The sequence below is a fragment of the Primulina huaijiensis genome, chromosome 16 (genome assembly GCF_012295235.1).
Source record: "Primulina huaijiensis isolate GDHJ02 chromosome 16, ASM1229523v2, whole genome shotgun sequence".
NCBI classification, from domain to species: domain Eukaryota; kingdom Viridiplantae; phylum Streptophyta; class Magnoliopsida; order Lamiales; family Gesneriaceae; genus Primulina; species Primulina huaijiensis.
In genome coordinates, this window is record NC_133321.1 from 13,499,996 (window position 1) to 13,572,084 (window position 72,089).

At 33.1% G+C, this 72,089-nt stretch overlaps 6 protein-coding genes and 1 pseudogene across 8 annotated transcripts in view; all 7 read right to left on the bottom strand.

The window, feature by feature from the left end:
- The window catches only part of LOC140960673 (SWI/SNF complex subunit SWI3B), a 4,211-nt gene extending 1,669 nt beyond the window's left edge, over positions 1 to 2,542 (bottom strand). The window contains exons 1-4 of the mRNA XM_073418912.1: positions 2,269 to 2,542; positions 1,738 to 2,171; positions 1,096 to 1,467; positions 9 to 147 (exon numbers count right to left, since the gene is read on the bottom strand). Of these exons, the coding sequence (XP_073275013.1) occupies positions 9 to 147; positions 1,096 to 1,467; positions 1,738 to 2,171; positions 2,269 to 2,494 (1,171 nt within the window). The 5' untranslated portion in view covers positions 2,495 to 2,542. The remainder of the gene's footprint in view (positions 1 to 8; positions 148 to 1,095; positions 1,468 to 1,737; positions 2,172 to 2,268) is intronic.
- Positions 2,543 to 3,169: 627 nt separating this feature from the next.
- On the bottom strand, positions 3,170 to 7,890 carry LOC140961373 (uncharacterized). 3 transcript variants are annotated; one of them, XM_073419861.1, is made up of 8 exons: positions 7,565 to 7,890; positions 7,133 to 7,256; positions 6,191 to 6,320; positions 5,029 to 5,068; positions 4,703 to 4,940; positions 4,350 to 4,484; positions 4,178 to 4,252; positions 3,170 to 3,732 (listed from the first exon to the last, which is right to left on the bottom strand). In XM_073419861.1, the coding sequence occupies exons 1-6, from the start codon at positions 7,781 to 7,783 to the stop codon at positions 4,360 to 4,362; spliced, it is 876 nt and encodes a 291-aa protein (XP_073275962.1). In that variant the 5' UTR covers positions 7,784 to 7,890; the 3' UTR covers positions 3,170 to 3,732; positions 4,178 to 4,252; positions 4,350 to 4,359. The 3 variants fall into 3 exon arrangements, with proteins under 3 accessions (XP_073275962.1, XP_073275963.1, XP_073275964.1); XM_073419862.1 differs by having other exon boundaries at positions 4,350 to 4,494; XM_073419863.1 differs by having other exon boundaries at positions 3,171 to 3,732; positions 4,350 to 4,451.
- Positions 7,891 to 10,391: 2,501 nt separating this feature from the next.
- Positions 10,392 to 14,080, bottom strand: LOC140961523 (probable serine/threonine-protein kinase PBL21). The gene is made up of 5 exons (XM_073420100.1): positions 13,370 to 14,080; positions 12,943 to 13,127; positions 12,590 to 12,779; positions 11,361 to 11,752; positions 10,392 to 10,881 (listed from the first exon to the last, which is right to left on the bottom strand). The coding sequence occupies exons 1-5, from the start codon at positions 13,464 to 13,466 to the stop codon at positions 10,594 to 10,596; spliced, it is 1,152 nt and encodes a 383-aa protein (XP_073276201.1). The 5' UTR covers positions 13,467 to 14,080; the 3' UTR covers positions 10,392 to 10,593.
- A 15,842-nt stretch (positions 14,081 to 29,922) lies between these two features.
- LOC140961901 (uncharacterized) lies at positions 29,923 to 34,601 on the bottom strand (annotated as a pseudogene).
- Positions 34,602 to 36,513: 1,912 nt separating this feature from the next.
- LOC140961612 (HMG1/2-like protein) lies at positions 36,514 to 38,404 on the bottom strand. Its single transcript, XM_073420256.1, has 8 exons — positions 38,233 to 38,404; positions 38,099 to 38,154; positions 37,498 to 37,590; positions 37,312 to 37,369; positions 37,180 to 37,224; positions 37,014 to 37,094; positions 36,858 to 36,935; positions 36,514 to 36,775 (listed from the first exon to the last, which is right to left on the bottom strand). Exons 2-8 carry the CDS (start codon positions 38,143 to 38,145, stop codon positions 36,755 to 36,757), a joined length of 423 nt encoding a protein of 140 aa, XP_073276357.1. The 5' UTR covers positions 38,146 to 38,154; positions 38,233 to 38,404; the 3' UTR covers positions 36,514 to 36,754.
- A 612-nt stretch (positions 38,405 to 39,016) lies between these two features.
- On the bottom strand, positions 39,017 to 53,041 carry LOC140961653 (uncharacterized). The gene is made up of 30 exons (XM_073420308.1): positions 52,562 to 53,041; positions 52,210 to 52,294; positions 51,905 to 51,980; positions 50,595 to 50,659; positions 50,477 to 50,521; positions 50,296 to 50,396; positions 50,074 to 50,215; positions 49,992 to 50,002; positions 49,700 to 49,744; positions 49,555 to 49,628; positions 49,403 to 49,473; positions 48,919 to 49,006; positions 48,729 to 48,801; positions 48,555 to 48,644; positions 47,992 to 48,088; positions 47,582 to 47,675; positions 47,408 to 47,491; positions 47,167 to 47,323; positions 46,835 to 47,025; positions 46,317 to 46,361; positions 46,085 to 46,113; positions 45,884 to 46,005; positions 42,713 to 42,760; positions 42,050 to 42,174; positions 41,846 to 41,954; positions 41,625 to 41,742; positions 40,403 to 41,312; positions 40,245 to 40,301; positions 39,578 to 39,697; positions 39,017 to 39,502 (listed from the first exon to the last, which is right to left on the bottom strand). The coding sequence occupies exons 1-30, from the start codon at positions 52,956 to 52,958 to the stop codon at positions 39,479 to 39,481; spliced, it is 3,693 nt and encodes a 1,230-aa protein (XP_073276409.1). The 5' UTR covers positions 52,959 to 53,041; the 3' UTR covers positions 39,017 to 39,478.
- An 8,755-nt stretch (positions 53,042 to 61,796) lies between these two features.
- LOC140962173 (uncharacterized) lies at positions 61,797 to 65,598 on the bottom strand. The gene is made up of 6 exons (XM_073421060.1): positions 65,355 to 65,598; positions 64,859 to 64,976; positions 64,274 to 64,435; positions 62,787 to 62,842; positions 62,249 to 62,336; positions 61,797 to 62,159 (listed from the first exon to the last, which is right to left on the bottom strand). The coding sequence occupies exons 1-6, from the start codon at positions 65,487 to 65,489 to the stop codon at positions 62,068 to 62,070; spliced, it is 651 nt and encodes a 216-aa protein (XP_073277161.1). The 5' UTR covers positions 65,490 to 65,598; the 3' UTR covers positions 61,797 to 62,067.
- Between the last annotated feature and the right edge of the window lie 6,491 nt (positions 65,599 to 72,089).

Consider the following 72,089-nt stretch of genomic DNA (forward strand, 5'->3'; position numbering starts at 1 on the left):
GTTCATACCTTGCTGGTTTGCTATGTTGGACGGAGCTTTTAAATGATCCTCATTTTTTCCATCTATGAGATCAGACAAAGCTGTTACTGCTGCATGTGCTGCTACTTCTGCAACATCGACCCCAACCAATGTGGAGAGGAAAGCAGCCTAAAGATACATTAGTAACAAACAATCATGAATTATATACCTATAATGGCATAAAGGATCGATATAAAATTTTCAAGATTGAGAGCTCGATTTAGACCATTTCTCTAAGCTTGTTCAACAGGTTCCAAACTAACGTTCTAAAACATCATAGCACAATTTAACTATGAAGGATCGAAATTTACATGATGAAGACACAATGCACAATGATAAATTTGAGCTTGAATGCCAGCTCGTGAGCTTTCAAACGATTATATACAAGCTCGAGGTCATCAAAATTTGAGCTCACAAGCACGCTAAGCTCATGTTACATCCTAAAAAGTGAATGACTGGTTAATATCAACTAGCAAGTTAACTATCGTCTATTAATTCCCATACAGCAATGAACAGTTTAGACAACCTTGAAATTAGGTACTTAAAGTATAAAACTTCATTATGCCCCCTCAAACCGTCGTTCGTGTAAGACTAATTCCTACATCTTTCAATTGGATATCTTCGCCCCTTCATTTAACGTATTTCAGTTGCTAGTATTTTGTTGAGAGTAACAAGTGAGTTGCCGCCAATTATCCCTAATCCAAGAGCAAAGACAAACCAAAAACAGGAAGAAATTATGCTCAGATCATAGACTAGCAACACATCATCTGCATCTTTGCTCACATAGATCGAGGATTAGTTCAACTCCTTTAAAGGGAGAGGGAATACAATTAGTGAGAAACACCATCATGGAACTACAAGGAAATAGCAAACCTCCTTGCTTTAGTCTAATAAATCCACCAGTGTGCCTATTACCATAGGGCAATGAGAATGAAAAACATTTTGATCCCCAGGAAAAAAGATTATACATCAAAGGCATCCTTCACTTACCTATGCATAAAATGCAAAATATATAATAAAGAGATAAGACAACATCCAAGAACTAAGTTCTACCACAGTATAAGATAAAATAGTTACCTGTGCCATTATTGGGTTACTTGCATCAGCAAGTGGTGAAAGACTCATTCTTTTTGCCGGCGTTGCCCCATTCTGTAAACCTAACTCTGCATCCAGCTCAGCAGATTCTGGAGGACCATCAAACTGTTCACCAAAAGGAAGCTTTATAAAGCGAGCTACACAGTCCTTCACATTTTTTCCTCCGACGTGCTCTGAAACTTTCTTCCAGTCATCACCATAATGCATAACTGCTTCCAGAAGCTGCAAAGTCTCTTTATCGGACCAATCGGTCTTTGCCTCTTCACTGATCTCAACTCGCTTAAAATCTGATTGATTCATACCTACCAGATAATTTCCACGCACATAGCACCTTGCACAAAGTATCATATCATGCTGCACAATAAATTAAAATTATCAGCAATTAACCACATTGGGTTCTAATCTACCAGGACTAATATTTTAACACACAAAACTAAGAACAAACCATATGCAATGTAAGGGTGAGGCACAAGAGAAAACAAAGACATGTACGTGCAACAGTAGCTCAAGCACACCATTTATTCAATACAGACATAGAGCTCAAACAGCATTGAAGTAATAGAAGCTAAAGTGAACTCGATCAGCAAAATTATTTAAATGAGAAAAAACAAACGATAAAAAAACCTTATCAGAGGCAAAGCAAGAAATGGTGCAAGGTGTCTTGCAGCCACTGCAGAGCCTGTTTTTCGGTAGAGCAACATCAGCGTTGACGCTGCCACCAACAGGCACTTCGCCACCCTGCGGGTTGGCAGTAGTTGATTTGTTCTCTTTATCCTCCCACTTCAGCTGCGGCTGCTTCAAATTAGAACCTGTAAAGTTGATCAAACCCCAAGACTCCAAGAAATCAAATACTCTTCGAATAGACCCCACATCGCCGACTATGGTCTTCCTCACCTCCGTGAACGTTATTTTCCGGGTAGGATTATCTCGGAATCTCCTGATGATGGTATTCCTGTAAAATTTATAAAACTTGGGGTTCTTTGATGGCGACCTTCCATCAAAGAACTCCGGCACGAAACGAACCTCGCATTCGTGAATAGCATTCCACGAAAACCACCCTAATGAAAGCAAAAGCAGCAAATCAACATATAAAGAACATTTTTTTATCAGAATTAAACACCACAATTAAGAAAATTTGATAGTTAATGGTCGTACGGGAATAGCTGGGGATGTGAATGACCTCGGCGTCGGGTTCAGGCGGGCGGGGAGTGATGGAAGCAGGCGGGCTAGCGGAGCTGTTTGTGGCAGTAGTGGGGGCGGCGATTGTGGCTGCCGGGGAATCAGTGGTTGACGGCGTAGGGTCCGCCTCGGCGGTGGCGGTGGCGGTGGCGGTGGCGGGCTGAGGGGAGGGTTTGGGAGGTGGGGTGATATCAGTAGCCATAATAATAAACCCTTGATCTGCAAGTTTGTATACTGGTACTACTCGTACAGCACGGAGTATAAATGGATAAAATAATAATAATAAATACATAAATAACACAAAAAATGTCATTTGATCTCGCACCAAATATATTTATTAGTGCACCTATGTACGCATTACATGCTTTTATAATATTTTTTATAATTCATTTGATTTATATTTAAATGACTATCAAAATATAATTATAAGAAATAATGATAGACTACACTGTAAGTTTGATATATAAATAAAAAAAATAAAAAAATGATCTCAGTAAAAATTGAATCTATAACCTAAATCCAAAAAAACAATTACTCTATCCGCTANGAATTTATTATTTTTTATATTAAAATTATTATTTTTATTCGTTTTGGAAAAACATTGTTTTAAATCAGTGCCAAATATCCAGTGACGTGAACACACATATTAAATTTTAATATAAATTATATTTTTAAGTATATTAATTTTTATATATAGTGTAATTATATAGATATAATTTCCTTAAACATTCTTTTTTTTATTTTATGGTATTTAATTTTTAAGTGAATAAAACAATCAAAACCCTCTGGGTAGGTTCTAAAATAAATCATATCTGCTACGACACCGAGTAGGTTCAAATTCACGATATTCTTGCTATCTTTCGTGGCACTGCGCCATGACCAAGAAATGCCGAAATCTCAGAGATCATAATATTTCACAAAGAATTGTCTCAGATGAGAGAAAGATATATGGTTACAACAGTCGAAAGCTGTGTCTGTTGTTACATAAGACCTGGAGCTTCTTCTCATACCTTGAATTGAAGCTCCAAATTATGAATCCAGATTTAAAGCAATGGCGAAAAAAAATAAGAACTGTTATGTACAGAATGATGACAGAACTTTCAAATACAATGCAGGATGCAACACGAAGACCCCAGAGATTATCCACAAAATGAAGGGTACTCCGGATAACAAAAAAGAATCATATGTTGATTATAGGATGACTTCTAATGTATACCATTTAATTACTATATAGATGGATGCCAGAATCCGATTCCGGCGGCCACCATAAGTTGACAATGACCCTCTGCCAGCTAATCCAGATGGCCGGTAGAGTACAACAGTTTAGATGATGTTACACGGGAATTGGATGAAGTGCGGCCTGCAAGTCCCAATTTCCTCCCTCCACCATCAGGAGCTACTCGGGCATTGAGTCTTCGGTGAAAATGACAATATAAAGACCTACACGTATTGAACAAATCATGATGATACCATTTGGTGACTCCTGATGAGGTGTAAATAAGATACAAACATACCCAAATTACTAGTTTATGTTCATTTTCCCTAAGCCATCAACCGTATTTCCATTTAGATTAAATGGGATAACAAGATCATTGAGAAGTTATATTAATAATACCAAGAAGATTCGAATATGGCAGATATTTATGACAATTTCCAGGAACGGAAAGCATTTGATTGGACCGTTTCGGAGTCTCTCTCTTGGACTACAACACATTCACTCGTTCAGAACATTTGGAGAAAGAGCTTCTCAAGCAGATGAAAATTTTTACATTATTACCGAATAGTCCCTATCCCAACTTTGAGGCAGACAGAAAACATGAAATGCTAAATAGATACGATTGAAAACCATTACAAGTAGAAAGACATTTCAAAACTAGTTAGATACCTCTAGAATGCAAAAGAGATGATTTCCGAGGCTAGACTGGAAGCCTTGCCACTCAAGTAACAGTTCTGCTGCAATCTAAGGGTAGATGAAAAGGTGGCATAACTAAGTAATAAGATTATCAAGGAAATAATGGCAAATGAAAAACATATATCCAAAGGTGGACGGGACTTGCCTAGAACTCTTCACCCAGCTTTTGGGTCAGAGCCGCTACCCTCTACAAACTGAGGAGAATGTGCAGGTAGTATGAACTGTGGCTGCTGTGGAAAAGGTGCACCTGATACAACCAACATATTTACCGCAGGGATTCCTGTTCAAAGCTAAATTTATAACACAATGTTCCATAAAAAAACCGATTAACATATGCCATGGATGACATACAGAGATGTCACGAGCATAAAATCCTGGTAGAGAACAAAATACTTGAGGACTACAAATCATTAGGAATGGTGGCCAACGATATGCTTTCAAAGAAATGAGAGATGGTGGAGTCCTGTCATTGCCATCAGGGGAACCAAATATACATACCTGTAGGATACGGCACTGGAATAGCTGGAACAGGATTAGTTGTCATTGAATTGACGCTAGGCCCGGCAAACTGCAATATCTGATGACTAGGCATTGCATATCCTGGTAATGCTGTATAACTATGACTTCCAAGAATCGCCTGACTCATCTGGCTGTAAGGAAACATGGTTGTGTTAACTGCTCCAGGTACACCGTATACTTGAAGGTTTTGCTGACTTCCGTAGGGATTGTAAACTCCCTATAAGACAACATAAGAATGACTTAAAGAATATTAGAATAATGATATTATGAAAAACCTTTGGGATCGATTTCTCAATGCTACAGACCTGAGAATAAGTATATTCTGGGCTATAAGCAGCAGCATACCTGTATCAATTCAAGGGTTTAAATGATCAATTGTGAAATAATATTGAACTATAGAATGTACTCAATTTAAGCACTCAGATTCTGATTTTGGCCATGAAACTTTCCAGATAATATGCACTATGTGATTTAACACTTATTTCTTGCGTACCAACAAAAATGAAGAATTTCCGTCATATATAAAATGTGATGTTCTAAAACCAAACCATATTTCTTCAAAAAAATAATAAAAAAACCAAACCATATACAAAATCCTGAAGAATAACAACTTTACAATCAATCGAGGCAGAACAGAATTTGATTCTAGAATGCTTAAATTCAGGCAGAATAACTGTTTCTGTCATTTAAAACAGTTCTGTCTATACCAAGTATGAAATATAAGGATGTTGATCAAGCCATGGCAAATATGGATGCTTGAACGCATAATAACTTGATATGCCAAAATTATACAATCCTAAATCACCACATCGTATATATGGATAGGGCCATATTTCTCCATGCATAAACTTAATCATTCGCTCTCTTCTTATCCAAGAACCATAACATTAGTTGCAAGAACTTATTGAGAAAATTATTGTTGCTGGACAATCCTTCTACAAGGAAATACCAAGTTACTTTCATTAAAGCAGATTTGTATCAACATGGATGCATAGCAGCTTATGCCGTGATAACACGATATAATGTAACAGCTGGAATCTTGTAATTATCACAAACACAAAAAAAGAAGAAAGCAGAGAACAAGAAAATAGACTTTTTTGTACCAGGCCACAAGGAAGACGTCAACAAAACAAATAGCTGAAACTCCAAATATAACTCTTCTAAGGTATTGGTTATTATATTTTTTTCACATAAAGATAATATATAGAATTCGACAAGATTTGTCAAATGTGAAGTAAAATCAAGACTAATGATCATGTACACCCAAATTTTTGCTATATTTCTGCATTGTTTATAATTGTTCCTGGCAGCTTTTAAACTAGTGAGACACAATGAACCATAAAATAATAATTATGCAATTTTGAAAATAATACCAGGAGTTTGGATGTGGAAAGTAAAATCTAGTTACAAAATCTACAAAATTCAAAATACCATGCCAATAAATTCATTTTATGAAAAGTCTCTCACCCGTATGGAGAATACACCAAGCCTTGTTGAGCATTGTGAGGGACAGGTTGCTGGTAGCCAAAATTTCCCATGTAATGGCCCCTAGCAGCTGGCAGGCCTCCAGGATAAGGTGATGGAGATCTAAAACGTCCTATGAGCAACAAATGCAGAAAAAATTAAATTATGCTGTACATTGAGATTACATAGAAAACACTACATTTAAGGTTACAGTCGAGGTTTACTTGTTTTGAAGCAAGGACTGATTCAGAAAAAAATTTCCTTACCTTCGCAATTTACACAATCTGGATTGACAGAGTTGGTCATCCTCAAATTAGGTTCATTCCACATGCATGCTCAAAGAATCGAATTAAAAACTCATGTACGATGTACGGAATTTTGTGTGCAAACCCAGATTTTCAGAGGATGTCCAGTCATTAATTTAAATAATGTTTAAGAGCAAGAATTAGATTTGTGGATAAGAACATACTTAATAATAAAAACATAACTTTCAAAATAACAAGCGGAACTCATAACAACAAAGGTAATCGGACTATAAAGAGATTGGCTCATTTAAGCATAGAAGGCAGCTGATTAAAGTTTTTTCACAGCAGTGATGATCATTAAACCAGTGCTATCTTGTCCCAGTCATGCTCTAAAACATTTGGACCAAGTCCTCAAGTAGTAGCAGTACAAGACTGAAAACTTCCGCATGAGTTCGAAGATAGCGAATTTGTAAGAGTACATTATATTTTAAATTGGAAAATGGGGACATGTAGTCCACCAGCAACATTTTCGAGTCAAACTACTCAAGAAGTACCAGAAACACCATTGATGTTAGGCCAGAAAGTGACGTTTAATATCTTTCACAATCAGTTGAACACTCTGTCAAATAAGAGCCAAAACTGGAAACTCAAGGACGCTCCCATATCAAACATGATGGGCACAATAATTGAGGTACAGTACCAAAAGGAAATGCTGCCCTATGTCTCCCAAGTGATGCTAAATTACAATTTGCTCGCCTGCCATCAATAATTGGAGTAGGATCAGCACATGCTCTTCTAGCTGACTCAGGTTCCCGGAAAGTCACCTAACCTCCGTACAAACACCATTTTAAAATATAGTCACTAGATCATCCAAATTTCCATTTTCGGCAAAAGAAATTACTGATAACAATCTCACGAGATGATCAAAGTTAATAAAACAATAAATGGTCAGTCAAACGGCAAGAATTTGAACAGCAGCAAAATGTACAAGAAACTTAATTATGTTGCATCTTCTAACTTTTATAAACCGAACAGCACGGTAACCAAAATCCAGACTTTACACAACTGCAGTACAAACAAAACAAAACCAACAAACAGTCATCGTATTTCTGAATCGGGACCAAGAACTCACAAAACCGTAGCCTTTTGATCGACCGTTGTTGTTATCTTTGATGACAACAGCCTCAAGAATCTCCCCAAATTGTTCGAAATATCGTCCCATGGTCTCACTCTGAGTCTCCCAAGCAAGCCCCCCAACAAAGACCTTAGTAAAAGTGGTGTCACCAAACAGAGAATTCATGTGCTGAAATCCACCAGGGCCCGTTTTAGCTGGTTGCTGCTGATATTCCATACTCACTAAAATAAACCAATACACTCAAAATTGGCCCTTTTCCCCGTTCGTAAGTAACAGAAAGCGGGAAGGAGGAAAATACAAGAGGTTCTATTANAAAAAAAAAAAAAAAAAAAAAACAAAGGGGAAAACATAACCCTAAAACTGAGGCTGGAATGGATGGAAACAGCAGGTCGAAACCCAAACAAAAGTGGGTTATGATACGCTGTCGGAAGATTTAGATGACTGGATGTTGACCAGTGCCAACCTTTATTATTTATACTGACCGTAGCATAATTATATAATAAATATTGTCTATTTTGTTGTGAAAAAATAAAAATTTACGGTAAAAACNAAATTTAAAAAAATAAGTCTCTTGTGAGACGGTTTCACGAAATTTTATCTGTGAGACAGGTTAACCTTACCGATATTCACAATAAAAAATAATGCTCTTAGCACAAAAAGTAATAATTTTTCATGGATGACCCAAATAAGATATTCATCTCACAAAATACGACCCGTGAGACCGTCTCACACAAGTTTTTGTCATTAAAAAAATATATATTAAAAGAAATAGAAATTATACAAAATTAAAGTCGAGGAATGTCGATGATAGTGAGAAGTTACAATCACGAGTAAAATTTGAAAGAAAATATGTTTTTGATATTTTTGTTCATAAATTATAAGTTAGTAATAACTATTTTCAGAGTTACATGTATAATTCAACATTAATGTAACTAAGTCGAATCAACGTATTAAAGTTTTATAATATGGCAAAGAAGTAAAAGACATATTATTTTTTAATTATTATTATTTTTAAATATGTATATACAAAAATTATTATAATGTTTATACAGTTGATTTTTATAAACAATTATTTTTTTAGTTAAATTAATTTTAAACTACAAATAATTATATTGTAATATTTATAATTTATTAAGTAATTTGTGAATTTGTGTATAAATATAATCAAAAAAGTATGCATTAGTTTTGGGCCACTTTGAGATTAATTGGGGCCCCAAACTAATTTAAAAAGTCCACATTGTTTATGAATGATATACAATTCGGGACGCCCGAAAATAAATGAATTTTTATATATATCCGATGCACAGTTTGAATTGATTGATATTTACTAATGGGCAAAAATTTATGTGAGACGGTCTCACATGTTGTATTTTGTGAGACAGATCTCTTATTTGGGTCATCCATGAAAAAATATTATTTTTTATGCTAAGAGTATTACTTTTTATTGTGAATATCGGTAGGGTTGATCAGCCTCACAGATAAAGATTCGTGAGACCGTATCAGAAAAGACCTACTGTTATTAAATAATCATTTCCGGAGCGAGTTATATTTTTGTTCATAATATTTAGAATTAAAATAATTTAATTTTATAATAATATGTTTAATATAAAAATTATATTTATAATATTATTAATTAAATATAAATCGATAGATTTTAACTTATAATAAAATTGTAAAATAATTTTAATTTAAATTGTATAAAATCTAAAATTTATTTCATTTTGTTGGATCCAACCATGGATTGAAACTCACCTAGTTCACAAGACGGATATCAGGTTTTGCCAAATCCACCCGATTGACATCACTATGTATGAGGAGACTTTTTTATTTAAATAATAAATTAACTCATTATTCATCTTCTATTTCTTTTTTAAAAAAAAACAATTGTTTTTTCTCCATTCATGAAGAAAATTGCTCCGCACAAATGTATTAAAATTTTTGTATCTAAATTTCGAGATAAAAATTCTATCTCGAGTTCGAGTTAGTTTGTTTCCTAATTTAGGCCGACGGGATTCGACTTAAGTCTATATCATGACTCATTAACAATATTGCCATCGACACGACTAGACCACCCACCGTCTAGACGGAGGCCTAAACATTTTTTTAAATCTAATTATTCTTGTTTATCTCTATATTTTTCAAATAATAACTTATCGGAGAAACAAGAGTAGAAAGCAAACCATATTATAGACTATAATTTATGACAAAAAATTGTGTGAGACAATCTCACGAGTTATATTTTGTGAAACAGATCTTTTATTTGAGTCATCCATGAAAAAATATTACTTTTTATGCTAAGAGTATTACTTTTTATCGTGAATATCGGTAAGATTGACTCGTCTCACAGATAAAGATTCGTGAAACCGTCTCACAAAAGACCTACTCTTAATTTATAAAAGAAAAATAAGCCAAATCCATTTAAAATATTTGAATCACATTAGTGCCCAGAGGCACGAAACTAAAAACATCCAAAAAAAAATTTACAGGGATCAAATTTAAATTTTAGCCTATATTTCAAATGGAAATATACACTCGATTACAGGAAAATTTATCAAGAGCGCGCAACTCACCGTACAGCCCTGCTAGGCAATGGCCAACCCCAGGCTCTACCGGTGCACGACGCTACTCGACACGATTCATACATGGAGATAAGTTCATGACACTACTCAACACGATTCATACATGGATATCTCGAGCACTAAAACTCGAAAAACAGGTAAACTGATACACATAGGGCTCGAATACGAGTTTCTGCTTCTCAAGGTGTATAAAACCGTATGAATATTGGACTTTCTTGCCACTTATAAAACAAAAAAGAAAAAGAAAAAGAAAAAGAAAAAGAAAAAGATGTCAGCCACAAGTACAAGTATTTACAGTATATAGCTACAAAAGACAGGATCCGGTGTAAATTTTTGGCCAACAAAATATAAAGCCTATGTTAGATCAGCTCAAACAAATCGTGAATCGCTGCTTACCAAATGAATCAAGACAGATAACTCTTGATCCGGAGCCTTCGAGAATATGCATTAGTTCTCGAGATCTTTTCTTCTTGGGTCAACTTTAACATCCATCTGAGATGGTGATGATGATGTCCTACTGTGAGATCTGCTTCTACAAGAATCCTCAGCTCGAGAAGCCAAGTATTCCAGTGCCATAACAATATCACTTATCAGGGGGCGGAAACTAGCTTGTTCTTGAAGACACATGGACGTGATTGCAATAGCATGTTGCAGGCTTCGGGTCGAGAAACGCCCTTCAAGTAGAGGGTCCACCATCTGGGAAAATTTCGTCCGATCCTTCAAAAAAGGATGAGACTGCAAGGGAAAAAAGGATCACTATCGTTGAGAGGCAATGTTTTTATTTATTCTAGCTTAGATAGCAACTATCATCTCTTTATAGTGGTAAAAAATATTGTGACAAATATGGTCCGAAATTTCTTCATAAAAATGAAATCAAATCAAATTTATATCATAATTACAATAATGTCAAATCTGATTCCAGAAATATTATTTGATTTCTAATAATTCTAATGCAGTACGACCATCACACACTGATTTTTAGGATCATATCTAAGGTCTGGAAACATCATAGAGATTTTATATAACTAAATAAACAAACAGTTTTTACAAAAGAAAATATATAAATATAATGCTTCTATTTCTAGATTATGTTCACATGAAACATGGAAAAAAAATTCTTCCAGAATTTTCAATGCAGATTCATTTTTGAAAAAGATATATTGATACTTGATAGGCTACAGTAAACTACTAGAAGTTGAAGAGTAGAAACTCACCCATACAACCAAATTCTGTTCTCCAGGCTTTCTAGAGCTGTCAATAGCCTTGCGTCCGGTAATCAGCTCCAACAGAACCACGCCAAAGCTATAGATGTCTGATTTTAGAGTTAGTTTGCCGCTCATGGCGTATTCCGGGGCACAGTATCCATAAGTACCCATGACTCGTGTTGAGACGTGAGTGTTGTCACCAACAGGTCCTAGTTTGGCGAGTCCAAAATCCGAAAGCTTCACGTTGAAGTCATTGTCCAACAATATGTTCGAAGATTTCAAATCGCGATAGATGACCGGTGGATTTGCTTTGCAGTGAAGATATTCGAGGCCTCGAGCTGCACCAACAGCAATTTTCAGCCTTATGCTCCAACTAAGTGGCTTCTGACCAGGCGCTATATCTAAACAAAAATAATTTTGATAAGAAACTCATTCGTTCATATTCATTAATAAATATTAATATACTGTTAAACGATAATACATTCTCATGGCTAATATGTGAATGACTAAGCCAGGTGTTTGAGACCCAACTCGGTAATTGAAAGATAGGTTGTTTCCTTTTTCACTATCACACTATGATTCTATGAGAAAGGCCTCATCCAGAACGCTGAATAGATTTAAACAAAGCACCTAAGAACGAAACAAACACGGCCATTAAAATGGTTTTCTCCATTTCAAGTGTCCCTATCTTTTTACTTTATATATATATATATTCACACACTAGTGTGCTGGGGCACTTCATGGGTGTCATATTAAATTTTTTTGTATTTGATAATTTTTGTATACAAAAATATATATTATTTTATTATTAGAATATGATACTTGTAGTTCGAACTTTTAGATAAATTAGAGAAAAAGAAAAATCGGAAAAAGACATAGAAATGTACAAAAATTACTAATAAAATCACAATACCAAAGTTAGCTAACAAATATTACGAAGAGTAAAACTATAAAAAAAACTATGTACCAAAGTGAGACGTGCTCAAGTTTAATAATATAGTGTGTGTGTGTGTGTGTGTGTGTGTGTGTGTGTGCGGGGTTGGCAAGCTAGTTTCAGCAAGCCAGTGACAAAAATGCCTACTGATACTATGACTCAGTGCCATGTTAAGCACCGATATAGACAAGTCTAAGCTTAAAACATCAAACGAGAGTGAAGAAGACATTCAAAAAAAGAAAGTGAAGAACGAAAACGCAGACTGATGTACATTGTTTCAACTAAATATTATATCATAAATTACCGAATAGATGATTTTCCAGGCTACCCATTGGCATGAACTCGTAAACTAGGAGCCTCTGATCACCATCAGTACAATACCCGATCAAGTTCACGAGGTTTGGATGGTGCAGCAAACTCAACATAAGAACCTCCACTATGAATTCTTGATTCCCTTGAAGGCCTTCAAGATTAAGTTGCTTCACTGCCACAATCTAATCATTAGAGTCTAAGATTAGCACCACTCGAGGAACAAATTGCATCAACGAAAATTCCACAACCAATTTAACAGATTCATGGAGCCTATGTATATTATCTGTTGTTTCGAATCCACAAACTACAATCCAGATTCAAAAATTAGATAAACAAAAAGCTTACCAGGCCAGATTCTAACCGGCCTTTATAAACGCTTCCAAAACCACCTTCACCGATCAAATTAGCCCCCCGAAAATTCTGTGTCGCTGTCGCAAGCTCCTTGAATGAGAAGCCGCGTGCCACATTGCCCTTTTGGCCGTTGCTTTCATTGGTTTTTACCCTCACAGAGTTTCCCTTTTTCCCACACTCTACATAAAAAAAACGAGCATAACTATTAAGAGATCAATGTTCAGCACCGCAAATCCTCAATAAATCAATCCGCTAATTAGAATTAGTCTTTCCCTTCTACAAACTACATATTAAACTATAGTTTGAAGCAAAAGAAGCGCATGAAAATGCATTCAAAAAAGAAAGATACATCACAAAGCGTAATAAAATTACATACAAATTTGAAAACAAGGACTAAAGAAACAACAAAACAAAAACGAACCTGAACCATCCACTGATCTTAGAGCCATATCTTTATCGTAATCCCTCACATCCTTCCGCCGGAAGTTCATGCAAGAAAAGCAACTCATCCCTTTCATCCACTCACCCTCTCTTTCTCCTCACAGGCACAGTAATCCTTAAAATAAAACCAGAACCCAGAGCCCAGTAAAATCTACGTCACAGAACCCCGAATCAAACTACAGAATCACATGTACAGCATTCCATGGAAAAGATATAGAAAAAATATATTATACAAACAAGAATAGAGGAGAGAGAACACTTTCAAGTTCCCTCCCCTTCAAACCCAAATCCCAGATGAAAAAAGAACACCTCCCCCACTAAAAGCTAACACGGATCTAAAGACAGCCAAAGAATTTATCTTCTAGAGCAATAATTACAACTTCAAAAAAAAAGAAAAATATGGCCCTTTTTTATATACTTATGCAGGGATTAATAAATAAACAAAGATTAAGCGCATTGAAATGAACAAACAAACAACATTAGAAAAAACCCCACAAGGCCAGATTTTCAGGGAGGTATTTTGTTATGACCAAATGACTATAATTTTATAGCCAAAGATCTCTTCTTTTTGATATATCTAGCTCAGATTCCTTCTTCTCTTACAGCCACCCTCTTTTACCGCCACCCTTGACCCCAATGCTTTCTCATTTTCCCCATTTCTCCCAAAAAAAAATAATTTCTTGAAGAATTTTTTTAGTGTGTGGGCCTTTTGGGGGTATTGAGAGCAATAAAAGCAGAGTCTGATACTGTTGCGTGTCACTGTCATTCACAGCTTGCATTTAAACGTTGGGGGAGGCAGGACAGTGAAATTACTCTTTCACCCTCCGTACACTACTGGGATTTGCTAATTTACGCTCCCATTGATTATCCCGTGTCTTGTAATAAACTGCTTGGACATGGTGATTATGTTGTACAATCTTTATTGATCATTTTATGTTAACTTGGTCCCATTAAATCTTTTTAATAAATTTAGACTCGATCTCATGAGATCATCTCATGGATTTTAATTTATGAGACGGGTCAATCTTATCGATATTCACAATAAAAAATAATATTCTTAGCATAAAAAGTAATATTTTTTCATGGATGACCCAAATTAAAGAACCGTCTCACAAATAAGATCCGTGAGACCGTCTCACACAAATTTTTGTCATAAATTTATTAGTCAATTCATACTAAGATTTTAAATTTAAAACGAGATCGAGATCCAAAATTGGATATCTAATTATAATACATTTTATTTTAGTTAATTTTTTAAAAATAATATAATTTTATCTTAAAATCATATTTCTTAAAATAAAATTATATTTTTTCAGTCAAAAAAATTATGTTTTAGAAATACTAGTTAAATTTTATCGACTTATTGTCACTGTCATATTTTATAAGATACGATAATTAAATATTAATATACACATATATTGTCGGGAGCTACATGTTGCGTATGTAATATAATACATAAATATTATTTGTTGTTTATATGTAACATATTTTTATTTTTCAAATAACTAGCTTGATTATGCCTTTTTATTATAAAATGGATATTTTTCAAATTATTTATTTTAGTTATCATGATTTTATACATTTAAAATAATGGACATATAAAGTAAACAATGATTTATACAATGTGTAGGATTTAGTTGAGAAAAAAGTTGGAAAATTTTAGTGAATAATATTAAAATAGTGATTTTATATGTATAATTATTTTTACATCACAAAAAATTCAATTCATCAAAATCTCGTGATAAATCAAATACAAATCTCATGATATAATAACAAAATTTCAAAATGTAATTGATTTAAATATCGTTGTATGATATATTGGTTGTACATTTAACATTATCCATATTAAAATTACCAATAAATCTACGGAATGAAATTCTCATATCAAATATGATGTTGCTGCTGAAAATTTTTAGGTAGTATTTGCAAATAATTTTAAAAAATGATTATGTATATTTCCTTCAGAAATTTGTGAAATTTTCTAAATTTTAACAAATACTCTACGACGACGATAATAATAATAATAATAATAATAATAATAATAATAATAATGTAAAAGAAAAGCATAAAGTTGGATTGACAAAAAATTCAAAGTTTGGGTTGACAAAAAAAATCGGTGCTTCCTAAAGTAGTGCAAGAAATATTATTACATTCTTAAAAGTGTCCCTCTCGAATCCCATAATTAACTAATCAACATACGACTTATCATACTTCTTCACGAAAATACCCTTACTTTCAACTCATTTCCCAAGATGACTGCAAAATTTTAATTTGATATCCTAAGCTATTTTTATACCTAAAAATCAACATTGAAAAAAACAAAGCAAAAATTTGTGTGAGACGGTATCACGGATCATATTTCTCTTATTTAGGTCATTTATGAAAAAGTATTACTTTTTATTGTACATATCGGTAGGGTTGACTTGTCTCACAGATAAATATATTCGTGAGATTGTCTCACTAGAGACCTACTCAAAAAACAATGGGTATAACGAAATTAGCAACGGTTTTTGTTTTCCGTGAAAATAACTCAAGTTGCTGCAATTATTTTGCAGACGGGTTTGTTACAAAAATTCCGCTGTTAATTTAGCGACGGACTTCTTTGCATCTCTTTCCCGAAACAACCACAAAATTATAGTTTGAAAATTCTTGAATTACTTTTATGACTAAAATACCTCGACAAAAGTTTAGAAGTTTTATATAATATTTGTTTTTTTTTAACACGCATATTGTGGAGCCCTGTGTTTGATTTAATTATTTTTTTAGAACATTATTTTCCTATAATATGAGTAGCTCTTACCTGATAAAAATGCAAAGAATAATTTTTTTAAAAAATAAATTGTTCCTGTTTTCTATTTCTACACACACACACATAATTCATGCACGATAATCGAATTTAGACAATGTTCACGTAAAACATATACGTATTACACCAAATACATTTACCATATTACATCAAATGCGTACGTATTTGTAGAATACCTTACAAGTTAACTGCGGATGACACGAGCTAACAAGGATCGACGTATGTGTTGTATTTAAGTACAGATGAGATTCAACATCTCAATATCATCTTGTGTTAGATTCAGGTTTTATGATAATCAGAGTTGAAAAATTAATCATATTTGAAGAGACATATAATTTTCGTATTAAATTTATTTTCCAAGATTATTTTTTCTTTGTTGATATGGTTTTGAATATTTAATTATGGTTTTGTCTTTCTAGATAATGTGATAATTATGCTAAGATTTGTGTGATATAGTATCTTTGTTTAAAAAGAGTTTGTTTATAATAAAATTCTTACTTTCTATATTGTGTAGGTTTCCTTGTTGATAAACCCTATGGCTATAAATGAGAGGAGTCATCTCATGCAAAAATACGGTGATTTACGCAAAAGCACATATAGACTCTTGCACATTTGCACGCCATAAGCTTTAGAGAAAACAATCTACAAGGTTGTTACTGTTTTGAAGAGTGCTGAATCCACGTGTTGCCATGATTGTTGGAGACATCTGCAGACAACAACTGTGAAGGAGTTGGCTGAAGATTTTTTTTTTTTGCTCCAGTTTTGGCATTGTGTTTTGCTTCCTTATATACTGTTTTAATGTGGTTTTTTGTTTTAAGAAGCATTTGATTTTTTCAATGTGTTGAGAAAATTGGTTTTTTATTAAAATCACTAGTGATAGTTTTGTGTAAACTCATTGGTTTTCTACTGATTATTTTTTCCCTGAGGCACCGTACTTGTGCAAAATTTATTTTGTTCCATCGTATTTACTTAAAGTTAATTTGTGTTACAACGTTATATATTCCGCTGCATGTTATCTGACATATTATAACATTTCACACAATACTTAATTCTGATAAAACACGAATTTACGGTAACATACGATCTACTTGTTTTGCTATTAAACAAAATATATTCCATGCCTTACAATGTTATAATTATCTTCCAGTTTATTACAACATATCATAGATTAAACGATGTGTTAGGATTGGGTCAAAGTTAAGAGGGGTTGAATAAACTCTTTAAAAAAAATCTCTAAATCACTAAATTTAATGCGACCATTCTTGATAGTGTCAGCTATGCAAGACCTGTTTCTCTCAACTCTAAAAAACAGTCGGACCACGAATAATTCGGAAAACTGTCTGATGGTTCTTTGTGTTGTTATATACTCAAATATATAAAGTCGACGAGATAAATAAATAAAGTAGAGTAAATGATAAGGGATATATGAAAGTTCGACGCTAGAGTCCTTCTACGTCTCTCTTTTTTCACTTAAGAATGAATTCACTAGAAGACTTTGATTTTACGAATCCTTTATAACAACTCGCTTCAACCCCAATTCTTATCATCTGCTTAAGTTTAAACTCCTAGTATTTCTTACAACGGTTGTGACCTTTAATCAAACAACCAAAACACCACAAATTTAATAAAAGAATGAATCATAAGATTCAAAGCGTCTGTAACTCTTCGACCATTTTCTGGTGGAAAACGGTCGAGTTGTTGTCTTTAAGCTCTGCAATATCTTTGTAAATCTGATAATATCTTGAAAAGAGAGTTGTTGAGTAGTATAGAGTGTATATGAGAAGTGTGCTCAGAAATCTTTGAGCATACAAGCTTTTTGATTTTTTGCTTCGATTGAGTTTTATCTTATTGTTTTTTTTTTTATTCTTAATTGCATGTTCTATATATTTAGTACTAGAGTTCTTTTTCTCGTTCAAAAATTTTTGTACTATAGCTCGATAATATAGACATGTCGTTGTCACGTACTGCAGTTTTCATTAAATGATTTTTAATGTCTTTTTTGATTTTAAGCCTTTAAAATCCACTTTATATAAAAGTTGTCAGACCGCAGACTGGTGGAATGCTTTCGGTCAAATGAGAGTTAGTGAGATATGTGCAATCTTTCTATTTTAAGCTATTGTCTGTTTTGCTGACTTACACAAGTATCCTTAAAATCTTTCTAGCTGTAAATTGTTTTAATATCTCTTTGAGCAGTCCGGTCAGGTGACATATTTTTCTTTTGATGCTGTTGGATAATCAACCAAGCGATTGAGTACTTTTAATAAGAGCAATAGACAGACTTAGTAGATTGCGACTGTTTACTCAACTCTTGAAGTCGGTAGTATGTTTGTGTCTTTGGCAAAACGGTCGAATACCTGTAAATACAAATAAAACGACATTTTATTCTAATGCAATAAATTATTATTTGTTATTACCAAAACTCAAATCTAATAAAATCACACCAGCTAACTTTAACTCACTTATTAGCTCAACAAATTTGGGAAAAGCATATGCGGACAATTAAAATGTCAGGGTATATAATAAAATGTTGTTGAAAAATTATTTAAAAATGTGAAAAATATTTGTGTTGAAAATGTGAATGTTGAATGTTGAAAATTAGGTAAAATTAGGTGTTGAATGTTGAAAATTATGTAAAATTAGGTGTTGAATATTGAAAATTATTGTGTGATGATGTAGGTAATGATGTATTTTATTTTTGGATTATTTGTAAAAAATTTCTATAAATAGATCTCTCATTTGTGAAGAAAATCACAATTGAGTTGAGAGAAAAATATTATGAAGTGTGTAGTGTGATAATTTTGAGAGTTTGAGATTTTTATTTTTTACCGTAAATTTTTACTTTTTCACAACACGTTATCAGCACGAAGCTCTAAAAGTCCTCCATATTTTTCCAAGCTCCAAAACAGAAGAAAAAGGTAACAAAAGTAATAGTATTTATTTTATGGTTTATTTATTTATTGTTTATATATTTATAATATAATGTTATTATAAATAATAAAAATAAATTTTTCAAAAAACTTGTTATAAATCCTGGGAGGATGTTAAGACGACATCCCACACTCCCGGTAAGGGATACGACAAGTATAAAAGCCTATAAGGTTTTTAAACAAAATAACTTATGACACCTAATTATAATAATGTGATATGATATACATAATTATTTAAATATGACTAATATTATATACACCATATTATTACCATAAAATTATACAAATACATACATTTATTTTCTTATACACCAACGGTAATAAACGGTAACAAAACGGCTAGTTTTTGCTCTATAAATACAATCTCACAAATACATTCAATCACTCCAACTTTCTCTTCTTCTCTAAAAATTATTCTTCATCAAATTTTCGAAGAAAAAAAGAAGATGGCTTTCACGAGGTTATTTTTAATTATTTTGGTTATCATACTCACCAGTCTTGTATTTATCGGAGAATATCCTCCTCGTGTGTTTTCTTTATTTTTACGAATACTTGTACTTGTTGTTTATCCATTACTTTGTATTGCAATATTCATTAACTAATAAAATGCATCGTAATTTTTAGTACCACCATGGCAAACTTGGCAAAGCTCGAATTCATCGCTCTTGATATTACTGGGAAAAACTATATGCCATGGACTCTTGATGTAGAAATGCATCTTGAGTCATTGGGTCTAAGCGAGACCATTAAAGAAAATGGTATATCTTCATCACAAGAAAAAGCAAAAGCTATAATATTTTTACGACGACACCTTGATGAAGGTTTAAAATGTGAATATCTCATCGAAAAAGATCCCATGGCTCTGTGGAAAGGATTAAAAGAGAGATTTGAACATATAAGGGAAGTTATACTTCCGACCGCCCGTGATGAATGGAATATGTTAAGATTCCAAGACTTTAAAAAAGTCAGTGATTACAATTCAGCGATGTATAGAATAATCTCGCAGTTAAAATTTTGTGGACATGAGGTTACAGAATCGGAAATGCTTGAAAAAACATTTTCCACGTTTCACGCATCAAATATAACACTACAGCAACAATATAGAGTGCGTGGATTTGCGAGATATTCTGAACTCATCGCCTGTCTTCTTGTGGCGGAAAAGAACAACGAGCTATTAATGAGAAATCATCAGTCCCGACCCACTGGATCAACAGCATTTCCAGAAGTAAATGCTGTAAGCAAAAATGAATTTAAACCTGGAAACCAAAATCAAAGTTACAGACAAGATTTTGGTCGAGGACAAAATCGAGGTCGTGGTCGTGGTCGTGGACGTGGACGTGGACGTGGAAGTGGTCGTGGTCGTGGACGCGGCCGTGGTTTTGAAAATAATCGAGATAGTTATTTCTATAACTCATCTCAAAAGAACGTCCCAAACCACCCACCGAAAAGGCATCAAGAGAATATGAGTGTTAATGAGAATCACTCAAAAAGATTTGAAAGTTCTTGTTTCAGATGTGGTACTCCAGGACATTGGTCCCGTATTTGTCGAGCCCCTGAGCACCTTTGTAAACTTTATAAAGAATCAATAAAGGGGAAAGAAAAGGAGACCAACTTTACTGAACACAGTGAACCTTTGAGTGGTTCAACTCATTTTGATGCTGGAGATTTTCTGATTGATTTCTCAGATAATGATCAATTTGATGGTGGAATAAATATGTAAAATATTTTATTTTTTATGTATTCGTATGATAATGTTTTATAGTGTGTTATATTGTATTGTATTTTATTGTCAATAATTTTATTTCATTGCATATTTTTTTGAAGTTCAAATATGGAAAATGCTACGAACCAAGCTGAAGTTTGCATACCTGATAGTGGTACAACGCACACTATCCTCCGAGATAAAAGATATTTCTTGGAACTAAAACCAACAAAAACAACGGTGAATACAATATCAGGTCCTGTAGACTTGATTAAAGGATGTGGTAAAGCACAATTTTTGTTACCTAATGGTACAAAATTTTTGATCAATGATGCTTTATATTCACCACAATCGAAAAGAAATTTGTTGAGTTTTAATGATATATATTCCCATGGGTATGATACTCAAACAATGAATGAAGGGAATGAGAAATATATGTGTCTTACCACATATAAATCAGGAAAGAAATATGTGATTGAAAAACTACCAATGCTCCCTACTGGATTGCATTATACACATATACGTCCCATTGAATCAAACATGGTAATTGATAATTCTTCAATATTAACCAATTGGCATGATCGATTAGGACATCCTGGTTCAACAATGATGCGAAGAATTATAGAAAATACACATGGTCATCCATTGAAAGACCAGAAGATCTTTCAGAATAATAAGTTTCAATGTAAAGCATGTTCTCTTGGAAAACTTATTATAAGACCATCACCAGCCAAAATCCAAACTGAATCACCAATGTTTCTTGAACGTATTCAGGGTGATATTTGTGGACCAATCCATCCACCATGTGGACCATTCAGATACTTTATGGTATTGATTGATGCCTCCAGCAGATGGTCACATGTATGTTTATTGTCAACTCGAAATGTTGCATTTGCAAGATTACTTGCTCAAATAATAAAATTGAGGAATCAATTTCCCGATTATACAATCAAGAAAATTAGACTTGATAATGCTGGTGAATTTACTTCCCAGACTTTCAATGATTATTGTATGTCTATGGGAATCATTGTTGAGCATCCTGTTGCTCATGTACATACTCAAAATGGATTGGCTGAATCATTGATTAAACGTCTGCAAATGATTGCTAGACCAATGATTATGAAAACAAAGCTCCCTATTTCTATATGGGGACATGCAATTTTACATGCTGCTTCATTAATTCGCATCAGACCAAGTGCATATCATAAATACTCCCCATTGCAGCTTGCATTTGGTAAAGAACCAGACATTTCTCATCTGAGAATTTTTGGATGTATGGTGTATGTGCCTATTGCACCACCTCAACGAAAGAAAATGGGACCTCAAAGAAAGATTGGAATTTATATTGGTTATGATAGTCCATCGATCATTCGATATCTTGAACCACAGACAGGCGACGTGTTCACAGCACGTTTTGCTGATTGTCATTTTAATGAGGAAATCTTCCCAATGTTAGGGGGAGAACAGAAACATACCGAAAAAGAAATTACATGGTATGTATCATCATTGTTACATCTGGATCCAAGAACAAAACAATGTGAAAAAGATGTACAGCAAATTGTGCACTTGCAAAGAATAGCAAATCAAATACCAGATGCATTTGCAGACACAAAAGGGGTAACTAAATCATATATACATGCTGCAAATGCCCCTGCTCGAATTGAAATTCCGAAGAAACAAATTGAAGATAGTCATGATGTCATTAAACGCCTGAAGCGTGGAAGGCCAGTTGGTTCCAAGGATAAAAATCCTCGAAAAAGAAAATTCATAGAGAAACACAATGATCACAAAATAGAGAATGATGTTCCTGAAGAAACACATAATGATCACAAAATAGAGAATGATGTTCCTGAAGAAACACATGATGATGAAAATGTTTTGTCAGAACCACAAACTGACGAGAATCATGAAATCTCTATCAATTATATTAATACTGGAAAAATATGGAACCGAAAAGATATAGAAGAAATTGATGATATATTTTCTTATAATGTGGCAATCGACATCATAAATGATAATGAAGATCATGAACCAAAATCTTTTGGTGAATGTAAAAATCGGCAGGATTGGATAAAATGGAAAGATGCCATCCAGGTTGAATTGGATTCGCTAAATAAACGTAATGTTTTTGGACCTATAGTCCTTACACCTGAAGGTGTAAAACCTGTTGGATACAAATGGGTTTTTATTCGAAAGCGAAATGAGAAAAATGAAATAGTAAGATATAAAGCTCGACTTGTTGCACAAGGTTTTTCTCAAAGGCCTGGAATTGATTATGAAGAAACGTATTCTCCTGTGATGGATGCAATTACGTTTCGGTATTTGATTAGCTTGGCAGTATCTGAAAATTTAGAAATGCGTCTTATGGATGTTGTTACAGCCTACTTATATGGATCACTTGATAGTAATATATATATGAAAATCCCTGAAGGATTTAAGATGCCTGAAGCACAAAGTTCAAAACCCAGAGAATGTTATTCTGTGAAATTACTAAGATCATTATATGGGTTGAAGCAATCCGGCAGAATGTGGTATAATAGGCTAAGTGATCACTTGATGAAAAAGGGATATGTAAATAATTCAATATGCCCTTGTGTTTTCATTAAGAAAACAACATCCGGATGCGTAATTATTGCTGTATATGTTGATGATTTAAACATCATTGGAACAAATAAGGAAATTCAAGAAGTTGTGTCATACTTGAAAGAAGAATTTGAAATGAAGGATCTTGGAAAAACCAAGTATTGTCTGGGTTTACAAATTGAACAAAAAGAATGTGGAATATTTGTTCACCAGACAAATTATACAGAAAAGATCCTTAAACGTTTTAATATGGACAAATCAAATCCTTTAAGTACTCCAATGGTTGTTAGATCATTAAACATAGAAAAGGATCCATTCCGTCCATGTGAAGATGATGAAGATATTCTTGGTCCAGAAGTACCATATCTAAGTGCTATCGGTGCCCTTATGTATCTTACAAATTGTACAAGGCCTGATATATCTTTTGCCGTAAATTTATTGGCAAGATTTAGCACATATCCAACAAAGAGACATTGGAACGGAATTAAACATATATTCCGTTATCTACGAGGAACGACAGACTTGGGACTTTTGTATTCAAAAGATGCTAATCCAAGTATAATTGGTTATGCCGATGCTGGATACTTATCTGATCCACACAAAGCACGTTCTCAAACTGGATATGTATTTACTCGTGGAGGCACTGCAATTTCTTGGCGTTCACAGAAACAAACACTTGTAACAACTTCATCAAATCATGCCGAGATTATTGCACTACATGAAGCAAGCCGTGAATGTGTGTGGTTAAAATCAATGACTCAACATATCCAAATCTCATGCGGATTATCATTCGACGAGAAGCCTGTGATACTATATGAAGATAATGCTGCATGTGTTGCTCAAATGAAAGAAGGATACATAAAAAGCGACAGAACTAAACATATTCCTCCTAAGTTCTTCGCATTCACCAAGGAGCTTGAGAAGAATAAATGTATTGATGTTCGTCACATTCAATCAAGTGAAAACTCATCAGATCTCTTCACAAAGGCACTTCCTACGACAATATTCAGAAAGCACATATATAATATTGGGATGCGCAATCTACGAAATTTGTGAAGAATTGTTCGTGTCAACATGAGGGGGAGTTTACGTGACTGCACTCTTTTTCCCTTACTATGGTTTTTATCCCAATGGGTTTTTCCTAGTAAGGTTTTTAACGAGACAGTATAAAAATACGTAATGAAGACAATCATTATGATCATCATCACAAGGGGGAGTGTTGAAAAATTATTTAAAAATGTGAAAAATATTTGTGTTGAAAATGTGAATGTTGAATGTTGAAAATTAGGTAAAATTAGGTGTTGAATATTGAAAATTAGTGTGTGATGATGTAGGTAATGATGTATTTTATTTTTTGGATTATTTGTAAAAATTTTCTATAAATAGATCTCTCATTTGTGAAGAAAATCACAATTGAGTTGAGAGAAAAATATTATAAAGTGTGTAGTGTGATAATTTTGAGAGTTTGAGATTTTTACTTTTTACCGTAAATTTTTACTTTTTCACAACAGTATGTTATTTATTTTTAAAATCAATATAAGTATTGAAATTATAGTGAAAACAAAAACATTTTTACATGTTCGTAAATATTTTTAAAAAAATTATTATTATTATTTTGAAAATTTAGTTTATTATATTCTTGTGGTCACTGTATTATTCTATTTAATTTGTTTTGTATTATTGGTTGGCCTTAAAGGCGTTAGAACTGTATTGGGAGCAATGATTGTGTTGCATTGATGTAAAATACGAGAACACGTGTATCTTGAAGATCATTTTAAAATATAATATTAATACTTTTAAAATATAAAAAAAATTTAAAAAAGATCATTTTAAAAAATAATATTAATAATAATAAAAAGTACAACAAATTAAATAATAATAATAAACGTTAGATTTAATGAAATAATTCATACATATTACTGGTACTAATTGGGAACATAATATAATAATCCAATTATTGTTAAATTTGTTTTAAGTTGTAAGATATTGGTGAATTATAAAAACTTTTAAATATATAAATAAAAACAATCTTAAAAAAGCACAAGCGTGACAGATCTTTGTGACACATGATCGTGATTTTTTTGGAGATCTCAGACAATAAAATAATACTCATTTAAATCGAATTATTGTATTAATATCCTACATTATTGAGGATTAACGTTAATTTTTTAGTAATTTATGTTAATTATTTTATTAAAATACTATCACAACACAATATAGACATAGATTACGCATGTTCCAATACATATCAATTATGAGATTGTCTAATTGAGTCTCAACACATGGAAGATTTTTTTTAAAAAAAATTATTGATATAAATTTAATAAAATAATAATTAAACTTTTATTGGGGTGTTGTAATTGTCTTTGTTGGATAAAGCAATCAGAACGTGACGTTTGAGTTATTGTACGAGTTAAAATATTAGAGTTACACAATTATATCTTTTGATAAAGCGACAAACGTTTAGTCCTACTGTTAGTATCAGAACCGAGTTCACGAGTTCGATTCTCATTGATTATTAAGAGTTCAATTATCGGGATTGAGATTTCTGGGATGCAATAATTATATATGTTGAATAGAATAATCGAAACATGACGCTTGAGTTGTTGTACGATCAAAAGATTTAAATTGTACAATTATTATCAACTATAACTTTTAGTAAAATAACAATTTTGAAATTTTGATTCAATCAGAGGAGAGGTGCGTTTCTACGTGTTTGAATTTGGAATTTTGATTCAATTTTGAAATTTTTATTGTGATTAATTTTATTTTGGTTAATGAGTTTAATTGCATATGGTTCCAAGAAGCTATGATTTCTGGCTTGCTTGCAATTTGATTACTAACGATGCCTACTCACTTTTTATTTTTATGTGTTTTGTTGTGTTGAGAGCTTTAAAGGCTTTTTGTGTCAAAGATCAAATTTTAATGTGAAGCGTTGTCAGTGGCTTAATATTGTAGTTATTCTCATCATTAGACCTATTCTGTTAGACTATTTTCTATTTTAGCGATTTAATAAGGTTGTTGATACAAAGCATCAGAGCCTAACTAAATTGAATTCAAGAAAAAAAAACTGATTATACACGAGCAAAAGTTTCTAAGTCAGTCAGAGTCCAACTGACTATCGAGCCAAACTGATAATGCATTATTCAAATGCAAAAAAGATATTGATAGACAAACTGAACAAATGATCATTGATGGAGCCCAACTTATAGCATGTTATTTGAGTTGATCAGCCATCACAAATCCAAATTTTCTATGAAGATTATCAGTATACTCAATGATTAAAAATCAGATCTCAATTGAAATGTCGGATAAAATTTCTGTACCAATAGTTACTGATTCCCAAAAGAATATTAGAATCTACGCGCACTATCAGAATCTATCAAAAAAGACAATGACGTGTAAACAACAAAATATGTATTTGGAAAAGTATATATGATTTAAAAAGATGACCGTTGCAGATGAAGTCTATATATAGATCAGTTAGACAAGCTTTTAAATTCCTCCGGCTCTCTGATTTTCTGAATTATCCGATCCTCTGAAGTTCTTGAAATTTTTTTCTGCAAGTCAAACTGATCAATGCAAGCACACATTGATAAGTTATTATTTGATCAATTGATGATCAATTTACGTTTAGAAATTTCTTTGTGAAATACTTATAATTGAGAGTAAGAAATCTTACTGTTCATTTTGATTAAGGTTGAAGTATATTAAGAGTTTCAGTTAGGCACTGATAAGTCCTACTGAAGTCGGTAATTTCAAATTATTGGTAATTATCAAAGTCTTTTAGTGAAATAATTCCGTAAAGAAGAAATAATAATGTAAGAGTATTGAAGTCCCAAATATCCAGAAATATCATGTGCATATTTAAATTTTAGTCTACTTGTATTTTAATTTTCATTTGATAATCCAACTGAGTTTTTATATAAGCTATTTTGTTCAAACAGTTTCAATTGGTCTATTTCGGCACTGTTTTCACTGTCGACTTACTGAGAATCCAGGTGACATGAATTTTATTTTAGTGTTGCTAACCCAACCAAAATAATTATAAATTATTAAAATTATTTATTCATGTCTCTCTAAATTAATTTTCAATCCTAACATATTCTATCTTTTTCTTGTTTTCAAAATTTGCATGGTTTGTTCTGTTCGCATCTTTGCTTTTAGTAGTAATTAATAATTGTCATGTGTCGAGTATTTATTGATGTGACAATCTTCTAAATATGTTGAATTAAAATTGTGGCTATCAATGGTTGATGTAACATTGAATTGTTGCAGATAATTTTTTCTCTATAAAGTGCACATAAATGCAACTGAATTCGATAAACTTCACATAACCCCATGTGAAATATTAAAATAGATAATAACCTCTTAATGAAAAATAAATAATGAGTTTTTTTTTTTGAGATAATCTCATTAATTTTTATCCGTAAAATAGATCAATCATGTTCATATTTATAATAATAATAATATTTTTGACATAAAAGTAATATTTTTTAATGAGTGACCCAAATAAAATTTCTATCTGATAAAATTGACTAATGAGATCGTCTCACAAAATTTTTTTTGAAAAATAAATAGACATTTGATCACCTATGCTTTTAAAAAAGAAGCTTGAATAACCTCAAATTTATAATTTTAGTTGTATACTCTTTTAATACCTCTGATAATATATAATTCATATTTTATGTGTTTGAATGTACACAAATTATCATTAAAACTATACAACAAATATTTTTACATTTAAAATATAATAGTTTTTGCAACAAGACACTATAAAATAATCAAATAAGTTAAATAAATACAAAAACTTGATTTAAAAAATAACGTGATTTATATTCATATGTAGCTATTAGATTTTGAATTTATACATACAGAAAATATGGTAAAAAATTATTTTATGTACAAAAAAAAAGATTAGAATTGTATTAATATTTTATTAGAGGTCTACGAGTATTTATTAAAAAAATATAGGAGTTAAACACCTATTTATTTTTCACATTGAATTTTTAGTTCTTTTGAGATTTCATAAGGGATTATATGCAATTCACCCGCCATGAGTTTATACCTCGTTTTAAAAATACGAGGGTGTAAAAGATTATTTTTTAAGAAGGAAAATATTATTTATTTAATACATGATAATTTATGCTTTTTTATGTATGAAATTACCCCAATAAAAGTTCAATGGCGGAGTTAGAAATATGGCTCTATCCGAGCTAGTATTTTAAACTTTAGAATCTTTTGATATTTTAAATTGATCGACCCGGGCTAATATCATATTATTCCAAAATTTACATATAAATTTTTTTTAAAAAAATGGGCCAGTCCAGGTATACATGCATGTGAATCCGCCACTGAATAAAACTATATAACNATATCATATTATTCCAAAATTTACATATAAATTTTTTTTTAAAAAATGGACCAGTCCGGGTATACATGCATGTGAATCCGCCACTGAATAAAACTATATAATGTTGATGAGCAATTGAATCGACGTGAATCTATCAACAAGAAGTCAAATTTTAATATTTTCTATGATCATCCTCTCGTTTAATTCATACATTTAAAAAAACTGTCAACATATAATTTAAAAACAATATATTTTATATCAAACATTTAATTACTGATTATAGAATCAAGATGTGCATGCATGAAAAATTAATTAACAAATAAATCTATTTATAAAATTAATTAATGATGCATGGTTAGATTCTATTACAATGGCAAAATCAATCTATCACAATGATTTTTTTATAGAAACTTTGGTGGAATATTTTTAGAATATTGTACAATTGAAATATAATTAATATAATTTTTATTTTTTTTTAACTGTAGAAGAAGCTTGTTACAGACTTCGTGAGATCTTGATGTGAGATGAACTGTAAATCATCGAAAATAGTTTAATATACTATTTGGTAAAGAGGCATAAGTAGAAATGGTCGTGTATTCATTCCATTGGACGTTGTTTGTTTGTTTTTTTTAAAAAAAAATAGAAAATATTTCAATTATATTTATTTTCATAAATGATCTAATGTTGGTCAAATTTTTGTTGAGTTGATAACAACTTGCAAGAAGAAATGGTTGGCTTCATGAATTTTTTTCATATTATTTGTATGCGGTGGGTGGGTCTATCTATACATGAAGAAACTTGCTCATCTTTAACCAAAAAACAAATGAAAATGGTCCCCTCTATTTTCGTACTCCATGATGTCTACTTGCTCATCTTGTCCATTTTATGGGTATTATATAATTTTAATCAATTTATAATTTCTCGTGGGATGGTTTGAAAAACGATATTGGTCAAATATTTTTCTTGATTTGTGATCTTTTTTTACTTTTTGTTAAATAATCTTCAAATATATAGAAAAAAACAAAGACGAAACAAATTTTAAAAATTAAAAGAATAAATGGCTGTCATTAAAACATATGAATTTTTTTTTTTTAATGTTTTTGAAGTGATTAATATAATTTCTCGTATAGATCCTATGAATACGATTGTTGGACTTGGTGTATTCTTGAATTCGTCATTCTCTGGATAAATCAATTGTTACATAAGATTACATACAGATATCTTTCTTTCGATTAAATTCGAGTCCCCATCACTCCCACGGCTAATTTGATGATTATATATATCAGAAGATCCATCTTTCAAGTCGTCTAAATGTGTAATAAGACTTGCATGGTTTCAACTGATAACACTATATCCAGCCCCAGCCACGAATGATCCCCTCGTTGGTCTCCGACTAACCACTCAAGTCCCCTACTGACTAACAATACAAAGGAGCAGCATCCTCCTTAAATGGTCAATCCAATACTCAGAGTTGCAATGCCAAATCGGGTTGCTGAGGCGAATTAATCTGTAAGCTAGAACTAGGTGAACCTGCTACAACTTTCATGTTCAAGTCCGGTGGAATCGAAAGAGTTTGTCTGATGATACCTTGTGCAGTTTGACTAAATATTGAAGAAGTATTCCTATTTTCGGTCAACTTAGCCACATCTAAAATGACATGATTCGTAGATGATGAAGGAGTTGAAGATGGTTCGTTTCTTGATTCCGTTTCAACCATTTGAGTAATATCCATAACTGGATGTACTGCTATGGCCAGTTTTGGATTTGTCACTGCAGATAGATCGTATCCAAACATTGGGTTTTCCGGAGTCGGGAACTCTGTTTTTACAGAAGCAGATAGTCTACCCTGCGCAGCTAGTTCGTTCCCGCTGTTTGGTTTCCTCGCAGCTTCAAGCTTTCCTTCAGAAGCACCAAATTCAACAGCCGAATTTACTACAGGAGTTGAGGGTGCTGCTGGTTTGCTAGAGTTGAACTGGCTGTGTTGCTCAATGATTTTTCCTTCTCGGATGAAGGCAACAGTGGTCGTGAAGGAGTTGCCTTCTCGCCAACCCAGCCAGGACCATATTGTATCCCGGAAGGTAAGACACATTCTATTTTCTTTGATGCGAGTATCCAGGCTATTGGCCCAAGATTAGCAGCATACTTAGCCAGGCTTCTCGCATAAGCAAGTGGTTCGTGCAGCCCCACCTACAAGTTTCATCGCGATGAATGCATTAAATGAGTATATTTACACAGATTAAGAAGCTGAGGCTCCAAATGGGCTCTCTTTAGTTTTTATTCCTAAATCATGCATGAAGAAAATCCAAAATACAAGGAACACTGTTGGCGTTAGTGTCTTTTAATTGGCAATCTGTTGGCAAAGACGTGTCTCCAATCTCCAACAGATTGCCAATTAATAGACACTAACTTTATAAAACTTCGAAATACATACCGGCACCAACCACTTCAAATTTCCAAAAGCATTCGACAAAACAGGCAGTTTATTTCCCGAAGACTCTGGATTAAATTGACTGCATGTATCACGCCTGTTCTCATCCACTGTAAACTGTTTGTTACCATACTTCATGTCAGCCCTTAAAATGGAAGCTGCGGAAGAATCGATAATTCATAGGAGAATTAACTAAATGTGCGACTAGGATCAGACTGAATCACAAACTTAAATGTGAACCTGGAAAGTCACTCCAATCGGACAACCATTCCGAGCTATTTTCACCATTTCTAGAGCGGAAATTTGAGGGATCTGCTGTATATCGGTATCTCTGAGGTGTTGGTACCTTTCTCAAATTATAGGAGTTCGACCCAACTATTTTCTCTCCTGCGCTAGCAAGAAGTGCAACTGAAGAAGGATCAGGACTAACACGTTCTAGTGTAGATGTATCAACAGGCTTTTTCTGGCTCTTGCTTGGTGGCCTTCCCCTCCGCACTATTTTGGGCTGTAGTTCATCATCATCACCTTCATGCTTCAGATTTTCAAAGTCCCTCTTTGCAAGTTCTTGGATAGATCGTGCCTAATGCATTTCATGATTCAGATATAAAGCATGATCATTGTGCAGAAGAAACAAACAAAGCTTGAAGGCTTAGCAAACCTGCCGATAATAGATGGTATCTGGAGCATTATATGTCATGGCATTCGAACATATCAGAAATAAATCGGTCTGAAAATGCAGGGGAATTCACCATCAATTACAGTGATTAATCTCCAAGTAGAATTCTAAAAATTCAATGTTGCACAGATACACCAAGAATAACCAAATCACATGTTTGTATCAACTTCCAAGGATAACAACAAATTGAGGGGAGATATAGAATATGAATATGTCAAGCACTATTATCTGAATCCCAATAAAATACAGAAATTAAAAAGATAAAAATTTACAACAGTGTGATGCTATAGTTAGTTAACAATAAACAGAGGAAAAGTGATTATCAGTGGATCAAGGCAAATAGCATGATCGTCGCAATTGGTTCACATTATTATGCAGCTGCAGTCTCACATGTAGTTTGTTCTTTGATTCCTACAATCTTGATAAAATCATTCACAACCCTGGCCTCAAATTTATTGGTGTCCAAACATGTTAATGCCTAATTTATGTCCAAAATATTATTAAAAGGTAAGTAAAATTGTTTATTAATCATCAATGGCAGCATAGTTTTTTTCTCATTATCCTTAGATATGTCATATGTACATTGTAGAAAATATATTGCAACACTGTTCATCAACCAGAAACATTTTATGTGTGAGAGAGAGGGAGAGAGACAGAGCTCAACAAGCACAATGCAAAAACACAGCCACCATCAAATGCTCAAGATGTCTGATATTATTATCAAGCTTCTTCACAAAAAAATTAAATGATACTTGGATAATTTAAGTCAACACATAGCCTCGTGTCAAATGGTAATATCAAGTACACTCACTTAACTCTTCGTTAAGCAATATCCATAAAAAGGTAATGACCAAGAAATAGAATTTAGGGCCCTACTGGCCCAATAGCAATATTTTCGAAATATCTAAATGAGTTGTATTTGATTTTCGGATTAAACAAGCGTTCTAAGCACATCTCAGCATATTTCGCATCAATACTTCCAACCATCTCAACCAACAAGTATAATTCATCCGTAGATCAAAAAATTATTCATAGCATGTCCAACAAGAAATCGGCTCAACTAAATCAAAACCAACCTCTAATTCTTCCAAATTCTTATAAGCTCCACCATCAAGTTTCTTCCTCACGGTTCCAAAGTCCATAGGGTGCTCAATTATTTCACCATAATCAGGCAGCTGCAAGAAAAATAATTCCATATCAGCCCCTCCAGAAACCCATAATTTTTCATCAACCTTTGAATGTACTCAGTCACCTCATTGGGATCCACGGGCTCAGAAAACACCCCATAAATATCCTTCCTGCAGTAAATCCATCCAATCAACCAACACTGACAAACTGAAAATTGGAAAAAAGAAAAGTGCGATATAAAGAAGAAATAAGTTTCTAAGCTAGCAGAACAGGTAGACAAGAAAGTACTTACTTTTGGAGCCTGTCAAGAATGAAGACCAACAATGTTTTGTCTGGCAAAGGTGTCGTGGGACCATAATTCATTGGTGACCCTGTCCACGAAAGTGAAAAGTTCACAATCAAATAATCCAAACACAAATGCATCAAGAAATGCCGTGGATGTAATAAAAACCATGTTGAGTTTCTGTCACTGTCGAAACCTTTTTTTCCTGCAAAAATCAATGAAACCACAATTATTAAGAAGCCAACAAAGTGGTAAAATTGAACAAATAACAAGAAAAGCCATCAATGAAAGGCAAGGAGAAAAGGACTTGGGGAAATTTAGTAAATAAAACAGTAGCGCCAGCTAGTTATAGGCAAAAGTCGTACGTTTTTCAAAATACGGCTACTCTTTACTAAATTCCCATCTGCAAAACATACTTTCAATGAAAAGAGGAAGAAGATTATTGAAAATCAACCAATTTACCAAAGTGAAGAAAAAAATCCAACTTTCTTCTAGGCAAAAGCTCTAGAAATAGATAAATAGAAATAAATCTATCATATGATTATATGAAACATTTAAAAGCTAGAAACGTGGAAAATAAAACCAGATTTCAAACAGATGGAAAACGAATTAAATAAGTATTTCCCTTTTTTCCAGCACACACAGATTCAGACTTACCGAGTCCAAATAAAAGCACCCACTTCAGATCTTCAAACGCATACAAAAGTTTCCGTTAATTTCATTTTAAATAAAAAAATAAAAAACGGACCTGCATGGAATCCGCGTGGTTTGATCCACGATCCAAACTATTAATCTTTCGTTTCTTATTCGACCCCTCCTGATCATCAGAATTTGGGTCAGAATCCGATCCAGAACCCGAAGCATAATCCCGCGAACGCCGCCTGTTATTCTGTTGTTTCTGATCAATGTCCTCTCCATTGGATTCAGGCAACCGAACAACCAGCTTGACTTTCTTCTCCTTCCTCTCGTCTTCATCCTCTTCATAGAATTCATTCAAATTGTTCAAACTATGGCTCCTGCGAGCGGGTCGGCGGTCGCTGGATGGGTAGGCAACATAATTAATTGGTTTTGTTGGGGTAGATTGGAGGTAAGAAGCTTTAGGAGGGCGTCCTTTCTTCTTCCTATTCTTTAGCTTCAGCTCCGCCGTGGCTGCGGCGGTTTCAGCTACCTTACCCATCGTAATGGGAAGGCTCCCCTTGTCGCTTAGGTGTTAGTATTGTGTTACGACGTCGTTTATGTAAAGAAGCTTATCCGCATCATATACAGTTCAGAAAACTCCGTTATTCGGACAAGTTAGCGGGATCTACCCCCGCCATGTCAAACTAATCAGGGTTTACGATTTTATTTGGACGATTATAATTTTGTAAATATTAATTTTTCTTATCTGTCAATTTTTTTTAAAATTTAGTATATATATATATATATATTTATATTTATATTTATATTTAAAAGCAAAGTAAAGGTTGATAACCATTAAAATAAACATGCATTTTCTAATAATTGAAGTTGACCCATGCTACAATTTACGTCCATGAGGGAGCCTGAAATCATGAACATAGTGTTATAAAAGGGCTAACAGATTGATCTGACATAGATCCTCCAACGCTAAAGTTATAGATCAGGTTTATAATGAGAAAGACAGATGACAGACGCAATCAAAATATGAATATGGTGAATGTCAAATGAAACAATAAAGCCTACTATTTATAAAAGAAAAATAAAAATAGAGACCACGCGTGTGAAATAGAAGACCACTGTCATAGAGCTCGCCTAGACAAGGTTCCAGATAAGTGTCATGCTTGTTCTAGGTAAGGAGCTCGCCCTCCTGGGCATGCTAATAGTTTGGAGCTCGCCTACTACAGTCCAGTATAGTTGTATTGACTACCTCTCATATTTCTTCTTTAGGAATGGCTGACTCTTCATTCCTCTATTAACTTTTTAGCATTTGACTTAAAATGCAATATACATAACTACACATATAAAAACCAAGGTTCTAAAAAATGTGAAACGCCCCGAAGCGCGGATATCGAGCTCCAAGTTTTTCAAGCTTAAGCGAGATTAGCATATGCTTAAGCGTGAAAAAGCGTTTTTTATCTTTAGTGTAATTGTAATTATCTCAAACTAATAAATAGATAAAATAATACATAAATATGATAAATTTAAGTCTGATGCATTAATTCTCATATTTATAGAAGCATAAAAATCTCAAAATTATAATTTTTATTTGATTTTGCAACTAGAACACATTAAAAATGTTAAATAATTTGTCAAATCATTATGAGACACGCTTAATCATAATTAAAATTAAAAAATAAACATTTAAATTATAAACCTAATTTATTATTTTAAAATAAAAAGACATACTTTCAAAATAAAAAAATTAAAAAATAAATAGATGTGATTAATTGTGTTTAAGTACGTTTAATTAAACTCTTTAATTACACTTAATTCGGTCAACCTACCGTTTGACCGCTTTTTTCCGCTTTCTCCGAAGCGGGCGGGACGTTTTTGCCGAGCTTCAAACTTAAGCACGCTTAAGCGAGACTTAAGCGGACTTTTTAGAACACTGATAAAAACTAGTTGTCATAATAAGGCGATTAAAAATTAGCAGTTATAAACTCTGAAAATATTTGTTAACGCTCAACTGACTTACATGAGATACTTCGGGTAAAAGCTTTTGTTCTGCCTCCGGTTGAGACTTATGAATATATTCTTGGTCTAAACGTGTTGGATAGACGACAGATCAAATTTTAGAGGAGCTTGGTGGAACAGGACCTATAAAATTCGACCGGGTTTAGGTCCCAACTCGGTTACACATAAATGTACGAGCTTGGAATATCCGGGTTGCGACTAGGGACCCAAACATGAGCAGTCTCGCTCTCCAATTATAAACTCAAAAAAGAATACTACATTAATACAAAATAATACATAGTTTCCACAGTAAAAGAATTTCGATTTACCCATGTCATTAATAACATAACTAAAAGAACATTTCGTATGAAAGGCGGGTGGATTAGTGCAAGACCACCATTGAGTTTTGAATACATCGGAAGGACTCTCTCCCATTAAAAATCGATAGAGACTCGGATATTAAAAGAAAGAACAATAACAACTTGTTCATGTTCTCACGTCGCATAAACGGGTTGATTCAGGTAGGAGTCTCACATATTTGGTAAAAGCTCCACAAGCACAAAGCCAAACATCAACAATATAGCGAGCTAAAACTTGTGGTAACATGGATTGGCAACACTATTGAATCACTTGGAAATACCACCATAATAGAAGTATCAGTAGCTCTAATAGGTCAAAAAAGCTACAAAATCAAATCCCAATTTTAAAACGTCTACTTCATGTGACTAAGAACCTTTACAATACCAGAAATTGCCAAATGTACTAACAAAAGTTGATGTTAAGAAATTAAAATTTCTGTAATCGACCACCAAAAGAGCCTTCTAAGAGATTTCACCACCACCTAGTGCTTAGTCGTCTTCTTCTTCATCCTACATTGAACGAAAAAATTCATCAGTAGTGGCTAGGCTTCATAGTGTAATTGTGAAATGAAACTACGAAAACACAACATACATCTCCACTGCCATCCTCGTCGTCCTCGTCGTTAATTTCAGACTTGGACTTGTCAGAATCGTCATCACCACCTCCAGCCTATTAAAATAACAGGATATGTAATGATATCATATCATATAACAAATGGAGGGGGAAAAAAAACTACACTGTGGGTACCAATTTTTTGTTGTAGGCTTCCATTTTCCGCTCATATTCCTCCTTCCTCTGTGCTGCCATTTCGACAAAAGGAGCTTTCTCCTGATATTTGAATTCATATGTTATCATCAAAAACATAATTTAAAAGTTAATTGCCAATACATAGACCTCAGAAATCTGTACTTACATCTCCATCCATTGACTTCCACTTATCACCACCAGCCTTTCCAATCTATAATAGTTCCATCAACCGTTTCAGGTCTCGTAAACAAAACTAGTTTCATTCTCATGTATATTTAACAAAGAAGAACCGACTAACCACAGCAACTGATTTAGTGTTGGGGTGTTTTTCCTTGTATTGCTTTCTGAAGTCCTCCCTGCACCCAATGATTTCACATTATACAACAGATTATCATATGAACATTGCAGGGAAAAGTATAAAATTCTAATTAATAAGTTGGTAAAGAAAAGTTTTAGGAAAATCCACGAAATGTCATTCACTGACATGAAAACGAAGAAAGCACTTGGAGGCCTCTTTGGCTTGTTGGGGTCCTTTGCCGCTTGTTTCTCCTTCTTCGTTTGCTTCTTCACTGCAAGCCTAGAGTGCAAACCAAAGAAATTAATCATAATTGATTAAATGTAACTAGAAAACTAATTAAAAAATTGATAAACAAGTAAATCAATTTTTTTCTGACATGCATACTCATAAATGTTTATCAATCATCAGAAATCAACATAGCACAATGTAAAATCAAGCAAAAAAAAACAATCGTGACAAGAGAAACAAAAGGAGTTTCGACCCAAACTTACGAAACAAACGACCAAAGAATTGTGACGAAAACTCGAAGGCTGTGGAGGACCACTATAACAAACACCAATCACTAATTCTATCAAATTAAATGCTAAAATATAATAAAATCGAAAACTAACGAGAAAATGAATCTCATAAATATACGCAGAACACTTTCAAGCTCGGCGATCTACAACCTCTATCTAAGAAATGACACAAAATTATATTTTCCAGAAAAAAGAAAAAAAACGGAGAGAGACAGATAAAACAGCGGAAGGAAAAAGAAAAAGAAAAGGAAAAAGAAATCTCTAGTCACCTGCCGTCGGCTTTCTTCGATTCAGCCTTCGATTTGCCCCCTTTCATGTTGAAAAACTGAGAAAACGAATAAAAAATCTGAGAAAACGAAATGTGAGAATCGTGCGAAACCGCATCAAGATAGACAGAAAATACCTGATAGGGTTAGGGTTTGCGAGGTTGGCAGCGGCTGAGACTGGCGGTAGTTTTTTTGGTTTGAGGAATGAAATCTGGGCCTGAAATACATAAAGGCGGGTCGGGTGTTACAGGCGGGACGCTTTTTTCATTTTATCGTACACCAAATCAAAGATAACTATTTAAATATTTTTTATTAAGCAAAAACTTGTCTGAGACTCTCTCATGAATCGTATTTTATGAGACGAATCTCTTATTTAGGTTATCCATGGAAAAATATTACTTTTTATGCTAAGAATATTATTTTTTATTATGAATATCGGTATGGTTGAACCGTTTTACAGATAAAGATTCGTGATACCATCTCACATGAGACCTGCTCTTTTTATTATATTTGAAGGCGAAGCTAACCTTAATTTTGAAATTTTATTTAAAAATAATTTATCTTTCTGTCCACTTTTTATATAAAATAAGGATATTACTCAAATTTTTTTTAAATAGAAAAAAATTTGATTTAAAATAAAAAAATCTACTATCGTCACCGATTATATTCAAACTCGTGTTCAAAAATATGAGCGTTCAACTCCTTAAGAATGCGGTTACTGAAATAAAAAAATGGATAAAAATAATTTTAATTGTCGATAGACTTTCTAATTAAATTATTAAAATCAAAATAACATGCCTATTTAGTTTATGTGATTTGGTCTCGAATGTTTTTGTGGCCAGTTTTGATTGTTTGATTTCCAAATTTAGTATTTCAAAAACTGAAAAACTGGGCAAAAAATTTGATGTAGAACTTTGTTTAAATGCTTTGAGATGGTAAAGACTGTAATATTCTTCATCAACATTAGAGGGCCGGACCCCTTCAAACTCAAAGGGGTATAGGAATTCACTTAAACAGAGAAAATTAAACCAACGCTTTTTATCGATATTTGTGTCGATGATCAATCTAAAAACATAATTTCACATGTGTCGATAATTCTTTTGCATGGATTTGTGAAATAGATTAAACTTTGGACATCGATCCGCATATCCTCTGATTCATTTCCAACAGGAGGAAGCACTGTGCCAATCAAGAACATTTTCGAAGTTATGATGAAATGCTTGCAATGGAATTCATTGGGCACTATCTCGCATATTTGATCGGAAGTATCAAACTCGTAGCCTGTTTGCTACATGTGCCGAAAGGAGAACCAAAAATTGCAACACAGAGAGCGTAGGACTTGTGCCATCAGTTCATCACCGAAGAAAGGTGTTTGTATGGCTGCTAAGATTTATTTGGGAGCCGCATCTGCAAGATAATCGGATTAAATATAACTGCTAACATGACAAACAGCGGCACTAGGACTAAAGATTGTGTTCTTACACGTGATCTTCTATGCCTCCGACCTCCTGAATCTTGAGTTGGGGAAATATATGCGAAGTTCTCGATGGGAATAACTCCAGCTTTTTTACCGGTGCTTGACTTGTCAGGTGGAGATAAAGCCTGGAATAAGCCACCTCATTAGCATCTAAAAAATTAATGTTTCCATATAGCTAAAAGGTATAAGATTGGAGAGCGCTTCTGGTGAAACAAAAGCCTTAAAAAAATTGTAAACTATATTACAGAAAAAAGGTTTTGTTCATGCTACCCACATTGGTATTGCTCTTATCCACTCAGCACACTCAACACATGTGTCATGTGCTGGGTTGATAAATCATGATCACTCATTCAACAATGATGTATGGATGAGCGGTTGTGATTCATCACTCACTTGTCATGTGCTAAGTATATGAAAACACTGCTCATGTGGGTGACATCTACCAAACCCAGAAAAAGAAGCCTCGGCCTTGGTGTCAGTTTCGATGTTTGTATCCTGTGCACATACTACCGTGACAAATTCCCACACATTTTTATTCTCTGAACACTAGTTTTATGCACCCACCATTTCACATCTATAGTTCTACATTTATATATTTAGACATCTCCATTCCTAGATCTTGCCAAATTACTTGCCATATCGTGGAAAAATAATATAACAAAGAAAAATTACCTTTTCTTGTGTTGCTTCAAATTTCTTTATCTCTAAGTGATCGCGATAGAACAATATCTGCAAGTACATAACCAAGCAAAAGTGAGGGTATTGAGTAGGAAGCAGTAACTAAAGCTAAAGCTCACATCATATATAAGCTCCATAACATGAAAATGGACCTTGTTCTGAAACTCGATATTTGATGCATCAGTCGCCACAACCAGAACCCCGAGACAATTGTTGAGGTCAACACAGAAGGGGCAAAATATAGAATCATATACACAACCATCTTCTTTGCACCAAATTCCTTGTCCTGATGCACCTTCTCTGGCTGTTCCGCACAGACGCTTATCAATTGATGATGCATCTGATACCAAAACATCCACACTTGACGCTCCTGCAGCTACAGATTCAAAAGACTTTTTCCATAGGGAAGTCAAATAACCTTTCGACAATGAAATGGGCGAACACTTAACACCCAAATTGTTTTCTGGCGGACCGAGTGGATTTCTGCAGATTGAGCAGAAGATTTGTAGACTCTGATCCATATTAAGGTTATATGAGGTGTATGATCCAACAAAATTATTAAGACTTGAGGATAGAAACGATTTATCTTTGTCAAATTTATTTTCCGAATGAATCAACTCATCAGTACTGTGGTTCACATCTGTAGTTGTTACTGAACTTGCCAAAGAACTATAACTTTCAGGAATTGGGAAAGGTGGAGTATTAAATGTCCTGACAGAGCCAATTGATGGCAGACCTGTGAATTTCCTCCTTTTCCAACCATGAGAATTGACACTCCAGGGTGATTCAGCTTCAGGTTGTATGTTGTTTGCTTTAGTCTCAGGAGTAGTGACAAGTTCTTTAATAGGACCAGCATATGAACTCAGAACAGAGGTTGGTTGAAATGAAGATGGCTCTGGAAGCACCATGGAGCCATGGTCAGCTCTGAAACTTGAGAATTCATTCTTGGAGAAGAATTCCAGAGTTTTTACAAGGCTAGGGGCATTCATACCAGGCGTTTCTTGAATAAGAGTAAGACCAAAATCATCTGGGGACGGTGCCACTGAAGGAGTCACAGACCACCTGCATAGTAAGTATTTTAACGGTAGTTAAAAAGAGAGCACAATAAGGCACACAAGAGAATTATGTCATTAAGATGACTAACGAAGTTCATGGTTGATAGTACACCTAAAATACTGCCAACTTCTGCTAAAATCATAGTGAAACTGAGAAGAATCTTAAACAGTGGTTGACTTGTTCACTTAAAGTATGTCTGAGATCAAAACCAATAAAAGTTTGGCCCGAATAAGTTAAAAACAAAATTTTCATCTTCGCCTTTTAAAAAATCAAAAGGGGATCAAATCCACTTTCACAAAACCGAAGTCTGAAAGTTACCTTGAATCCGTTCCGGTATCAAATTCTAGGTCAATATATTCTCGAACACCAGACTCCTTTTTATCCATTATCTTGACTACTTCACCTCTAGTTTGAGTAGTCAGTGAATTATGTTTATCTGAAGGAAATGAAGGGTGAATAATTACCAGATTTGGTCTGAAAGAAACCTAGCAGCTTCTTATTTTCAGAAAAATAATTTGATTCCACTTGATGATAATTACCAGATTTGATCACTTTATGACTCTTCTTTCTTGTCCCTTTTTTCTCATCAACTGTATTAATGTTTTCATTATCAATAGCAGAATTTTGTGATGAATTTGCAATGCGATCCTGCATTCAGAAAAATCAGTGGCTTCAGTCAAATATTTATTTTATCAGTGGCTTCAGTCAAATATTTGGCTTACAGGATAAATATATTCTCGTACCTTCACATCTCCGAAAAAAGATTTCAAACTGCTAATCGATTCCTCAAAACAACTATACAGCTTAATTGAATCACGCAGCCACTTTGAAATGTTTGTTCTATTTCTATCTTTGTGGAAACGCTCATCTGCATTCAAGTCGAACAATATTGTGCTGAAATTTCGAGAATACTATATAAAAGCCAATATACATTGGCGAAGGCTTATCTAAACTTTAAAACATTTTATAGTTGAGCACAGAAATGGACCACCAGGACATCTTCTAACGCAAAATGCAATACAAACTTTGTAATATTTATACAAAAGAAAACAAAAAATCAAAGGAATTATTTTGCTTGCAAACAAATCCAACCATTGGTCTCAAAACAGTTGAAATAATGCAATAAAAGCACCTTGTGATACTAATTAATTATTTTCTTTCAAACAGAAGCCTATTTCGTTAATTTTTTTTCAGTTATATCCATTGGTTGAATGGACAGACATGCTTGACAATCCAATTCAAGCACCTCAGCATCAGAAAAAGATTTCAAATGAAAAAAGCACAAGTTTGAGGATTTCTCTCATGTAAATGCCTAAATACTGCTGCTCTACAATGAACAAAAAGCTAGTACTCAGCATATGGATATGGGTAGCTTATCATTTGTGAAGAAGTTTAATCAGAAGTACCTAAGTAGATGATAGCTCCATAATCAAATCTGTGTCGTATGCAGCGACCTGCAAAAAGAAAAAACTATTAACATGATTAGGTAACGTAGTTAATAACAATTAGCATCAAAAGCATTCCCAAAAATATATAGCAGTAGCAACGAAGTAGATCATTGGGTGTTGAGAGTTATTAGAATTTTTTAAAAAAACTTTTTGGACTATTGTTTTTTAAGAAAATAACATATATTTCAAATACATTTATCAAGATTATTTTCTTAGAAATAATTGACCAAAGTCATTTTACAAATTTCCTCATTTTAGCTATATATGAGGAACTAACGCATTAATCAGAAGTGACTAAACCCATTGAGTACTATAGTGATGGTTCTTGTGAGGGCCTAGCGAGGCTAAGTTATGTACGAGCTGGACGCTTTAGATAGTAGCAGTCAGAAGATTACAAATTTACGATGCTGGGCAGTCAATGAAGTGTTGTGATGAGGGTTGGAAAACGGAAGAAGGCAGTCAACTGCTCAACAGTGTGCATTTGGGAGCTCAGCTACAATCTCACCAATGTCTACAATACATGGTTTCGGGGAGTCAACATTTGGGTCACAATTCACCATATAATTTAACATTAACACTATCCAAGCTGAGTCAGCCAAACTCCAAAAATGTAATCATACAATAATGTGAAGGATCGGTAGGTTGCCAAGCAGCTAAAGCAAGATTAACCAGAAGAGTTGATAACCAGCAAGGACAAGAAGTAGAAGAGGTCGGTAACTATACACGTGAACAGAATACCAAAGATAGCACTTGCAACCATTCTAGGTTAGTTTTACATAAAATTTTGGAAGCAAGACTGTAGAATAATCCTGCAAAATAAAATTTATTTATGCTAACAATATGGTGGTTCCACGCTAGCAAAGACCTGTTTGCAAATGTTTTTAAGTTTCTTTAGTATTGCACTATTTTTAATCTCTTTAAAAACATAAAAAATCATTGTACCATGAAGACGAATCAAACATACGACAAAGAACATTCTGAGCCACAATGGTCGGTTAATAAATCTGTTCTGAACCTAATTAACGAGATTAATTGCCTTTCACGATTATGACATATGAGGTCAAACAAGCGCATGAGATCTACAACTACGGAGTCAATATTCACCAATGCACCTGCAAGGCCCATGGCACTATTCTTTTCGGGGCTGCTTGGACCGAGCCAAGGCTTATCTCATGACAGTTCATACGACACTTACTCACAGAACTCTCCACCCCTGGAAATGGAATCATGTCTCCTAAACTCTCGAACTCAAGATCTTCACAAGTACTTAGATTAAAGAGATTTGGTACCAGGAGATCTTGGGTTCAAGACTTGGGGAGGCAAATACTCAACTGCCAGGGGTTGAGAGTTCTGTGAAAAAGTGTTGTATGGGTTGCCATGAGGGAAACTTTGACTCGGTCCAAGAAGACCCAAAAGAGGTAGTAGCTCAATTGATATCAAGTCTCTTTAATCCAAGTACTTGTCTTGGAGGTCTTGGATTCGAGAGGCGTGTAATCGACTACCAAAGGTGGAGATTTCTGTGAGCAAGTGCCACATGGGCTGCCATGAGGGAAGCTTTGGCTCGGTCCAAGCAGTCCCAAAAAGGTTAAAGCCATGGGCCTTACTACGTGCCTCCCCAAGTAGCTCAATTAGTACTAAGTTTTTTTAATCCAAGTGCTTGTCTTGGAGGTTTTGGGTTTGAGACTTGGAGAGATAACATACTCCATTGCTAGGGTTGAAGAGCTCTGTGAGTAAGTGCCGCATGGGCTACCATGAGGGAAGCTCTGGCTCGGTCCTGCTCGGTCCAAGCAGGCCCAAAAAGAGTAATGTCATGGCCTTACAACACCATTTCAACAAGTACAATTTGAAATTAAAACTCATGATACATTCATTGTGATATATGTGTATATCATGTTTCATTTTTATTCGTACTTCTATTATATTTAATTTATTTTTGTATGGTTATACTATGTTAAATAACATAAAAATATTTTCGCTATTATTTATTTTGTATTATACTCATGTTTATTGAGTAAGTCACTCACCATTTGCCCCGAAACATGTCTAGGTGTCAAAAATGAAATGTCAGGAAAACATGTATGATTCAGGAGCTCGAGAGGTTAGTACTCTTGAATTCAAAACTCTGAGAAGTGAGAAGTCGGGCATGACTTAGAGAAAATTTAGATTTATTTTCAGCATGACTCCAAGATATTTATTGCATTTTGCAAACGTAAAGAGTGCTGATTCTGTCATTCAGATTTGTTCTAACTACATTTTCTAGGCAAACTTCTCGACGAAGAGTTGCAGATTCAGTGTACATGAATTTGTTCCGAATAATTATTATTCAGATTTTCACCAACCATCCCATTTGTATATGTTCAGTTCTGTTTGGACTTAGCCAGTTTTCCAACGATGAGGCTTGTTATTAGATTTGGTGTCGAGTTTAGTTTAAGCATAATTAGTATTAGAACAATTTGGAAAGTTAGAAAATGAGAAATCCCAATTCAATTGATGTTCACATTGTAAAATAAGATCCTGGTCAGTAGTAGATTGATCACGACTGATTCTAACCTTACCATTCAAGATTCCAGTAGGTACGAAATGTCAAATTTTCACCTTTCACGTGTTTTACTACTGATGCTCTAAAACAATCAACAATATCAGGCAATAAAAATATCTACATCTATTGATGCCAGAAATTGTTGTAACCCAGAAATTGTTGTAACCACATTTTTTTAAGCATGAACAATGACAATAAAGATTACTCATTTTTCACAATTTGTTAGCCCTTCAATCCAAATGTATTAAAGTGAGAGAAAAGGACAGGGAAAAGCTGAAGGGGGAAGAAAATAAACAAAATCGTTTTTAAGTTGAAGAACACAGCAATGTGAAGAAAAACTCAGAACTGGAATGAAGCTTTAATTAGTTGGCAAAATTTGAAGGCGAAAACAAAATAGCCAATACTCTTTGATATTCTAAACAAACAACTGAATTTTATGAAAAAATAAATAAATGTGATTTGTGTGGAATGTGGATAAAGCTACTAGGAGTTGGAAGTAACTTAACATTAAAAGACATGCACACATGCTGATTATCGATGACAAGACTCATAAAATGTTTGGGCAAATCATTATGCACAAGAATAAGTACCTGTAGCTTGATTAAGAGCCCTGAAGGCTTGCTGACAGTACCACTCGTTCCCGTTTAAGAGGTTTTTTGACAATTCATATGTATCGTTGAACTTCTTCTTTTGCACAACTTTAATGTCATAACTGGCAGTCAATGATCAAGAATTACTAAAAGGATCAAGGCAACTCAATAGTAATTAAGTGTAGAAAAGAGCAATCTTACGAGTTTGGAAAGGGTATCCCAACAATCACCTGAGGTGGTTAAAGCATAACATTGACAGAACATATCATTTTGACTTGATTGAACAAAATATCATTAGTTTAGCCTTTTTTATATAGTAAGTTTCGCAAATCTGTTATTCAGAATTTAAAATGAAAAACTTGCATGCAGACCCTTGATAATGTTCAATTAGTAAGATAAACAGTCTTATTACAGAAGATATATAGAAGGATACAACAGCTCGAGCATTATCATCTGAAAAGTCCATCCCTTCAGATACCTGCAAAGATCAATGCTCAATGTAAAGTTCAACTCAACATATATAGATGCACATAATTCATAAGGAGCATATGTCCCTCAGAATCTCAGGCAAATGTTTCGAAGTTCTGAACAGCTATTGTTAGAACCATGAAAAAATTAAATATTTAAGTAAGAATCTGATTATTATTATTGATTGTGTATTCTTTTGCTTGTACATTCCAATTTTGTGGTTAATATATCAGAAATAATGGGAAGTTTAAACAAAAGTACACTAAATAATAAAGGTTTAAATCCACAGCTTTACTCAATTAGATGGAGCTAAACCCATCTTAAACAGTTAGTTGCCCAAAATTACATTGTATACATGTAAAGTGTATATTCATCACCACAAATCAGGATAAAAGATAACACTCTTTTCATGATCATGTTTTTCGCCATGAAAATCATACCTCACATTTGATGTCCAATAAACAAAAAATCGAAATAAATTACCTTTCCTCGACAAACAGCAAGAAAAGCAGCGCCTTCTTTGTTTTCATCTTTACTGGTCATCGTGCCATTTTTTAGACCTGATGTTTTACTTCTTATCTTTCTAGTGTTGACCTGCTTTGAGCCCCGTTGAATAGTATTATAGAAACCCTTTAAAACAGGCTCCAAAGCATCCTGACCACCTCCTCTGGGTTCTAAACAAACAGCAGAATCGAGTATTGGAGAGGAGGGTAGATAAAAGCAGCTGAATCAAGATATGGAAACCGTGTGCAAACGAAAGATTCACTCCAATTTCAAAGTAAAGAAGTCTACTAGGAAGGAATTCAACTATCTACCAACAAACAAGGACTTCTGAGCATTTAACCGAGACCATTGACCAGTTTCCTGCCACCGGGTGCTTAGTTTATCCAGCAGCTTGTAACTAGGGAAAAATACTAGACACCCACCGGGAACCACCTTGCATATTTCTTCCAAAGATGTGCCTACTTCATCCTTTGAAAAAACATAGTAACTTTCATCAATTTGAGAGAGAGCTCTTTTTTGTATCAATACAAAATTGATAGTATAAGCACAAACCTGGAAAGCATATTCATCTGCTGTTTTATAACTTGCATTTAATGGATAATTACTGGGACCATGGGCAATTGCAGCTGCCCATACCTAGGGCAGATGACTGGTCAACTTTCAGATTGGACAAATAGGAAGCAAATTCATCCAAAAGATATAAACACAGCAAAAAGTTTATTTTACCTGTGAATCTACATCAATGATGTGTGGAGCTTCCAAACAAGTGCCAAACTGAACACCAAGTTCAGATGAAAAAGTGTTCAACGGTGACAGAGTCCTTAAAAGATGAGAAAACCATCGTCAAATAAGTAAGTTATATTGATAAAATATGATTATGCCTAGCAAAGATGTGAGCTACAAGAAACTCTGTTTGACAGCGATTGCATTCAGTCAAATCAAGTTGTGCAACAAGATTCAAACACGTCAAAATTATAGAGCACTCACGAAAATCCAAGAAACAAAGTGAGCAACAGATTTCTCCAATCAATCATCCCCAATTAGTATAGTCTATCAATCTAGGAATGTTTCATTCTGTGAAAATGATTAACATTTAACAAGAAATGCCTCAGTGAACTGAATATAACTATATTTACCCTGAAGTCAGAATTACTGACTGAGAAAACTCTGCAATAGTTTTGAAAATGACAGCTGGATTCAAGCACCAGAGACTAAATACGACTGTCCAGCCACCTGCAGCGTTTTGTGAACTATAATATAAAAATCCTTTCACAAAGAAGAATACTAGAAGCTGAATAAGCACCGGAACTATCTGTGTAATGAAGATTAAGTGTGCTTATAGAAGATACTTTTGTGAACTATCTTACATCAATGATCCTCATATAGTTGCTCAAAAATGAAGTTTGCATACAGCCAAAAATAAATAAATAACTAATAAAATGTAATACAGATGACGATAACAAGAAACTCTTTAGTGTGAGGAGGCCTGGGACCTCAAGATTCTTATTTCACTCATTCACTGTTCCATTTTAGTTAAATTGACTAACTATGCAAGAATAGGAATCACCCAACAACTTATTATTAAACTCTTCAAGCTTTATCACGCTTTTATGCTCCACGTCAGCGAGGGGAATACAAAAATTGATCAAAAGTTACTAGATAAAATAATCATAATTTAGTGTAGATCACCAACTTTCACCTTTCTGCATACATCGTTGCAATCCCAATTCATAGTCATAAGCATGAACACCATTTCCACCAAAGAAGTAACTAAGCGATGAGAACAATCCTGTACAATATTCACAGATCCAGTGATAACACATAAAATTTATTTCATTGGATAAATAGAAGAATATGGGTATGAATAGTTTGCCTTCAAGGGTAGTTGCTGCAATTCCACTTAAATGAGGAATGTCTGGTTCAGCTTCTGAGGCAGCTTTGATAGCCTTAAAAGTGATTGGCCATCATTAAGAAAAGAGCAGGTATTGGTAAGTGGCCAAACATATCAAATGTTAAGTGTAGACTAACAGAAGACTCCAAATATACCAACAAGTAGTAACTACCTTTTTGGCACATTCTCCCAAGATTGAGAAGTTCTGCAGTGAAATATTGGCTTCCTGTAGCTCTTTCAAGGCCTTATCTCCAGTCCAACTGACGAACATTGGTTACGGAAAATAAAAGAGGTTAAACAGTATTATAAGTTTGAAGTTTCAATTTATAATGTAACCAAATATATCCAGAAAAAATGAGGACACTTCTGGAATAGTCATTCCATTAGAGGCCAACTATACTTTTCCTCGAAAGTTCCTTCTGCCGAAACGCTGAAAAAGAATCCAGCAACAAAGTTCGGAATTTTTAATGTGAGCCTAGATTTAAAATTTTGGATGGGCATGGGTTTTTAATCCAGAATACAATATAAAAGATAATAGTAAGTATAACAAAAATAAATTGAGTTTTCTATTCTATGTACCAATACGCGTGGCTTTGAACTTATGCAACAACAGCATCAACAAAGTGAGATGGTTAATAAATTTTCAAATGACTTACCAACGGAAATAACGCTGAAATTCACGCTTTACTAGAGTATTTTTCCTCCTATCAATCCAACTCAAGATGTCCTACACCAAATAAAAGAGTTTCCAAACAATTGGAATGAAGTAAAAGAAGCAAATGGAGAGCTCAACAACAAAAAAAAGCACCTGCGTCATCTCGAACAAAGGCTGATAAGTCATGGCATCATTGAGGCTCAGTTGCCCCAGATCTGTCTGTAAATCTTCAAAAACACCACAGTTTGAGATGATTTAACAGATAACAAATAAAAGAAGAGTAGAGGTTTGTACTTACGTAACAAAGCCTCTTCTTCAACATCAATACTACCAGCATCACGAGCTATGNAAAAAAAAAAAAAAAAAAAAAAAAAAAAAAAAAAACTAGAGTCGATAACCCCATAACCAATTTCAAATAAATACTACAAACTTTAAGCTGAAATTGTTGTATTCCAACTGTTACTGTTTTTCAGGTAAATGGGCTATTACGACATCAAAACATTTAGATAAGATGTTAACTCGTACATATGTCCTAAAAAACATTGCAGGCGCTATGTTGAAGTGATTTTTCGATAATTGAGTAAGGGTACTTCTTGGAAAACTACAAGAACATAGGATAGTTATTTATTTATCAGCACATATCTTGGAGGAAAGGGAATGAAGTTAACATACTGTGCTTCATCAAAAATGATAACACTGCCATCAATATCAACTTCCATCGCTTCCCGGATGATTGGATTCATAAGATAGTTATATGGGCAAAAGACCAGTTCAGCGTCTTGTGCCATTGAACGTGCTGCAAAATATGAACAACCTGAAAATAAAATATCTTCAGCGACTTGGTTGGTTTCCGCACCAAGATTAAGTAAAGAACTGAGGAGTTAGAAAAGGGACCTTTGACTACTTGTCCGACTTTGACAAGATCCTCAATATCATGAACCTCATGACAACCTCCTTTTTGAAGAGAGGGATGACCTTTGACTTTATGCACGTTTCTGATGGTGAACAAAAATCAGGTAAGGGGTAATGAAACTGCATAGGCATAAAAGTACATGCGAAAAGAAGATTATTTTACTTGAATTCTGGACAGGTATCGTCTGTATTCTTCAGAAGCAGCTTACTGGATTGCAATAATAGTTATTAGTAGAAAAACACGCATAAGGAATACATTTTCAAGGGAAAAAACAGCAAACCATTGTTCATCCACATTCTCTTCACCACGCACATATGGGTTTGTACAATAGTGCTTCCTTGACCCCTGATGGTAAACAATAGGAAAAATTAAGATCAAAAGTTCAATTTTACACAAGTAATGCATCTTTTGGAACTAATAGTGTAAACACATACAGCAGAAAGGTGAGAGAAGGAAACTTCCAACTATTTTTGGGTTTTCTAAACTCATCTTCACTGCCTAAATCTCCAATCAGTAATACCTATTAAATGGAATCCATACATTATTTTCGAGCCCTAGCTTCTTCCTGAGGTTATAAAATAGCCTGGCCAGCTAATGCATATTTTATATTGTGATTAGATATGCGATTAGATATGCTTACAATTTTTTTAATCCAACAAAGAAAAAGTTTGACATGGATGCCATAAAAGAGACCAACCCTTGTACTAATGTTATTTCAACAGACATTTGATTTACACAAACTAAAAATCCACAAATCCAACGCTGTACAAAAAATTCCAAAATAAAGAACTCATGACAACAAAAATCGACAAAAACCATTTCAACCCATGCTTAAATGATTAATGTTTCTCTTTTTCCTTTTTGTTCCTTATGGTTTTCGTAGGAATATAGAACATTCAGGGAAAAGAGCTAGTGCTAAACATGTTTTTTATGCTTCCTTTTTTCATCTTGTTTCCAGGTATGCTTCCCTCGTGCACCAACTTTATCTAAAATTGAGTTACAGAAAAAGAACACAAATATGCTTATTTCAGTTATCAAGGATATCCTTATTGGTAAGACATTATCCAACCCAACATTATAAACTAACCCCACTTCTGAAAAAATTCAACTCCGAGATACAACAAACAACATATTGAGATTATATTTGAGAAATATATAATCACATACATATGTGGCTATGTGTGTTTAAAAAGCAGTATTCTATAATTGATAAACAATAAGAGCATTCAAGTATTAAATTACTATTTTGACAGGTATGTTACCCAACTCGCTTATTCCCTGGGTACCTTTGATTAATAATCTAAATCCTAAAAAATAAAAAGTATTCTACTACACCGAACGAAACATACATCCACCAACTGCTCACACAACCCAAGTTAGAGAAACACGATTTCCAGCCATATTTTTGTTTGAGCAAGCATTGAGGTAAAATGAGATATAACTAGATTATAAAATTTTGCCTAATTATGGTGGAACATCAAATTTGTAACTACGTAGTCATAAACCCTTTGCTATGAAGATGTTCGACTAAAAATGGCCATGAAATATTAAATAACATAAAAAGGAAAGGCTTGATTGCAGTAAACCCACCAAAACCGCCATTGGTACCCGATACGAAGTTTTCTTATACTCTCGGATCACTTGAGTGATTTGTGAGTGTGTCCTCCTAATAAAACAAAGCCGCAACTAAAAATCAGTTCTTTCTGAGCTGAAAATTAAACGTGCATAACAATGTGGCAATGCCCTGCTGTACAGAACTTGTTGAACAATAAATTATGGCAGAAATTTTATGGTAAATCATGTAAATTATTTTCAAAGTTAAATCAGATATAATACAAATCTAAATATTTCTATTGGAAAAAAAATTAGAGTTGACCAAGGTGATGGAAGCTTACGAGGAATAAAAGATTGTGGGAGCTAACTTTGGCTTCTCCTTTTTTGCACCAGTTGCAGGTGGTGGTGGTGGTACTCCAGGGTTTCCTGACAAAAAAAAAAAGACCAAGAGAGGACATTAGGACACGAGACAACTATTGCATAGATGCAAAAATAATGAAAATAAATAATACTCGTAATGACAACAAATGAAAGATGCAACGGGAAAGCTGGCAAAGCTTCGTCAAATGAAACGTTCACCAGAATTGACAGAGTCTCCAAAATGTAAAGATGGATTCCTAACCTATCAACCTCAACAAACATAAGAAAAACCCCGCGTTCTATTGTTCCATCTAAAATTTGGTTGAATAATACCTGAAGGCTGTGTTTCGGGAATGAAACCGCCTCCATGATTAATAGGGTCGCTAACTGCCTCTGGGTTAGCCCTGGAGCTCGAATGCATTAAATTAGCTCGAATGTTTTTCGATTTCTGATTCTGCTGCCACGAGAGAGCAGAACAAAGGAGCGATAGGGATTTCCCAGTGCCGGTTGGAGACTCCAACAACGCATGGCAGTGTCCGTCCCTCTGTGATCGGTCGAGCGTCGAGATGACTCGATTCATGAATGCAAGCTGCGAGCCATAAGGCCGGTAAGGGAACTCCACCAGTAATCCCCCGATGTGGACAGGGTTCTTGGAATTGGGGATGGATTTTGGGTCAGCATCAGATAGTGAAGCCGGAGAAATAGATTGGGGGGAAGCCGAGTCCGCCATTCTGTGTTCGTGCGTGTAAGAGAATGTGGGACTCTCCGTTAATCCGGAATCTTGGGCCTTCAGGGTTAGCGGGAGTTCAATTTCTTCGGCGGGAATAGGTTTTATTTGATTTTCCGACGCAAAAAAATGTTTTCAGTTGACTAATGTTTCACTCGTGGGTCGTCGCATGAAATATTATTTTATGTAATCAATGATTAAAAATATAAAATATTAGTGTTTGAATAATTATTTAAAGTTATTGATATAATATAATTAATATATTTAAATTTTAAATATTATATAAAAAATTATATCAAAATATTTATGCTATTTGATATAAGACTCAAATGATTATAATAATATTTTATCGTTAAATTGACTTATTTATTTTGGTTAAATCAAACTACTATTAATAAAAAAAATAGAAAAATATATTTTAAAAAATCATATATTATTTTGTTTATCAAAATTTTTAAAAATAAATAAACATGTTTCAAAAATTCAATTTTTTTGTCATTTATTAGATAAATATAATTTTGATTAAAATGTAATTATTTTTTAGACATGTTAAAAATATATATATTAAATTTCTATTAAGATACATAAAAATAATAATAATTTATTGACACTCTTTTAAAAAGTTGAATAACGTAATATTATATAAAAACTTTTATATTTTATTTAATATGATAGAAAGTATTAAACATAAAATATATAAAAGTAACACACAACTTAAGGTTATAATTGAAATTACGTCAAATTCAAATTTAAATTTAAAAATAAATTGAAAATAATTCACATTTAATTACGTATTTATTTTCCATTCGGGTAGATAGTATCAACAAACTAATCAGAGTTTAAACGCAAAATATATTTTTGAATGATTTACCTCACGTGTGATACTGAACATTGCACTGTTCTTTTATTTTTATTCTGATTGAAAATTGATTGTTTGAACATGATGCAGAAATCAGACTGAATTATTTATATAATTTATAATAACAACTAAAAATATTATAGTAATACAAAATCATATCCCAAATTAAATGAATGACATAATAAATTAAAAAATTTAAAATAGTTTGTGGTTTCAATATAATTCATTTTCAATTTGTATAAAGAAAATTAAAATCATATAATTCATAAATTACATTTGAATTGATATAAAAATGAATTAAATTCAAATTTGAACGAATTGATATAATCAATGTAAGTAATAATTGAAGTTTATATTTTCAAATATTTTCAATTCACATTTGAATTTTATAAAAAGAAAATAGAGGATTCTTTATAAAAAAATATCTATAAAATTGCATAAGATTAAACGTTTTCAATAATTTATTGCAGTACATTTATTTCGAGATTCATGATATATCTTTTATTTTTTAGAATTGTCATTTTGGCGTTAACTTACTATTTTAGACTAAAACTCAGCTTTTATATATATATAGATCTTTAAAAGTGCTTTTTTAAAATAAAAGTTGTGATATTTTTATGTTTGGATAAATAGATTGAAAAAAAAAAGAATATTTTTAAATTCATAAACGTGTTTTGATGAATATTAAATCATTTAAATAACTAATTAAATTTATAAATTACAGCAATATCCATACATATTGAAATTTGAAAATCTAAAAGCAATTGTTAGTCCTCACATTCCATTGACTATAAGTTATTTATATAAAAATAAAATTATTTTAAGATCGACCTTGTTGTATTGACAATGAGTTTTTTATAGCATCGCTCACTTCTTTCATTTGTTTAATGTTATCTTGTATTGGCTTCTGTTGTCTTGTACATCTATCATAGACATAAAAAATTTCACCGCCTTGCTCGATTTCTTGCAAATTAATAATCAATATTTTCCAATTGTTCAATGATATCTACAGTCGCATCATACTGTCTTATGTAATTGTGCAAAGCAAAACATGTCACTATATTTTGAATTGAGTATCCAGATAAAATGTCGGCTGTAAGGCCCGAGATTATATCATTTTAATCCGAGATTATTTAATTTAAGAATTTTGGAATGATGAATTAGATTCCACGGTTTTTGTAATTAATTAGGATTGAAATTGAATTAAAAGATTGAGCGGGGGCCGATTTGCAAATAGTGAAGAATTCAGGGGCTAAAGTGCAATATTGGATGTGAATGGACACTTGTCATTGCCATGCTTGTTGGAGGTATAAAATTCTCAATTCCTTCATAAAGAAACAGCATAAACCGAGCTCCATAGTTGAAAAATCCTCAAGCTTCCTCAATTCTTAGATTTTTGCTTGTACGAGATCCGGTTATCAGAATTTGAATCCGGACACAGTACCGTACTTCTCTCGTCGCCAGCTACAACTGGACGTAAGTTTTATTGAGTTCTGTTATCATTTGAAATTATGATATTGGAGAAATTATTATTTGATCATTATTATGTGTTCTGGGAATACTACACATCGTAGAATCGAAACCGGATTGAAGAACAGATTGATTATGGAATTGTTATGATTTTCTGATTATATTGATTGAGATTGGACAGATTTGGATTATAGACTGATTACAAATTGTATCGGATATGGGTTAGGTTTGTAAGGGATAGCTGGTGATATTGTATTGACGGGGATATCGGGATTGTACCGTTACGCCTTTGATTTGAATTAATTCATATTAATCAGATTCAGTGTTGATTTGAGAATGAAATATTGATATTATGATTCTCGATATATCGTTTCAGATTTACAGAGACAGTCTTGAGTTCAGAACTGATATTGCTTCAGACCGAGACTACGAACGAAAGGTATAAGTCAATGTGGTACGGGGAGATGGACTCGAGTAGGATATACTTGGGTTTCCCTAAATCACATACTGATTGTTTTTATATGCCTTGAATTGAATTGATATGCTAGTTTCTATTGATTTATAGGAAGCTTGTATCAGTTGAGTATTAGACGAGTGATCTTATGACAGATGTGCCGGATAGTGATGGAATCGTCATTGGCACATTGCACTCTGTTACAGGATAGTATATTGGCGAAAATGCCAAGGTCTGTGACGGATAGGTCAAGACACTGGATGTTTGGTTATATCGATGTTGATTAGAATTGGAGTTTCTTCTATCACGGATATTCGATATGGAATGCCAACATCTGGAAACCGGGATCCCTAGACTAGGATGGAGTCTAGTATGAGCTGTGGAGTCCCGAGTTTATTTACAATTTTATATTGATTCATGTTTCAGATTTGACATGTATTTCTGATATCTTTTTCATGCTTTTATATTGATTATATGATCGCATGTTCGTTGATTTATACTGGGATTATATTCTCACCGGAATTATCCGACTGTTGTCCTGTTTGTATGTGTACATGACAACAGGTGGGACAGGACCAGGGTCCAGGAGATGAGGAGAGATCGTGATTAGAGTGGAGACTACGGACTTTGATGTATATAGGGTTTTGACACTTGACATTAGTTGTTGAACCTTAGTTTGAGATGTTTGTATGTTGTATCAGATTTATACTTTCATACTGATACGTATATTAGTTTGATTTCACTATGTTCCGCAATTTAAAAAAAATTTTATGACCCTAATTACTTGATTAGTAAATTGATCCTAATGATGATTAAGAATTGATTAGCGTCCGGTCCCCACATCGGCATATTTTGTAATAACTTCCATCATGTCTTACATACTCCAAACGTTCTTTCAATAATCGTTCTTAAATCCGAATGATAATAATTAAATACGAAATTGAGGTAAATGATATCTACTATCTTTATACGGCCTCGTAAATACTCTGAAAGTAGGATAATAAGCATCGACTACATAATAATTATCTGCAAAAAATAGGAGTCAAGTTATAAATATTGATGTAAAGAATTAAAAATCATAAGTTATGATTGTATCGAACCTTCATGTTGAAGTAAACTCTTTTATTCCAATAAACTATATTTACCTGCTAGAAAGAACACAAATGCATATACGTGTATCACCAATAGCCCTATACAATCTTTAAAACAAGGCCAGTATTAGTAAACCACACAATGACAACAAAATTATTCTTTTATTAGAGACATATTTATTTCTAACAAAATCAACGGTTTCATTTGAAATTTTTATCATGTACAAATAAATATATAATAAAAAAAATTTAATCTTAATATTTAACATAGGTATATAAAATTTGGTGAAACTTTTTTTTTAAATATGTAAAAAGTATCGAGATGTATTAAAATTTGATTTTCTAATATTTTAATAAGTTTACGCAACAATAAAAAAGATATTTTATATCATATTATTTAAAAACTTAGAATAATTTTTCTAAGGGCACCCACAGTAAATGTTAAAGGGAAGTTATAACACCCCTTTAACACCCACTCTCCAATGTGCACATGAGAGAGGTATGAACGCCCCTATGTCAGTTTATTTTTTTAAAAAAATTGCACACTTAGCCGATTTGCTGACACGCGGGCCCCACGTATTTTGAATTATTTTAATTATATTTTATATTTTATGAACGCCCAAAAAAATTGGACATTTAGCGACGGTTTTGAAAAAACCATCGTTATTTGCGACGGATTTTCACAAACCGTCGCTAAACGTTGTTACTTATTTAATGTTATTTAATGTATTGGTTTAACGATGAAGGTGACGAACCCGCACAACCCGTCCAGGGCTCAAACCGAGGATTTCGTGAATATCTCCGAACAAATTCCGAAATACGTGACACTCATGTGCATCACCAACTTCGTGCCGTCTTAGTTGAACATATTTGGTCACAATACAACAACAATCATTGAATTAGTATTTTGCATCTTCTGTTAAATTTAATTTATTTTCTTTTATTTTTATGCAAGTGTTATTTATTATTATACGTTGTACCGTTTTATTTTAGGTTTATAATAAATTTTTAATTTTAAGTAAATGACATGATAGTAGTAGTTTTTACGTGTTTTGTGGCATTAGTTTCTGTGTGTTTGCATTGTGCATGCGTACTTTTTGTTTACATTTTGTGCATTGTAGAGTAAACATTTTCATTTGATCATGTCTCACCTGGGCGTATCGAATTGGCAGGTAAACTGGCTGGAAATCGGAAATCGGAGCAAAGTGTGCCAACAAGAAGTTTCGGGACAGAAGAGACGGCGCTCGGGCGGTGAAATTCTACCGCCCGAGCGCGAGAAGCGACTCAAAAGAGAAAAACTACAGAATATGTGGTGCTCGAGCGGCAATTCTCTACCGCCCGAGCGCCGAAAGATGAACTCCGCACTTGTTTTACAGAATGTGTGGCGCTCGAGCGGTAATTCTCTACCGCCCGAGCGCCACTTAATTTTGGCAAGATTTGGCAGCCGATTTTTTTCCTTATTTTGGGATGGTGGCTGATATGGCAAGGAGAGGGTCGAGATTTGAGGAGGATTGAGACATTGTTGAAGATTCAAGACAAGCTTTGGAGAGGATTGAGCGCTTGGATTGAAGATTCAACACTTTCCGGGCACCGTTCTTTGCGTTTTTCGTCGATTCTAGTATTTCTAACTTAGTTTTTTTTTTTTTCTAAACTTTGTTTTGTTGATTTCAATCATGATTTCTAGTAGCTAACTTTCATATTTGTTGGGATTTGAGGTGTTCCTACCCCAAAACGTTGAATTAATTGAATTCAGTTTCGATTTCTGGTTTATTCTTGATTATACTATTGTTTTCTTCGTGTTGTTAGAACATAGCTAATTTTAACAACGTTTTCATATTGTGAGTTAGTTCGAGAGAATAACTTGTGATAGGAACGAGTAGTATAATCCGTGGATCTACAATTTACATAGATATATGGAATTGGATACGCGTCGATAGTCGTAGTCCGAAGGGTCGAAAACTAGGGGATTTCATATNGAAATACGTGACACTCATGTGCATCACCAACTTCGTGCCGACTTAGTTGAACATATTTGGTCACAATACAACAACAATCCTTGAATTAGTATTTTGCATCTTCTGTTAAATTTAATTTATTTTCTTTTATTTTTATGCAAGTGTTATTTATTATTATATGTTGTACCGTTTTATTTTAGGTTTATAATAAATTTTTAATTTTAAGTAAATGACACTCATAAAATTAAATTATTTTACGTACTGAATATATAAAAACAAATTATTATTAATATAAAATAATAATAATTTAAATTTCTTAAAAAATTTGAAATTGAATTTATTTAATGTAAAATAAGAATAAGATGAATGAGTGGACAGCGGGACCTACAAATAATGAGTGTGAATGTTAAAATGAATGTGGGAGAATATATGTGTTAATGTAATGTGTATGTGGTATGTGGACCCCACGATTTTTGATGAGGTGGTGGGTGTTACGCGAGTGCTCTAAATAATTTAAATGTACTATGAATTCATAATTTTTAATTAAATTATATTTTTAACATGTTTAAATATACAACACGTCAGTTGTTTGTCATTTAAATAAAATATATTAAAATTATAAACTATTTAAAATCAATTGTTTTTGTACAAAATTTTAATTCCAAAAATCAAAATGACAAATTTAAATATTTTAAATATTTAAGACATAAATATTTATTTTAAAAGATTGATATATGTTAGGTGCAATAATTGTCCTTGCTTGATAGAGCGATCGAACCGTGGTGCTTGAGTTGCTGTGCGGTTTAAAATATTTGAGTTGCACCATTACCACCAGCTATAGATTTTGGTAAAGCGGCAAGCGCTCGGTCCTACAATTGGTATCAGAGCCAATGTCACGGGTTCGATTCTCATTGATTGCAAGGAGTGAAATTATTGGGAGGGAGATTGTTGGGTGCAATAATTGTCCTTGCTTGGTAGAGCGATCAAACTGTGGTGCTTGATTTGCTGTGCGGTTTAAAATATTTGAGTTGCATCATTACCACCGACTATATCTTTTGGTAAAGCGGCAAGCGCTCGGTCCTACAATATATTATATTAAATTTTTAAATAAATAGAGAATCAAAAGAAATATAAAAATATGTTAGATACTAAATTATCTATATCAAATTAAACAAGCTAAAATACTAATTTAAATTAGTTCAATCAACTATGTAAAGTAAATCAAATTTCTATGTAATATCAAATTTTAAGTTATATTTAAATAAATATAACTAATAAGTCATAATGTGGAACAATGAATGGCAAACTTTTGAAAATTAAATGACATTTAGGGAGGATAATGTTGATTACTATTTGAGTAAAATGTTTAAGTTGGAGTGCGATTATCAAATTATGGAGCACAAATAATGATTTTGGATCCTCTCTTGTGGGGAAGGTATATCATGTGTTGTTGTTCATTTTTAATAGAAAATTAACAATAGATGATCTTGAGAACACTTTGTATTTTCGGATGAATTTGAAAAGTTGTCATATGAATTGAGATGATTAATCAATGATATTGTATAAAGAATACATAATTATTGAGTACAATAATTGTCTTTGTTGGGTAGAGCAATCGAAACATGATGCTTGAGCTGTTGTACGTTTAAAAGATTTGGCTTGTACCGTTACCATCAGCTATAACTTTTGGTAAAACGGCAAAAGTTTAATCTTACAATTAGTATCAGAGACATAGTCACAAGTTCAATTCTCATGGATAGATTGTTGGGTGCAATAATTTTCTCTGTTGAGTAGATCAATCGAAACTTGATGCTCGAGCTGATGTACGATTTAAAATATTTGTGTTACACAATTACAACCAAATATAGTTTTTGATAAAACTACAAACACTTGATTCTATAATAACACGTCGTGTTGTACTTACCCACATAGCATATGATCTACATTCTCAAAACTCCCCTCAATTACATAAGTACGAGTGGATGTAAAAAAGTATCTTGCTCACCTAATATAGATTGCTTAAAACAATCTCTTTTAACGTTATGTTATTTTCTTAAAATGATTATAAGAAGCTAAAAGTATCATGATAAATAAAATATTATATTTAAATGTTATAACTCAATTAGTTTATTTAAATGTTATAACTCAATTAGTTTTTAAAATCGTTAAAATTTTTATTTATTTTTATAAAGAAAATATATTTGAGATTCGAACTCTCTTTATATATAAATTTTTCATGACTTAATTTTTTTTTATTTTCATAAAATTTAAATGTATCAAGCATTTGCAAAAAGAAATCGTTGACCAAAAATATTATGTTATATAAAATTATAATATTTAATACAACATAATGTGTGTGAAACCATTACTAGTTTAATGAAAATCAAACAAGGTTGACGAGACCTACAGTTAGGGGTGTGCAATCGGTCTATTCGGTTAACGACCGAACCGAATAGATCTATAACCGATTTTATTTTCAAATAACCGAACCGATCGAAATATTCATAAAAACCGAATTAACCGAACCGATTTTTAAATCGGTTATTTCGGTTACCGACCGAAATAACCGATATTTTTTAAAAAATGCGAATTTTAACACACAAAAAAAGAAAACAATGGAGATCTTATAAATAACAAGGAACATTGAACAAAAAATATAAATAATAAATAGAAATATTGAAGATAAAATCATTGAATGAATGAGCTTCTTTCTAATACATGAAAAGTTGGATTTCCTTCTAATGTATTTTTAATGTCCATATACAACTTAAATTAATATATATACTAATTCGGTTAATTCGGTTTAACCGAATTTTTCAAATTAAAACCGAAAACCGAACCGAATTAACCGATTTTCTAAAATTTCAAAACCGAACCGAATTTCCGAATTAATTCGGTTCGGTCGGTTAATTCGGTTTAACCGAAATTTTGCACACCGCTGCAGTAGACATATTACACTCATTGCATATCAACGGTCATCTCATCCTACGAAACTAACAGTGCTAGGATAGGTTGAACTGAAAAACAACAATAGATAGCCATTTTTTGGCCACTAAACCATAAATCTGCCTCCTAATCGTCTCAACTCATTTTCACTCACTATGAAGGCAAGTTAAGAAACCAACTTCAATTCTAGTTTCGAAAGTAAAAGAATAATTTAGTATACAAGCAAAAGTACCCTAAATCTGTCAAAAATAAAAACTGCTATCACAAAAGCGAAAATGGCTGCTGCGTTTATCTCCATCTCACAAAATGGCTCAGTTAGAAGATACACCAGCAGTTATTATTCGTTTGCCTTCAGGTCATTCTGCACTAGATCATGAGCGTGTAGCAAAGACGCTCTTACATTTGATATCTCCACCAATACTTGCAGAGCTGCCCGAAGCGTAAAAGATAGATGAATAGAATCAAGTATATGTTGTCAAACAATTAGAAGTTTAAGCAGGAAAGAAGGTGGTGTATACCCCTCTCAAATGATAGTTGAGTTGCACGAAGCTTAGGAGATACCAACGTTCCAAACATAGACAAAGACTTGCTTCGTTCTATTTGAGCCTGTTGATAATCAATGGCCAATCAAACAATATCCATACACAAAATCCTATTCAGGAACATAATGAAAAATCTAGGCTATGAGTATGACTTAATGTCTTTTAACAGAATCATATCTCAGAAAAACTTGATGTGAATTTGGAATTTTTTGCGTTTGAGGGGGCAAACTTCTCAAACTTGCTCTTCTAAGTCCCAACCGTTCTTCCCCAAACACCATAACTTCAAAATGTTTCATATGTGTCCAGTACCAGAAAAATTAGAAACCAGAATATGCTCATGCATAAAGAATAAAGATTTGACAGTTAATAATTTTCAATGTTACTGCCTTTAAAGAATTATACATGTAGAGATCAATGACTTATTAGTCACAAGATGCACGCATGATTTTGACTTCTCTGTGCCACGATGGACACCTGTTTCAATAATGCAAACGAGGGATAATTGCCAGCTTACTTGATTAACAACTGAAACTGGAGATCCACCAGCTTCAGAACCGATCTCCTTAGGATCTTCACGACCAAAGCACACACAAAAAGATATATCAATCATCAATCAATAAATAAATATTACGAAAGGAGAAATAAACAAGAACTCCCATCTCTTCTTGATTATTTTATAAAAAATCAAGAATCAAATAGTGGTATGATTATAATTTCACAACTATAGCATCACTTGTTAGCATGAGACGCCTTGTTTTATTTTATTCTGTTTATAGGTGAAATCCTCAAATCACTAACCTTCACACGTGTAAATAACCTATGCAATTAGGTGGTCATTGTAATATATTACCAAAAGAGAAATACAAGAGCTTGAGCCATCTAGGCGATTGTTGGCCAAACTGCCAAATTTTGTGGTGTTAATTTCTCTCGCACTTTCTGTTGACAAATCAAATTTTATGCAGTAATGACTAATGATTAATACAGTTTTCAGAATAATAACAGGCAAGCAAGAAAACCACATAAGCCTTTCTCGGACAAACTCATGAAGGCCGAAAACATTAACATGTCTCATAATCAAACTTCTGCTCATAGTTGTTAAAGGCGCAAAGAGGTCCTGGAGCCTGAAGCGCAAGGCAAGGCACGCACATCATCTAAGCAAGGCGCATTATTAATTTTTTAAAATAATATATTTGTTTACAACTATTTTATTACAAAACATTATTTATCTACTACTGCTGTTATATTTCATTATTGACAGATTTATGCCTTACTTTTATTTTTCTGACATAGAGTATTGATATTTTATCTTTAGTATGTTGTGTAGTACTGTAGCTACATCATCGAAGCAATAGCTACATCATCGAAGCAAGGCGCATTATTAATTTTTTAAAATAATATATTTGTTTACTACTTTTTTATTACAAAACAATATTATTGAAATAATTAAGCTAAGCAAAAATATATTATATCATAAAATTATATTTAATTATTTATCTACTACTGCTGTTATCTTTCATTATTGGCAGATTTATGCCTTACACTTCTATTTTTCTGATATAGAGTATTGATATTTTATCTTTAGTAATGTTGTGTAGCACTGTAGCTAAGGAATCTACTATTGCCGGCAGATTTTTTCTGTACTTTTAATATCATTCTTACTATAGTAAGTGCAGGGATATTCTCCACTAGTTTGTCTACTCAATCAATTTAGATTCTAGCCTAGTTTAAAGCTCTATCTATATATGTAATCCTCAAATACTTTAGGAAATAAAGCCACAATAAATTTCTTTTTAGAAAATGAAATACATATGACTTTTCTTGGCGTGCTTTTCTTTCTATTTTCTCTTAAAAATTTTAAGAGAATCGAAACAAAAAAAGAAAAGCCCACTCGGGCGCACTTGAGCGCGCCTAAGTGGGTTTCAAAGGTGAGCCCAGGTACACTCGCCTTAGTAGACGGCTGTGCCTGGGTATAGAGGGATCGCCTGGTGACGCAAAGTATACCAGAGTTCTGAGATGTATGCCGATGCAGAAGCCGTGGGCTCTTAGACTTGTTCTGCAGCAATTCATCCTCCTCAAATTTGGCTTCCTCGGAGTACCTTTCGGAATCATCAGAGGATGCCCATTTGCACAACATGAAGTTGGGTAAACCGATATCAGGGCTATCTGGGAACATAATAAATTCAAAATCCTCGTTAAAGACCACGTACATTTAAGTACAAAGGTCCAAGACAATATTCACAAAAATTTCCTCTTGTAATTGTCACATTGACTTTCATGATATTAACAAACAATTTCTCAGTGCATCCATGGTTTTTCCTTTCTTTATTTTAGATGGATTGTCAAGTAAATTATATGTCTTCTGGCTTCTGATTTTTTCTCCATTCGATTGATCCCCGGAAAACTGCTTTCTTATGAAGTTCAGTCATCTTTATTCTCTTCTTAAAAGTTCAAGTCTCTGATGAACGAATGAATATAAAACTGTGGCATTTGACTTCCCACATTGATCTCATAACTTCCAACACATACAAATTCTTAAATCAACATAATGCACAAAGTTCCAAATAGAGCTTTCCAAGTAATAAATACCATCATACTGGTGCACTTGTAAAGTCGTCGAAGCATGATGAGACTTGAGATCGAACAAGGTGCTGTTTATGCGAGATGCGCCCATTGAATGCCGAGCACTGGCTAATTCCAACCAGCCCTGTATGACCGAAAACAAAAACTCTAGGAGTCTTAACATATTTTTGAGGTAAAACATGTATTTTCAAGAATCTTTACATATGAAATTTGAAATTTCAGTCTGAGACGAGCCAATTGCTCATAAAACAAGCAGTTCAAGAATCATAATTCTAGCCAAAACGAGATTCACCAACATGATATTGTAGGATAATTATTCTTTCATTCCCCTTTATCAACTAGATCTCTTACAACTTCTAATCCAATAATTCTAACCGCGGGATTACCAGCTTTTAAACACATGCTCACATAAGGTTATTTCAATCAAATGCCAAAAAATCCAATCTTTCATCGATTAGAACCTGAGGAAACTGGGATCAAGAAAATTAATTGCCCTATATACCTGGCGGAGAACTGAAGACAAAGAATCCATGAGAATCAGATAACTATCCGTGGAGTCTAAGAAACTTAATATATTTCCTTCCCTATCTGAAATTTCTTTACTTGATTCAATCCCACCATTCTCAGAGCTCCGCATTTTTTGTAGTGCTTATTTGCCGTTCAGCAAATCGAAGAAGAACAAAAAGAGCGAGGTAGGCTTTCTTTCCCCTTTCTCCTTGCGTTTTGTTCTAAAAGCTCCGGGTCATATCGGGCATCCACAGCTGATAAATATTCGAAATTATCAAATTCGAACATAAATTTAATATGGAATTTTTTTCAAGGGGAACTCAGTCCTTGTTCTATAGACGAGTTGTTCGTAAATTTTAATATTTTATTAATATAATATAATTATATTTAAATATAAATTTCGAATAGTAGTTCGAATAGTTCACGAATATGTTTGAAAATTTCGAACGAAACTCGAGCTCAATCATACTTCTAGCAAAAAAATTTAAACTATTCGAACTTGAGTTTGAGCTTTAATTCAATCTAAATTCTAGCAGAAAAATTTAAAATATTATAAGTAAATTTGAAGTTTGATTTTTTTATATTCAACTCGATTCATTTCGGTCACACGATTAAAATAAAAAAATTAAGATCAGCTTATTAGTATTGAAATTTAATTAATTAAACACTGAAAATAATAGTAGCTAATTTCCTGGATTAATTTTCTAATTTTTGATTTTATAAGAACCTAAAATAAAAATCTCCATATCACGTCAATAAATCAACAATTATTGTTGATATGCAGATGTTCTTTAAATTTTTATTTTTTTTTTAAAAAAAACATAAACAATGTGGATAAATACTTTGGCCACCCAGGCTCTCCTTTTTGAAGATTTTTACTTTTAAGAATAAGAATTTGGAAATTGCATATTTTTTAAGAAAAGAGAGTTGAGTTTTTTTTTAAAATTATTTTTTATTTTTTGGGACCGTAGTTCAAAATAATAGAATAAAAAGTCGAGGCCCGATTCTTGATGAAATTTGTTAGATTAAACTAGAGATTTTAAGCACATCATATGCAGAGCGAAACCAGGATTTTGTGTTTAGGTGTATTGAACTGAAAATAAAAACGTGTATTGGTTCTAGATTTTTAATAACTTTTATGGAAAAAAAATCACGTGACATTCAAATTTGAATTTTAAAAACTCTACAAAAGTTTAGATGTAATAAAAATATCAAATAGACATTTAGTAACTCCACGAACTTTTATTAAGTACAATAATTAAAACATAAAGTACAACTATAAAATGTCAAAAAATATATTTGATTCGACCTAAATATTTGGATGGACAATTTTCATTATTTTCTCCTCCATATATTTTTCTTTTTATTTAGACTTTTTTAAAAACATATTTTTATTGCTAAAAATAGTTTAAATTCAAAATTATTAAGATCGTTTATTTTATTTTTCTAATTTCATTCACAAATCTAGTAAAATTTTAAATTATTTTTACTGAAAATTTTAATAAAAATTTATTACACCACATAACAAAAAAATTCATAATATTTTATTGGCTCATAAATTAAAATAATAATAATAATAATAATTAGTTATTATATAGCATTTGATGTTTAAAAATATAATTTTAGTTAATACGCATCTTAATTTTGATTATAACTCGAAATTTTTGTACATGACAATGAATAAAAAATATCAATAACTTAAAATATAATGTTTGTGATTGATACATAATTTTAAAAGTTTATAAACACACACATATATAAGGATAATTGTAATAAATTAAATATATTAAAATTTTATAAAGTGACACTAACTCAAATATTTTTACATATTTATTCTTTATTTTCTGGTACAAATAATTGTCTTGTTTATTTTTTTGTAAACATATTGTCAAAAACAAATTTGATATAACTTTTATACAAAAATTTATTTAAAATGAATACAATTATTCGAAGTTTGATAATTTATTAATATTGAAAATTTTTATTATTTATTTTCTAAAAATATTAAGTAATTAAATAAATATGTTGAATAGACTTAAATATTGAATTTTAATTGCAATAAATTTAGTACTGACTTATTTATTGTATTTTGTAAATTAAATCAATAAATATGAAATATGTATATTGAGAAATAAAAAAATTTAAATAAATAAAAGTTATTTACGTTCAAATGTTAGTTTAAAAAATTTAAAAAGAAAATCACAATCATAATAAATTACAAAATACATGGGGTTTAATGTTAACAAATGTCCAAAAGGCGTGCTAAATAAATCCACAAAGATTATGTAAAATATTTAGAAATCTATAAAATTGTCACTAGGAATTTATCAACTTCAAAAAAATTTGTTATTAAAAAAAATCAGCAAATCTGTGCAACTGATACACCCCCTAAATCGTCATTTTTTAATTGAAAAATATTTGTTCATGAAAAATTAATACATTAAATTATATAATAAGTCTATCATAGTAGAATTATAATATTTCAAGAAAATATACAAACAGATAATTCTTAAAAAAAAGCAAATAAAAATAGTCAAGAAAATATACAAGAGACTAGATACATAGTCAATCAAATTCATTAATGATATGCTTTACTCGGTGAAACTTCTCGTCACACTCATCTATTATGGATTCAACATCTATCGAATCGGCAAACTCTCGTTCAATGAAAACAAATAATTTGCAATAAAATCGTTGTTCATCTTATTACAGAATGTCGTCTTCATAAAATTCATTACTCAAAATGCTCTATCTGTAGTTGCTATCCTATAAAATATTAAATAAGTAAATATTTCATCGTATATCATAAACATAAAATAAAAATTACCTTCAAGTCTTCAAGGATTTAATATGGCAGAGCCCTACAGATGCCTGAATTAAGACTGAAGAGATGAAACTTACACAGACACAGTAAAAAGGGAGCAAATATTAAGAGTCCAAAAAATATAATCTAGTGCAATGTTTTCATATCGAACAGGTGATCAAACCTCTTTCTCTTAAAAAATGGCTCAACCGGTCCTATCGATTTAAATGACGGTCGAACTGAAAAAACGTTATATTATATAAAATAATAATATAGTATAATAAATAATATATTTTAAATTCTTAATATCTTAAATGTGTAAATATAAATAATAAAAGAGATATATCTATCCAAGTTTAAAATCTAAAAAATATACTATAATCAATTATAATTAATTTTTTGAAAATAAAAAAATAAAAAAGGTTTAATATTACTAAAACTAATATATTGTAATTATAAAATTTTGGGCATTTTAAACTGTAATATTTTGGGTTTTAGATGAAGTAAAATATTGGGCTGATTAATAAATTATTTTTTACTAAGATTTGGGCTAAAATTTTAAATATCACCTCTAACTATATATGTTAGATAAAATTTGGTATTTAGAAAATTATTTTTGAAACATATACAACAATTTCTCAAATAGATTCGTATGAAAAGTTTTTTCTGTTGGGGAAAACCCATAAACCGCAGAATCCATCATGATAAATCATTAAGAATTTGACTGAAAACTTAAGCGGAAGCGTACCTGATGCCATAATCCTGAATTCTTTAGAACGTGCCTTGATCTTCCAGATCTACGCGCTCTTTCTTTGAGAGAATCCTTTAATTTTCTCTTCAGAACTATTTTCTTAATGGGAGAGAGAATAGTGAAAGTGATAACGCGAGATCTGGGGACCATGACCCATATATATAGATAATATTATCATTATCTTCTGATATTTCTGTTTTAGCCCATCATAAAAACAGAAATTACACTTATGTCTCTACACATTAAAGGCCCAACAACCTATCAGATACATTAAAGCCCAATAACCTGAAACCTTATTTGATCACTTTATTTTGGGCTTAACTTAACAGACAACCCACACACATAATTATTCACATATAAGCCCATATAAATTAAAATTGATCCAACAATCTCCCACTTGGGCTATATGTGCAACCTTATAATTATGTTTGTGAAATAACCTTATGAGCTCAAAATTGTTGTCATTCTGAAATGTATCTATAACCAATCCGGTCCATCAATCACATCAACATAGGATCAAAGCAGTCTTCGCTACACTCAAGGTAGCTAGACCCATCAATGGTCACATATGCCAACACAACTGAATGACATGGATCATGAAGTGGATGTGTAGCATGGAAAATTCATGCAATGTGACCGTAACATGCCTATTTCCAACTGGTCCTCCCCTAACTTTATTGAGATCAAACTTTAAACCATAATCAGAGTGTAACTTAACTTGAAATTTATTTCTGCAGAAAATAAATTTACATAACTGTAACTGAAAATGTCTACAACTGAAAACCATTTAAAATAACAAACTCCCACTAAAACTGAATTTCCTCAATTGACATAACACCCATACTAGCAATGTGCTCATGAAACTGTTTGGGTGGTAATCCCTTAGTAAACGGATCCGCAACCATAGAGTTTGTACCGATATGCTCAATAGACAACTTTCCACTCTGAATTCTTTCTTTAACAACCAGAAACTTGATGTCAATATGTTTTGACTTCGTCGAGCTCCTGTTGTTATTGGAATACATAACTGCTGATTTATTGTCACAATGTAACCTTAGTGGCCTTTCAATGCCATCAACAATGCGCAGTCCTGTGACAAAATTTTGCAGCCATATCCCATGATTGGATGCCTCATAACACGCTACAAACTCAGCTGCCATGGTGGAAGAGGCTATAAGTGACTGTTTAGCACTCTTCCAGGAAATGGCACCTCCAGCAAGGAGATAGATGTAGCCCGACGTAGATTTCATACTATCTTGGCATCCAGCAAAATCCGAGTCAGTATACCCAATGATCTCAAGCTGATCCAACCTCCGATATATGAGCATGTAATCTTTTGTTCTCTGTAGGTACCGTAAGACCCTTTTGACTGCTTTCCAATGTTCCACTCCTGGATTACTTAAATATCGTCCCAACATTCCTGTCACGTACGCAATATCTGGACGTGTACAAACCTGATCATACATCAGACTCCCCACTGCAGATGCATAGGGAATCTTCTGCATTTCCTTTTCCTCAAAATCATTCTTTGGGCATTGTTTGAGACTAAATTTGTCTCCCTTAGCCACAGGGGTATCCGTTGGTTTGCAATCTTGCATCCCACATCGCTTGAGAACTTTCTCGATATAGCCTTTCTGAGATAATCCAAGAATACCTCGAGAGCGATCCCGATGTATCTGAATACCCAGTACAAAAGATGCATCACCAAGATCTTTCATCTCAAAATTCTTAGCTAGAAATCTCTTGGTGTCATGCAACAACTCTATATCATTGCTAGCGAGCAGAATGTCATCAACATAGAAAACCAGAAAAATATACTTACTCCCACTGAACTTATGGTACACACAATCATCGACCAAATTCATCTCAAAACCAAACGAGATGATCAATTGATAAAATTTGAAATACCATTGTCGAGATGCCTGCTTGAGCCCATAGATGGATTTCTTTAATTTGCAAACCATATTATTTGTGTCTTTGGACACAAAATTTTCTGGCTGCACCATATAAATCGTTTCATCAATGTCACCATTTAGAAACGCCGTCTTTACATCCATCTGATGAAGCTTAAGATCGAAATGTGCCACCAAAGCCATTATAATCCTTAAAGAGTCTTTCGAAGAAACCGGAGAGAAAGTCTCTTTATAATCAATACCTTCTTTCTGTGTAAAGCCTTTAGCGACAAGACGAGCCTTATATCTTTCCACATTGCCTTTCGAATCTCTCTTGGTTTTAAATATCCATTTACAACCAATGGGCTTCGTACCTTTAGGCAATGGGACAAGATCTCATTCGTCATTGTCCTTCATGGACTTTATCTCCTCATTCATGGCATCATTCCACTTTTGAGAGTTAGAACTTTCCATGGCTTGACGGAAGTTAATAGGATCATCCTCCATCAATCCAATGTCTGCCTCTTGTTCTTGAAGAAATACAATGTAATCATCTGGCAATGCATTTCTCCGCTCTCTAGTGGATCTCCTTAATGGCATAGGTTCTTGAGGTGCTTGAGTTTGTTCATCTGGAATGGGAGGATCTCTAATATTATCTTCCTCTATTGTGTCTTGGTCAAAGTGAGGAATGTAATCCTGATCAATTTCCAAGACACCTGTGGGAATATTTACATATTCCTCTTCAAAGACAATATCTCTTACTTTATCTCCCCCCGCATACTCAACATCCTCAAAGAACCGGGCATTTCCTGACTCAAAAATCGACTTACTTGTGGGATCATAAAACTTGTACCCCCTGGATCTTTCAGAGTATCCAATAAAATAACAACTAACCGTCCTTGAGTCCAGTTTCTTTTCATTAGGCTTGTAAGGCCTTGCCTCAGCTGGACATCCCCTAACGTGCAGATGCTTAAGACTGGGCTTTTTACCCGTCCAAAGTTCATAAGGGGTTTTGGTCGTTGCCTTAGTTGGAACCCTGTTAAGGATATATGCTGCGGTCTTTAGTGCTTCTCCCCAGAGTGATTCTGGTAAGGTAGAATGACTGATCATACTCCTCACCATATCTTTAAGCGTTCTGTTTCGTCTTTCAGCAACACCATTCATAGTGGGCGAACCCGGCATAGTGTACTGTGGGACGATACCGCATTCCTCTAGGAATCTTGCAAAAGGTCCTGGACATTGTTCACCTGAACCGTCATATCTACCATAGTATTCACCACCACG

Bases quoted from the DNA above. Each gene is read 5' to 3' on its own strand.
- LOC140961612 (XM_073420256.1), bottom strand. From the start codon at position 38,145: ATGAAAGGGGGCAAATCGAAGGCTGAATCGAAGAAAGCCGACGGCAG. The intron at 37,591-38,098 runs GTGACTAGAGAT...TTTGCACTCTAG, and splicing joins TCGAAGAAAGCCGACGGCAG to GCTTGCAGTGAAGAAGCAAA. The intron at 37,095-37,179 runs GTAAGTACAGAT...TTCAAATATCAG, and splicing joins GGAAGTCAATGGATGGAGAT to GAGAAAGCTCCTTTTGTCGA.
- LOC140962173 (XM_073421060.1), bottom strand. From the start codon at position 65,489: ATGCGGAGCTCTGAGAATGGTGGGATTGAATCAAGTAAAGAAATTTCA. The intron at 64,977-65,354 runs GTATATAGGGCA...TCGGTCATACAG, and splicing joins TGTCTTCAGTTCTCCGCCAG to GGCTGGTTGGAATTAGCCAG. The intron at 64,436-64,858 runs GTATTTATTACT...TTATGTTCCCAG, and splicing joins ACAAGTGCACCAGTATGATG to ATAGCCCTGATATCGGTTTA.
- LOC140961653 (XM_073420308.1), bottom strand. From the start codon at position 52,958: ATGGCGGACTCGGCTTCCCCCCAATCTATTTCTCCGGCTTCACTATCT. The intron at 42,761-45,883 runs GTACTTATTCTT...TTCTTTTTGCAG, and splicing joins GGCTCTTAATCAAGCTACAG to GTCGCTGCATACGACACAGA. The intron at 40,302-40,402 runs GTCCATTTTCAT...ATGTACTTGCAG, and splicing joins ATATCGAGTTTCAGAACAAG to ATATTGTTCTATCGCGATCA.
- LOC140961523 (XM_073420100.1), bottom strand. From the start codon at position 13,466: ATGAAAGGGATGAGTTGCTTTTCTTGCATGAACTTCCGGCGGAAGGAT. The intron at 12,780-12,942 runs GTAAGCTTTTTG...TCTAATGATTAG, and splicing joins GCCGGTTAGAATCTGGCCTG to ATTGTGGCAGTGAAGCAACT. The intron at 11,753-12,589 runs GTAATTTATGAT...ATTTTTGTTTAG, and splicing joins CCTGGAAAATCATCTATTCG to ATATAGCGCCTGGTCAGAAG.
- LOC140961373 (XM_073419861.1), bottom strand. From the start codon at position 7,783: ATGGAATATCAGCAGCAACCAGCTAAAACGGGCCCTGGTGGATTTCAG. The intron at 4,941-5,028 runs GTCTGTAGCATT...GTTGTCTTATAG, and splicing joins CAGAATATACTTATTCTCAG to GGAGTTTACAATCCCTACGG. The intron at 4,485-4,702 runs GTATGTATATTT...AGCTTTGAACAG, and splicing joins TCCAGTGCCGTATCCTACAG to GAATCCCTGCGGTAAATATG.